The 59,650-nt window shown below is 39.1% G+C and overlaps 7 protein-coding genes across 7 annotated transcripts in view; 5 read left to right on the top strand and 2 right to left on the bottom strand.

Annotated features, from left to right (window-relative positions):
- LOC116262581 (peroxidase 5-like) overlaps positions 1-4,323 on the bottom strand; it is a 15,917-nt gene extending 11,594 nt beyond the window's left edge. Inside the window, exon 1 of the mRNA XM_050080137.1 lies at positions 4,317-4,323. The gene's annotated coding sequence lies outside the window, so the exon portion shown is untranslated. The remainder of the gene's footprint in view (positions 1-4,316) is intronic.
- LOC116262602 (peroxidase 5-like) overlaps positions 1-5,228 on the top strand; it is an 11,548-nt gene extending 6,320 nt beyond the window's left edge. The window contains exon 2 of the mRNA XM_050080140.1: positions 4,455-5,228. Coding sequence (XP_049936097.1) covers positions 4,455-5,228 — 774 coding nt within the window. The remainder of the gene's footprint in view (positions 1-4,454) is intronic.
- A 1,774-nt stretch (positions 5,229-7,002) lies between these two features.
- On the bottom strand, positions 7,003-8,434 carry LOC116263066 (peroxidase 5-like). Its single transcript, XM_031642648.2, has 2 exons — positions 8,116-8,434; positions 7,003-7,979 (listed from the first exon to the last, which is right to left on the bottom strand). The coding sequence occupies exons 1-2, from the start codon at positions 8,356-8,358 to the stop codon at positions 7,209-7,211; spliced, it is 1,014 nt and encodes a 337-aa protein (XP_031498508.1). The 5' UTR covers positions 8,359-8,434; the 3' UTR covers positions 7,003-7,208.
- A 23,584-nt stretch (positions 8,435-32,018) lies between these two features.
- LOC116263078 (peroxidase 5-like) lies at positions 32,019-33,356 on the top strand. Its single transcript, XM_031642662.1, has 2 exons — positions 32,019-32,328; positions 32,556-33,356. The coding sequence occupies exons 1-2, from the start codon at positions 32,074-32,076 to the stop codon at positions 33,324-33,326; spliced, it is 1,026 nt and encodes a 341-aa protein (XP_031498522.1). The 5' UTR covers positions 32,019-32,073; the 3' UTR covers positions 33,327-33,356.
- A 4,709-nt stretch (positions 33,357-38,065) lies between these two features.
- LOC116263083 (peroxidase 5-like) lies at positions 38,066-39,397 on the top strand. The gene is made up of 2 exons (XM_031642674.2): positions 38,066-38,359; positions 38,593-39,397. Exons 1-2 carry the CDS (start codon positions 38,105-38,107, stop codon positions 39,361-39,363), a joined length of 1,026 nt encoding a protein of 341 aa, XP_031498534.1. The 5' UTR covers positions 38,066-38,104; the 3' UTR covers positions 39,364-39,397.
- A 10,986-nt stretch (positions 39,398-50,383) lies between these two features.
- On the top strand, positions 50,384-51,792 carry LOC116262994 (peroxidase 5-like). Its single transcript, XM_031642551.2, has 2 exons — positions 50,384-50,646; positions 50,795-51,792. The coding sequence occupies exons 1-2, from the start codon at positions 50,392-50,394 to the stop codon at positions 51,560-51,562; spliced, it is 1,023 nt and encodes a 340-aa protein (XP_031498411.1). The 5' UTR covers positions 50,384-50,391; the 3' UTR covers positions 51,563-51,792.
- Positions 51,793-54,960: 3,168 nt separating this feature from the next.
- On the top strand, positions 54,961-56,363 carry LOC116263004 (peroxidase 5-like). Its single transcript, XM_031642566.1, has 2 exons — positions 54,961-55,258; positions 55,482-56,363. The coding sequence occupies exons 1-2, from the start codon at positions 55,004-55,006 to the stop codon at positions 56,250-56,252; spliced, it is 1,026 nt and encodes a 341-aa protein (XP_031498426.1). The 5' UTR covers positions 54,961-55,003; the 3' UTR covers positions 56,253-56,363.
- The last annotated feature ends 3,287 nt before the right edge of the window (positions 56,364-59,650 follow it).

Raw genomic sequence — 59,650 nt, 5'->3', positions numbered from 1 at the left:
TTGGAAAATCAAATTTCAGATTCGAATTCGAAAATGACATTTTTTTTTATTCGTATTTGAATCTGAATTTGAATATAATTATGTTAATATTCAGAAAAATGTATATGGTTAAAGATATACTCGATTCGAATCCGATCTGTTGACGTCCCTAGACAAGTTCATGTTGCGGCTGGTAGACATAGCCTAGTTAACTTGAGGTTGCTGTCAATTATTTTGACGAATAAAAGAAAAAATAAGAAATTTTTGTTGGTAAAAAAAAAAAGAACATTGAAGTTGTCGTGCTCTATCAAGAGCTTTACCCTCTAAGTCTGACCAAAGGGTTCTGCAGTTGGTTTGAAGTCAAATTTGCACGTGCTAATTGCTGTAAGATCAGAGAGGATGGCCATAGCTGACCGACTGTTTTTAATTTCCATTTGATCCGTGTCTTTGTTTATTACTTGGATTGTTCAAAGGATATGAACTTGGTCCAAATCCATCTTACCGGAATCGCCCTTCATATTCTGCCCGGTAATTGCACATTATTTAGACGTCAATGTTTCAGATCCAATATTACATTTTAACCTCGAGGGATGTACTATAGTTGGTTGGGTTGGTGGACCTTGATCATTAGTTCGATTCTCGCGGGTGCTATTGATCAACTGTATACAATAAGGTATACTGCACGGATACCTTATACTGCACGGATACCTTTTTTTCCATCCAGGTCCTAAAGCAACCCGAAACTTCAGAGGTAAAAAAAAATGAAGGTGGTTTTGACTTCTCATCAATTTGACATATCCAGTGTTACATTTCACAATCAGGATCTGATTCCTTTATAATATGCTAAAACGTAAATAATAACTGAAATTTCGGATATCCGATTATATCAATGAAGAAAGAATTATTGGTGTGGAAAAAGGGAAATCCAGCATATGGGAAGTTTTACAGAACAACATAATTTTTAGTTAGTGGGATAAGAATAAGATTTTTTTTTTGTTTAAATTTATCTCATTTGATTTAAATATATCCCATAGATTTCAAAGAATCGGAGTCTTTGATTGCCAACAGATATCGATGTCATCTGATACTCATTTGGACTTGTATGTCATCTGATACTCAAAGCCGATTTTGATTTGGTATTTATTGAAAACCGAAGTGTGACTTTAGCATTAGCTCACTCGTGAGGCTGTTCTATTCATCTGAGAGAAAAATTAAAAAAAAAAGGGTCATGAGTATTTTCAACCTCTAGTTAATACATCTTTTATCATTGTTTTTCTTTCTAACATCTATAAAGATGGATTGAAGGCCTTCATGAGTGAGCTGAATGACTTTGCATAACAAATGATTGACTATATTTTCTCTTTCTCTTTCTCTCTCTCTCTCTCTCTCTCTATATATATATATATATATATATATATATATATATATATAAAAACAAACCACTGCGGAAACCAACAGGTTTTCTTTCCAATTATACCAAAATGTGCTGTTGGATTATTTTGTGGAAGCAAACCATGTCAAAACTAATCTAAGCACCGCGTTTTTGTGAAAAGGCATGGCATGTTCAAGGTCTTCCAGGCTTGAAAAGTTTGTGGGAAGGACCTCGTCGAAAATAAAAAGAACGTCACAGGGGAACGCGCGAATCTACTTGTTGTAAAATAAATGACTGATTCAAATACGAGTGCCTGATAATGATCCAAGACTTCGTAGTAGTTTTCCTAAAGCGATCATGAGCGAACACCGTGATCCCATCTTCACTGTTGTATCTGAACCGTTAACGCGGTTAATTTTTTACTTTCTAGAACAAGTCCACTTTACGAAATTTTGACTTCTTTTTTAATGCTAGCAATGTTACGTCAGAACATAAGTTATGGTTTTATATAAAGCTACTTTTTACCAAGTGTAGTGAGAGAAAGAGAGAGAGAGAGAATCCAATGGATGCATAAAGGTTACAAATTAACACGGAGAATAAAGAGTGTCACATCAAATAAAGACATCTTTGTCAAAGGCCTTGACAACAGTTAAAATGTCTGACCTGAGAGAATGTAATAGAAGAGGGAAATCACAACGTGTCCAGTGAAAATAGATGTGATTAAGGTAGTTCAAATCTGACAAAAAAGGAAACTCAGCCAAGGGCACCAAAGGAGACGCAAGTCCTAGAGCATTTGATGTAAGGTGGACCAAATAGAATAGAAGGCCATGAGCAAACTAAAGAGGAGAAACTATGGGAAAAGGAGTTACGAACACAGCGTTTTAAGCATGTCAAATGTACCTCTCCTTAGCTTTTGGTCTATTTTTATGGATGCGTGGCATGCACAGGAACCTATGCATAATGCAAATGTGCACAGGCTCATGCATAAAACCATAATTGAAAAATACTATGACACAAACACTGCACTTCCTTCCTTACAAACTCAACAACTGTACCTCTGGTTCATTTGCATTGAGCTTTTGATCTACTTTTATGGATGCGTGGCATGCACAAAAACCTATGCGTAATGCGAATGTGCAGAGGCCCGTGCATAAAACCATGTTTGAAAATTACAACGACACAAACACTACACTATATTCCTTACAAACTCAACAACTGTACCTCTCGTTCATTTGCATTGAGCTTTTGGTCTACTTTTATGGATATGTGGCATGCACAGGAACCTATGCATAGTGAATGTGCACAGGCCCGTGCATAAAACCATGTTTGAAAACTATGATGACACAAACATTTCACTTCCTTCCTTACAAACTCAAAACCAAACCAGTGGTAGATACTTTCTTCATCCTTAGCCCATGGCACACAACGACTAAGAAGGTGAAAATCCCACGAGGGAGAGGCGGCCGGTTGAAAGCGTTCATATGTTGTGAGAGAGTGATTGTTGTTTCGAACTGTTTGTTTGCTTCTTTTCTTTCACGTTAGAAATGGTTTCTGTTAAGATTATTTGCTTACCATATCGGTTAGGAAAACGGCAAAATGTAAAATTCTCTAATAAATGCTTAAACGATGTTGAGGATTTATTAAGTCTTTTTTAAAATGTTTAATACAGAACTCAACTTTGATCAAGAATGCCTGCCTTTCTGATAATTATGATTATGGCATGATATACATTGGGGAATTAGATGTTGGTAATTGGGACAAATTAGAACGACTTTGTGTTTGTGTTTTCCCCCCGTTTGTTCAATAACGAATACATTCTTAATGAAGATGTCGGTCTCCTAAGAAATAATAAAACCAGGATTAATGGTAGGAGTTAGGATCTAAATTTCCTATGCATAAATATTCCTTTCGAGTCTATCACTTCTTGGTAAAACGGTATTTTTCTTAAAACCAAACACATGGGATCCCGGTGTTTGCGTGCCTTATTTAGTTACTCATAGGTGTTACCTATAGGCTTTGTTCTCAGGCAGCGCACGTCCATGGATGAATCAGCAGCGTCCGTCGAATTCTATCTTGCTAGATTAAACTCCAGTATCTTCGAGCAGCTCCCAGTATGTCCGTTTGAATTTCTCTTCTTTCTACATTCAGAGCCACATTCAAAATGGTTCAAAACCAAAAGCCAATTTGGACTCGATTTATAGCTCAATCCCATATTCAAGTTAAACTTGCACGTGTGCTCGCCTCTTATGGGGGAAGGCCAAAGCTGGCCTGACTTTTCATTTTTCCTCCTTTATCGGATGACCAAATTAGTCATCAAGACTCTTTATGTGTCGCCAAAATAATACCGGTGATTAATTTGGAGAAGATGTTTAAAACTAAGAACTTAATTTGCGAAGACCGTGTCCATGTGTAGTGGTTGTACATCGGCGCATTGACCTTCATCTTCAACTGGGGCACGTCGACCTATTCAAAGCGCATTGCAGGACTTGAGAAAGCGAGTAATGCCCACACTTTGAAATATGCCTTTCACATTCCATCCTTCAAACCTGCATATTATCGGCCGTCTCACGATCGCTTCTTCCGGGAAGAAGTGAACAGCTACCCACTTCTTCTATAAATACCCACCACACACGCCCCCATTTGAAACACACAAATCCTCAACTCAGATCCGACATACCAATCAGTCGTTCTTAAATATACCATTTCTTCCGTAGACAATATGGCTGCGTTCCAGCACTTCGGCCATAATAAGCATTTCCCTCTGCTTCGAGGCTTTGCACTCATTTTCTGCCTGCTCATAGGAATAATTGCTGGCGTCGATGCCGATCATGGTAGCTCACTGAGCGTGGGCTACTACAGGCACAGCTGCCCATCAGCAGAGGCAGTGGTGCAGAGGACAGTAGCGAAGGCCGTTGCCCGCAATCCAGGAATGGCTGCTGGATTGATCCGGATGCATTTCCACGACTGCTTTGTTAGGGTACTTCTCTTCCTCCTAGCTTCTTTGAATTGCTTCTTTGTGTATACCTTTTGATACGAATCGCAGCTAGCGAGCTGCTTGGCTGGTGATTTATAACAAATGAAGATTATTCCTAAAAAATGACAGGGTTGCGATGGTTCTGTTCTCCTCGACTCGACTACTGGGAACAAGGCTGAGAAAGATTCGCTTGCAAACAACCCCAGCCTCCGCGGGTTCGAGATCATTGATGAGGCCAAAGCCGTGTTGGAATCAGAATGCCCTCAACTGGTGTCCTGCGCCGACGTTCTTGCCTTTGCTGCTCGGGATGCCGTCCACATGACCGGCGGTTTCTACTACTCTGTACCTGCCGGACGGCGTGACGGACGTGTATCTAAGGAGTCTGAGGTGCTCGATAACCTGCCCTCACCAACCTCTAATGTGGACGAACTGGAAGAGAAGTTTGCAGCCAAGGGGCTTTCTCTTGAAGACATGGTCACTCTATCTGGTGCACACACCTTGGGTGTGTCTCACTGCTCATCGTTTTCCGATCGGCTTTATGGCTTCAGCAACTCGACCGGTGCTGCCGACCCATCCATGGACTCTAAGTATGTGCGCTACCTGAGGACAAAGTGCCCGGATCCGGAGTCGTCGACCCAGGATCCAACGGTGGCTTTGGACCCAGTGACACCAAATAGGCTGGACAACAAGTATTACGTGAACCTCAAGTACCAGCGAGGGCTGCTCACATCGGACCAAGCACTGACAGAAAGGGCAGACACGGCCAGGATGGTGAACCAAAACGTGAACCAAGGTTCAATGTGGGCTCACAAGTTCTCTGCAGCGATGGTGCGGATGGGCTCGATAGACGTGTTGACTGGATATGAAGGGGAGATCAGGAAGTCTTGTATGGTTGTTAATTAAGGCCGTAAAAACAGGTCCTTGGTGGTTCATTTATTCATTCAATTGGTTTAATTGTTTATAGTTGTTATACGGTGGCCGGACATGTCAATTCAACTGTTCGTGTGGCCCAACTTCCATTCGTTGTAGTTATTCAATAAAGAATATAGATTTTGGTTTGAGAAATCAGATTTCAGATTCAGATTCAAATATGGTTTTTTTTTTTTTGTATTTGAATCTGAATATATGAATGTTTGAATATAATTTGATTTGGATCCCTTGACATCCCTGCCTATATTAAAACTGTAAAGTTTTTTTTTTTTTGTTATCGGATCCTAGTCGGTTGGTAGTCTGAGTTACTTCGATATTTGCTGTTGAATGATAATTGAGTTCTAATGTCCAAAAGGAGAAAATTGGATTTCTAATCGGAAAGCTTTTCTGGATGTATGCCAATCAGTGAAGCACTATTGTGGAAATTACATAAAAATGAGCTAATTTTTGTTGATTTGTTCCGTCAAAACTTAGGCTTGGATAAGGTTGTTAATAAATAATTGATTGACCAAGCACGATAATTTAGTTCAAACCTCTTCATTTGGTATATTTCCATGCCACACTGCTAGGAGATGGACTGCCTTCTATAATGAATGGAAACAACGTATTAATCAACACCACAGGGAAAAACCAGAAAAGCAAGATGCAAAATTTTTCTATGTTTTCATGCACGCTTCTTGCTAGATTAAACGCCAATATCTTCGAGGAGAGCTTCCAGTTACTGAGTATTTGGTTAATTTGATTTTCTTTTCTTGCTTGATTCAGAGCCACGTAAAAAATAGATTAACTCCATAATTAACGAGATTATACAATTCGAGGAAACTTTACGACTCAGGAATATTATAAAATAGTCAATTTCGACTTGGTTTAGAGAACCATCCGATATTCCTTATTCACCATCTCGTTAATTCTCTATAGGATGTTGGATTCTGATGCTGATCGATTTAGAGAAAGTTGAAATACCCTGGAAAGTCTGAAACCCCTTGACCTTAGCCCATGCACCACCGTCTAGGGTTGCTTTGAGATTTGGTTAGGGTGCAGTATGCCCGTCAACGGGTTACATTCGAAAAGACTAATGCCCAAGGTAGTAAAATTGGAAACTGGACATTTATCGATCCACCGACTCAACTAACTATGTTACACTCAGGGGTGGAGCCAGAATTTTTTCTTGATAAGGGTTGAATTAAGATTTCTGGTCCAAAATATGATTTTTCAAAATTTTTATATATGATAAGTAAAATTTTCTAAAATTTTATATGTAAATTTTTTTTAAAAAAGAAAAGATTGAGGTGAGGGAGGGCCCATGCGAGCCTCCCCAGGCTCCGCCGCTGGTTACACCCCTCAGGCAAGAGAGAGAGTGTGTCTGTGTTGTTTATGTGTTTTGTGCATGTAAATTAAAGAAATGGATGGATTATAAGGCATACAATATTAAACTCATCTGTCGACGCACCTGCGACGGCCAAAGCTGACTTTACTTTCCTCTTTTATCGGATATCGAAATTGGTCATTAAGAACTTAATGAGTGGAGAAATAATATTGATGATTAATTTGGAGAAGATATTAATTCTTTACATTGTTTCTGTCGGCAAAGCTTGTTGTATGAAAATTATTTTTTCTTTCCGACTAACCACAAGCATAGTACCTGGACAAGGTCCCCCAGGCTATACCGAGTCATAGAAAGATTGGACAAATTGTCAAGTTCATGACCTAATAAGAAAACACTGTTATCTGTTCTTCGTGTCGACTATTCAAACACTTTGTTTGATATTCTTATAATGAAACGGTAGACTACAAGAAACAAACACTGGATGGAGAAGATGGAACAAACATAACAGAAAAGAAACGAACAGGCCCGACGAAGGGGACAGGGTGTTCCGTAGAACACGATTGACATTGACATGACCAAGAAAACAATACGATGGTAGACCGGATGCCCTGTTATCGAACGAGCTCTCAGTTAACAACCCTACAAGACCTCCTGATCTCTCCCTTGGACCCTGTCAACACCTCTATCGAGCCCATCCTCACCATTGCTGCCGAGAACTTTTCAGCCCACATTGATCCGTGCATCACGTTTTGGTTCACCATTCTGGCGGTGTCTGCCCTTTCTGTCAGTGCTTGGTCCGATGTGAGCAGCCCACGGTGGCACTTGAGGTTCAGGTAGTAGTTGTTGTCCAGCCTATTTGGTGTCACAGGGTCCAATGGTACCGTTGGATCCTGGGTAGACGACAGTGGTTCCGGACACTTTGTCCTCAGGTATTGCACATACTTGGGGTCCATGGTCGGATCAGCAGCACCCGACTTGTTGAAGTCATAGAGGCGATTAGAAAATGACGTGCAATGGGACACTCCCAAGGTGTGCGCACCAGACAGGGTGACCATGTCTGCGAGAGAAAGCCCTTTGGCAGCAAAATTTGCTTCCAGTTGGGCCACGTTAAAGCGTGGAGACGGCAGGTTCATAAGCACGTCGGACTCCCTAGAGACACGGCCGTCATGCCGGCCGGCAGGTAGAGAGTAGTAGAAACCGCCGGCCAGGTGGACGGCATCCCGGGCAGCAAAGGCGAGAATGTCGGCGCAGGACACCAGTTGAGGGCATTCTGATTCCAAGATGGCTTTGGCCTCATCAATGATCTCGAACCCGCGAAGGCTGGGGTTGTTGACAAACGACTCCTTCTCAGCCTTGTTCCCAGGAGTCGAGTCGAGGAGCACAGAAGCATCACAACCCTGTCATTTTTCACCATAATCTCCACTTGTTAAATCACCAGCCAACCAGCTAGCTTGCTGCGATTCGTGTCTAATGGTATATATTTAAACAAGCAAGGAGGAAGAGAAGAAATATTCAGGAGGAGCTCTTGAGTACCCTAACAAAGCAGTCGTGGAAATGCATCCGGATCAATCCAGCAGCCATTCCTGGATTGCGGGCAACGGCCTTCGCTACTGTCCTCTGCACCACTGCCTCTGCTGATGGGCAGCTGCAATTGTAGTATCCGACGCTCAGCGAGCTTCCATGAGCAGAAGCAATTCCTATGAACATGCAGAAAATAAGTGCAACGATCCGATGCAAAGGAGGATGTTCATGGCTGAAGTGCTGAAGCGTAGCCATAGTCTACGGAAGAAATACTATGACAAAGGCTTGGTGAGTAGCAAGGACTGGCAGATTAATGGATACGAGCAAACGTGTTGATACGAACTGACGTGTTGTGTGCCTCTTATGGGGGCGAATGTGGTGGCTATTTATAGAGGGACAAGCTGTACGTTTGAAGGATGGAATGTGGAAGGCATTTTTCCTAGTGTGGGCAATGCTCTTTTCATTGAATGAGTCGTGACTGCGAGAAAGTGGCAGAGGCATCTGGGAGAGGTCTACTTGCCACAGTTGAAGATGAAGGTCAATGGTTCCATGCAGAGTCACTACAGATGGACAAGGTCTTCTCAAATTAAAGTCGTAGTTTTAAGCACCGAAACATGCACCGCCTACGATTTTGGGTATGTAAAGTTCTTAGTAAATTGAAAGCGAAAATGTGTAAAAGATTCAAGGAACGAAGCTTTCCCTGCGGATGGATCTTTGCGAGAACTTCTGGATTGGAGAATACGTTACTATATGTTATGTTACTATGGTATTGATGAATTTTAACTTTTTTGACCACTTTTTAGTATCTTTGTAAGAAGTTTCTTCGAACTGATTATATGCAAAGGTTTTTGAACAAATACATGTATAGGCTCTTGTGCATATCACGAATCCTTAAAAGTAGGCTCAGGCGGCCAAAAATACACTTGACCTTCTTGCTGTGTGCATGGTGCAAGCCGTAACCAGATACCACCCAAAGCACAATTTTTTATATTGCTATCAAATGGATGAGCTGTGTTGGTCATTACAATGTTTGAATGGTCCTGTTTTTGGGAAGTGACCTGTCTTTTTATGCTGACGGTGGGGATTATTTTGGTGAAAACGGTTGAATATTAGCATATTTCCAAAATAATTCTGCCATTTTAGCGTTTTTCATTTCATGCTTCCTTTGTCTCTACGTACGAATGGTGAAGTTGGGGTATTCATTAATTGACCAATTCAGGTGCAACGAAAAGCCAGCTTTATAAAAGTTTACATATATTTAGGTCCTGTGAGAAATGGCACAATTTCCTTTAATTTTTTTTACCAAAAAAAAAATCCTCACTTCGCCCTTTATATGGGAACAGTAAAGTTATTACTTTTGGTATGTAATCCTAGCCGGCTGGTAAAGTTGAGCTATTTCGATAATTGAGCTCTAATGTCCAAGAGGAGAAAGTTAGATTTCTAATGGTAAAACGTTTTTGAAAGCATGCTATTTTTTGAAGCACTATTCTGGAAGTTATCTAAAAACGAGTTACCTTTTCTAATTGTTCGCTCGTTCCGTCAAAACTTATGGAATTGTTGAAGGACGTTAATTAATAACTGATTGACCAGGCACAACATGCTAATCTACACCACACAGAAAAAGCATAAAAGAATGATTCGTAAAATTTATCAATGCATCCATAAGTTCAACCCCTCATTCGTCATTAACAGTGTAATTAATTCTCTATGACATGTTGGATTTTGATGCTGAACAATTCTTAGGGAGAGAGAAGGAAAGTTGAGATACTTAGAAAAGGCCAAGACCTTGAGCCATTTTCTCCTGCTTTTAGAGTCCATAGCTCCTTTGGGACCTGTGTTATGTAAAATGTAGCAACTAGAGTGTCGTGCATTTACGGTTTACAGGCCTGAAAAATAGTATTCACAAGAATAGATCTGGCGACTGGAGTTTCATAGTTCTTATCAATTCGACTAACTATTTTAGTATAAAAGCAAGAGGGGGAGCTGTTAATGTATTTACGTTAAAGAAATTTAGTAGATATTCAAGTCAAACTTGCCCGGGTGCTTGTAACGGCACACCATTTTTCCGCGACTAGATCTGACGAAAGTGTTACTGGAATTGGATCTATTAATGAGACTGAACTTGGATTTGCGCGTGCTAAAGAGAGATGGCCGAAGCCAACCGTCTCTTTTTTCCATTTGATAATTGGTGCCTTAGGGTATGGTTGGATTGTTTTGACTATATAAACGCCACCCGACCAGTCTGACCCGAATCACTCTTCATATTAATCTGCACAACCGAGCTTCAAGATTATGTGAAAACCCTCATTCGAGTTGGATCATACACAAGCCGAGTGGAGCTTGAGCTTGTCAAGCCCACGCTAACGCAGCCCAAGCTTGGCTTGATTTATACTCGAATTTGGCCAGCTCAAGCTTGGCTTGACTCACATATTGTTCGCCTCAACTTGGCTTAGAAGGTCAAGTTGAACTTAAGGCCATAGACTATGTCAACGGTTGGCTTACTTAAGCTCGTGAATTGAAATCTAACTGTACTTCAGCATGCGAGTTCAAGCTTCAGCTGGGGATACATAACACTTTAGCTTGACTTGAGCTCGATAAGAAGCTAAATAATAGTCGAGTCCAATGAACTCGGAACCAGCTTTATAAGGGCCACATGGGACTCAAGTCCAGCCATATGTGTTGAGTTTGTTTGACTCATTGAACTCCCCTAATTGTCCATTAGCCTACTTGAGTTTAATCGAGTTGAGTTTCTGTAACTTGTGCTCCAACTCATCTCGGTGCTTGGTACCAACACATCTTTAGACCTTGTGGGCAAGGGCAAGGAGGGACTTTATCTCTAGCTTGAGCGGTGGGATTAATTCTTTTGCTCGCCCGACATAGCTGTTGTATGTCTATCCATACCAAAATTTGCGTTAATGATCCAAGATTATTTAATTTCTGAAAACAAACATATATACCTTGTGGGCTTTTCATCAACCAAACTAGAGTCATTTTTTTTACCTGGCAAAACTTGTGAAAACGTGGTGCCAGTTTGAGAGTTGAGTTTGGTTTAGTCAGTTCCTAATGTTTCGCTTAGGGATGTCCAAACGAGCAAGCCTAGCTTCTGCACCTCGCCTCTTTTATGTTTACTTTTTTTTTTTTAAATCGATGTAAAAATCACAAAATGACATAGAAATTCGTCAAAATTTACCAACATGATCCTAATTATTACCAAATTAACAAGGACAACACAAGCAGAGTGGAGTTTAAACAAGTCGAGATGACCTGAACTCGAACGAGTCCAGCCCGAGTTCACCCGAGTTGGCTCAGCTCCTATTGACTTATACATCAATATATTGACCATGAGTCGGTGAGCAAAACGACGTCACAAGGAGCTACCTGCTTGCTTGGAAAAAAACTAATTTAAATACGAGTGGCTGATGACGATGAATCTGCATGAACTAACCATTAATAACGCGCGGTTGTCAACTTTGTTGAACAAGTCCACTACTATGTATTACGTTCATTTTTTTAATAGGCTTCATTAGTTAAAGGATCTGTTACATCGGAACAGATGTCATGAGTTTATGGTCCTCCATACGAGTTGAGTTTCAAATTAATTAGTGATGCAACTCAGACCAGTGGCCAGTGGCGGAGCCAGAAAAGTTTTCTGGAGGGGGCACCCATTCATAGATTTTCACATACAAAGGGGCACTTACATATAGAACAAAGCAAATATTTGAAGATACTAATGTAAAAATAAACAAACATTGAGGGATATTTGACGAAGCTTTGATCTCCAACTCAAACTCAAACTCAACTCGATTATTTGAACATGATGAACCTCCTTAAAAAATTATGGTAGATTCATGGTACATTAGTTTTATTATTTTACGAATTTGCTTCAATCTTTGGGGCAAATTTATATTGCTGCTATTCAGTGAAGTTGTTTAAAAAATTGAGGCAGATTTATAAACCCTATAACATAATGTTTCATAAATCTACTCTCTAAATTTTGGTATAGAATCATGAAACAAGAACAATATGTTATAGATACTAAACACCCCCTAAGAAACATGGCAATCCTGATCCAGGATCCCATGTGACTGCACACTGGATTAATGCAGCCTAATATATATATATATATATATATATATATATATATATATATATATATATATATATATATATATATATATATATATATAATGTGAATAATTATCCTGACTTAGTAGGTTACAAGCAATGAATCCATTCGTATGGAAGCAATTCTCATCACCGAGTATGAGTTCTGAAATGGGTTCGAACTTAAAACATATAATTTAAAAGATAATAGAGGGAATCCCTCTTCGGGTGGAGTGCATTTATTTTAAAAATGATTGATGACAATTGCAGCTGGAAAAAGAAATCCAATGGAGAAATCTTGGGCTGGCGTGGGCAAGCGCCCACGCCAGCCCCACGCTGTCTCCACCACTGACTCAGACTGAGCCGGGCTTTCTGCCTAACTACACGAGAGGGAGAGAGAGATGGTTCGTTTGCTACCATTCATTTATGGCTGTCTGTCATGAACAGTGGGAAAACCAGAAATACTAATATTTTGAATTTTAAAACTAAAGGGGCTATAAAATAAATAAAGCAATTTATATGGGCTGGTAAGTACGCCTCCAGTGGAGGATGTGAGAGTCTCCTTCTGAAATGAATCAAAACTTTGTTTTTGATTTTTTTTTTTTCCATTAGAAATGGTCAAGTCTCTGAACAGGCAGATGGTCCTGTGCTCAAGATAAATTATCAGAATTGAACGAGCTTTAAATAATGATCAAGACACGATGACAACAATCTGGTAGAGGTTGTATGTCTGGGCCTTCATCATACATATGAGGGTGTGTTTGGGCCCTGAAGTTTTTGTCATCGAGCAAGATGCCCAATCTGAATCACAAAAACTATCTTGACCTTGCTTTCTGAAGACAATACGATGCCATGAGATATAGTGTCTTTCATGCATTTGAGAAGTCTGAACATGGCATTTAGATGGAGAATTCTTGCATGGTTCATGAATTGGCTTAAGATATTGACCGAGTGAATGATGCTAGACCGTGTAATAGTCAAGTATATGAGCTTTCCAACTATTGTTCGGTTGGTTAATGGTCAAGTATATGAGCTTTCCAACTATTGTTCGGTATGTAGTTGGTTCTTTGAAGACCTCTTTGTTTTTCATTGTCGTGCGTCAAATTCAGTTCAATTGGGAAACGGCTTGATCTTGCACCTTCGTAGCCTGCGTCCTATAGAATTTTAGGGGCAAACTTTCTTTGGGAGAGTAAGATTCTTAGTTTTAGTTAGTTCAATTTCTATGAAATATTTGAGCTTTCCAAGGTCCTTTAATTGAAACTTGTTGTTGATGAGCTTTCCGAGACGTGTTATGCCTTTTAAGTCATCTCCTATAATTATGATGTTATCAACATATACAACTGAAAATAGTGGTGGTCTTGGACAACAAAGAATAGTCGACTTTGGACTTCATGAAACCCAAACTGATGAGGAAATCAGATAGTTTGGCAAACCAGCTACATGATGACTGTTTGAGGCCATATATGGATTTGCTTAGTTGACATACGAGCTCCTCCCCCTGTCAGCTGAACCTCAACGGCAATTGCATGCACACTTCTTCCTGGAGCCAGCCTCTTGCTTCTGACTGTTAGTCAATAAACCTGCGGAAGACTCTTGAGGGTTTGATCGTCGTCTCAGCAAGTCGCTCAACGTCGTGGCGGCAGCGTCAGCAGCTGAAAAAGAAGAAGAATTGCATATTTTGGGGTTTGCTTCTAGGAGGCGCAGATTTGGCTAATCTTATGATTAACCCTAAGCAAAGGATAAGATGAACTTTTATAGACCGCCTCCTAGGTTTTCCCAATGCCCAGCAATGGACGGTTGCGACCAAAGAGATTAATTTTCTCAATTAATGGGCAGTTTTCTTATTTAATCTTGTAACAGCAAGTGGGCACTCTTGCAGTTACAAGATGTAGAGATAGAGCTCAGGGCCACTATCCAACATCTCCCACTTGGCCATGAGTCAGTCAGATTGCTTTCACAATTTATGGGTTTCCTTAATCTTTAATTCCAAGGTTTTTCATAACTGGTTTGTTCATCGTAACTTGAATTTTCATTCAAGAATTGTAGCAAAGTTTTCCTTTCAACGGTTTTCTATCGCAACCTTTCAAGTAGTCAATATATTTCACATTAGTTACGATGTTTTCTTCATACACAAGTATTTCCATCGTAATATGTTAAAACTTAGTCTCATGTGGTCCACAATTTTTATATAAATAAAACATCAAGAATACTCTTGATAATAATGCTTGCAATCATGTGAATATATCTTTTGTTTCATAGATATAAAACTATTTAACTACCAACATGGCCAACCTGGACTTTCTTAATGTATATTGACAAGCCAAATTAAGAGCTTGTATCAAGTCAAGCACACAAACTAATATACATTAAAAGCACATGGTATATTTTCCTTTTATTGTTTTTCACAATTACTCAACTCCTTTAACAACAGGAGTTCCAAAGCATTTGTGCAATATATTACCAAATGACAAAACAATATTAGCTTCCCTACATAACAAATGGCATATACAAGTGTGCATCCACTTATCAAATATTTACATAGTCATCAACTTGATTAGCAATGCCTAATCTACATTATGACTATTTAATAGAATGAGTAATTAACTCATAGTCTATCATACAAGCACTTTTCATTTTGTATAGTTTTCATCAATGTACTCTCTTATGAAAGAAATTTCATTTAACTCATCAAGGTCAATACATAGCTCCGCCAACAAATTCATGCATCAAAAATTCAAATATCTCCATTCAAATATTCCACAAGATGATCATTGAGATCACTTATAAGCTTCCGTCGGTTCACTACCAAACTGATTCTTACTCGGTTCATTATCTGACTGCTTATTAGAATATTCAATCGATCAAACTTGATCATCAAATTAATAGTCAGCTTTTGTGCATACAACAATGGTTCAAATATAACCATAATGCTCTTGACTTTCATGACTATTATCAATGTCTGAAGAATAGAAGGATTTGGACTCAGTTGGTTATTTCCCTAACCGATCCATAAATCAATCCAGTCGGTTTATTACCAGACTGATCCTGAGACGAATCTTTACTCAGTTGATTCATTACCAAACTGTTCCTCAGTTGGTTCATTGTCAAACTGTTACTCAGTTGGTTCATTGTCAAACTATTCCTCAGTCGGTTCATTGCCAGATTGTTACTCAGTTGGTTCATTGCCAAACTGTTCCCTAGCCGGTTCATTGCCAGACTGTTACTCAGTTGGTTCATTGTCAAACTGTTCTTCAGTCGGTTCATTGTTAGACTGTTAGTCAGTTGGTTCATTGCCAAACTGTTCCTCAATCGGTTCATTGTCAAACTGTTATTCAGTTGGTTCATTGTCAAACTAATCCTCAGTCAGTTCATTGCCTGACTGATCTTTTGAATAAATCAGATCATCCAGTAGATCGATTTAATCTCCCACTAGATCATTGTCTTTGATATTATTATTTCAACACCTCAATCTCATGCATAAAAAAAAAAACATCATATACCCTACCTTCATTTGGGTATTCAATACATATGCATCTAAAAACATGCTATTCAATTTCTAGATATACACTTAACATGCATTATATATCTCCAAAGATCTCAATATGGATCTAGTTAGTGTCTATCTCAGTATATTCATGAGTATTATTCTACATCTCATGGCAAATATCAAATTCATTGTCAAATAACTTGCTTAATAGCATGCTAGCATTTGATCTACAAATGAGAAAGTAACATAATATGAATGGATCTAATATAAACATGATATGGATGTTTAACCATATATCCAAATCTAAATCAAAGCTATTTGTATGGTGGATCTTTAAGCAATAAATAGATCCAATTCCAAATGCTACATGAAGATAAAGATTCATATTATAATAACATAGATCTAAACTAGTAATACTCATAATACAATTGATATGAATTTAAAACACATGATCCGTATTGAAATATTATACAATACAATTCAACAACCATATTTGGATCAATGCTAAGTCATCTCTTTTTAAAAAAAAACAAGTTATCATGTACTAGCACTTTAGTGCTATAAAGCTTCAAATAAATGCACTCTTGCCAATAGGAATTTTATTTCAAGAGTGTTATATTACATCTCATGCATTAAAAACAAATTCATTTTCCTAAGAAAGAGAAGCAAATGAAGCTTTATTCAATAGTTCTCTAGAATAATCTTTGAATCTAGAATAGCGACAAATATTACAATATGATCAGATTCAAATACAGACATGATAACATATATCGGAACCAAAGCAAACATGATATGTTTTTTTTTCTACATATCCAAACAAGTTAGTTTAGATCTGAAGCTAAACTTTATGTAATGTGGATTTTATTAGTTCAAATATAGAAATTAGGATTAAACCAACAATATCCACAATACTTTTAATCTGAATTCAAAACCACAAATAATCCATATGAAGTATTGTACAAAATGATTTCAACAACCATGTTTGCATCCAAATGATAGCTCAATTCTTGAGCAAGGTGAAACAAGAAAGATGTCTTTACCTTGAAATGATGCATGTCTGTATCCATATTGATCTATCACCCTTAAGAGCAAATAAAGCAAGTCTCCAAGTAAAGACATTCAAACTCATATGGGTTTCAGTTCAAGAGTATTACATTACATCTCTTGAACATACAACTTAAAACAAGTTAAATGGCACTCTAGAATGATTTGAATCTAGAAGGATAACAAATATCACAATATTATTGGATCCAAAAAGTAAATATGATAACATATAATTGAATCAATGTAAACAGGATATGATATTTTTAACCAATATCCAAACAAATTTAGGTCTGAATATGTCATGATTCAAACTGAATACAAATATGGATCTTAATCAAATCTAAAGCAAAAATCCAAATGATTATTTAGATTCAGATCTTACCAATGTGGATCCACACATAATGATATCAACACTCGAACTAATATGTATTTAAACAAATAAAGATGATCCAAATTCAAATCCAATATGAATGTGTTCAACATGCATGGATCCAAACCTCAACGACATTCAACAATACAATAGATATGGGTGCGCAATATGTAGAGGTTCAAAATATAAAATGGATAATAGTCAAATCCAAAACCAAACCGCTATAGGTATCCACATCATAACTAACACGGATCTGGATATAGTAACACCCACAATATAGCCAATATTGATTTAAATAAGAACCAGCTTTACTTTAAATAATATAAACATTCGACAAAAACATTCAAATCATAACCAGAATTCTAGTTAGTAAAAAAGAGATTGACATTCTTTATCAAATTCATTTCATTTTGTTCATTTTTCTTTATATCAACACATCAAGATCCAACACAATTTCAATTCTTTCAAGTCAAGGCCATAGGACATTTTATGATGTCTGTTTGCAAGGTACAATGACTCATTTACTCATCATATTCAAATTCGCTAGTTTATCGAAAACGTACCACATAAAAGTGAAGACAGACCTTTTTTGAATAGCACATAAAAGAACAAATGAATTCTTGATTTTTACATGCACAAATCTATATAGATAGGAGAACTATCATTTGTTGCATTAATTTTCATACTCATTCCTTTCATGTGCATGCACACATAAAATAGCAAAAAAATTGTATAAGCATACATACATGTTGCTAATTATTTTCGCTTTTGGCTAGGGCTCCCACTCTAAAAATCATTTTTAAATTAATTTTATCACAAATATCGAACAATAATACATGGAAAGCAACAATGAGAATAACACATCAATAACATTCTAAGGTATCACTTAAAACAAAGAAAAACTCAATATTAAATTTAGACCATGAGTTTCCCTTCTCATTTTCAAAGTTATTTTCGGAACCCTTTTTCTGCAATTGATAAGCTGGAGAGGTACCTATATGTAATTGTACATAAAAACTATGTTTTCCATCGAAATTGCAAAACAATTTTCTGGAACCCTCTTTCAGCAATTTATAATAACTCTGAGGGTATCACTACATAATTTCACATAAAATTGCGGTTTTCTTCTTTAATTAACTTTCGCAAGCCTCTTTCTGAAAACGTTTTTAGCAAAAACGTTGCGGAATTGATTTTCATAAACTAAGACTAGTTTTTTGAAACTTCCATCAAAGTGGAGGGCTAAATCTGTAATTTTCTCTTAACTACATAAATAAGTTCGACTCGAGTTTTTCTTCATTTTGTCGTCGGTTTTTGTCTCTCTTCTCGAGAGCTCTCTCCTCTTCGCGAAAAAACCTCTGCTAGGGTTTTGCCCGCCGCGCCTCTGTCGCCGTCGCTGCTCGTACCAACGCCGCCGCTACCGTGAGGAAGGTGACCTCCTCTGCTTCCTATCGCGAGGAAGATGGCAGGAGCGGCTTACAACGAGCAGCTAGCATCCTTGGGCGTTTTCACGCCACGGCAAGGTTTGGGTCGCTGCGGGGAGGAAATCTGGGGCTTCAGCAGGCGAACACCAATGCTTGGTCAAGCACCTCTGTTGGACAAGGCTAGCAAAAACCGCTGGCTGAGCACCAGACCCGGTCAGGGGCCCCTGTTTTGGCTCTTTTCCAGCTGGCCGTTGGGTCTGTTTCTCAAACGGCGCACAACGAGCAGGGTCCTATATTCTCTTCCTTCCCTCTTGATTTATTTATTATTGCAGCGGCCTAGACACCGGTTCTGACAGCCGGTCGAATGTTTTCGAACAGAACAAAGGGCATGAGCTCTTGTTTGTTCAGACGGTCTCTCTATATACTTCATTAATCCGAAACAGAGATGTATACACAGAGAGATTAAACATAGATGTGTAGCTGACGTTCTGGGATTTTTAGCATGCTAGAATATTCAGAAAGCATGATTTAAAATAGTATTGACGATGTACTTATGTGCACACACAGAGAGATCATTACCGCCATCACGAAAGCCACATTTCAAAGGCCAGATTCAACTTACTGGCTGAGATTCGACGATTCGACAATCCCTGTGCTCTGATACCAATGTTAGTCAATAAACCTGCGGAAGACTCTTCAGGGTCTGATCGTCGTCTCAGCAAGTCCTTGTAGATTTTGGGGTTTGGTTCTAGGAGGCGCAGATTTGGCTAATCTTATGATTAACCCTAAGCTGGCTTTTATAGACCGCCTCATAGGTTTTCCCTATGGACGGTTGCGACCAAAGAGATTAATTTTCTCAATTAATGGGCAATTTTTTTTATTTAATCTTGTAACACAGCAAGTGGGCCCTCTTGCAGTTACAAGATTTAGAGATAGGGCTCAGGGCCACTATCCAACACCGACTGCACTATGACGACCATGATCTAATACAACCAAACTGATAGAGCAGTGACAGTCCTTGAGATGGGCTGGTGGAACATGAGCTCTTGTGGATGGAAGAAGGGGTTCACTGGAATCATGTGATGTATGTGCCGCTCTTGGTTTGGCAATGAAGGTTCTTGAGTTCGACTTGGTAGTTCTGTGATTGGAACCCAACATCTGAAGGGATGGCTTCGTCCACTGTTGCAGCCAGAAATTTCGGCAGGAGGGGCACTAATTCAATAACTTCAATCATTTTAGGGTAACTTGTACATACAAACAATGAAATATTTCAAAACAACAATCAGAAAATAAACATATTTTGTTGGGGCTGGCCTGGGCAACTGCCCACATCAACCTCCATGTAGCGTCACCACTGGGATCATCAAAAGGCAGACGATATACTGTTTCATTTGCATTCTTCAGGTGCCCATTATTGTTAAGATAGGAAAATTTAGCGTCCTAACTAGTAAAAACATTTGGTTTTCCAAGTCAAAAGTGTGGCCTGTGAAAATGAATCAGTTTTGCTCTACTATCAAATTTGTGTCGCTTATGAATGTTATGCACATAACATAAACTTTCAAAAATATGAAGTTCCAATTTAGGACGGACGATTGTACCAGATCCCATAAGGGTTTTTGTGAGATATAGCATTGCTAGGCATACTATTCAAAAGATAAGCTGTAGTTAAAATATTTTCCCCACAAAACTTTGTGGGAAGTCTAAAGAAAGGAGAAGGCAAGAGAAGAAAAGGGGAACGAGAGAAAAAAGACAAGCTTACGTGGTTCGGTTCGACAGAACCTACATCCACGATAAAAAATGCTCTCTTGCCGCTTTTGCTTAATTAGACTCACGCATATCATTACATTATAAAATGGCAGTTTGTAACTGCAAAAATATTCAAGCAACCGTTGGAGGATTTTGTCTAATTAATCCTCCTATCATTTCAGGTTGACAATCATGAATAGTGCGTGTCTTGTTATTGAACCTTCCATTGTTGTTGCTGCTGGGCACGTTAGATTTGGGCGTTTCATGGTTGGAGTCGTTTGAATTCAAGAGGGACCTTCCAGCGTGACTTGATTTTCCATAATTAACATTTGCCATTTCGAATTGATTGGAAGAACTTAAATTGATCTTGCCATAGCCGTCGTTGGCAAGATTTTCATCGTTGGCAAGATTTCCATCGTTGGCCAGCTTTAACTGTTGTTGGCCAGCTTGGAATAATTCGAATGGCTTTCTTTAACACGCCCCCTCAAATGAAACCGGCTGATGACATTGAGTTTGTGGCATAATCCAAAAAATTGAGTTTTGCCCAAAGCTTTGGTGAATATATCAGCAATTTGGCTATGGGAGTTGACGAATCTAGTGATCCAGCATCCAGAAATAGTCGTTTCTCGCACATAATGATAGTCAATTTGAATATGCTTTGAGCGATTTTGAAAGACAGGGTTTTTTGCGAGATAAGTAGTGCTAATGTTGTCACAATGAAGAATAGGCGCTTTAGTGATTTTGATGTCAATATCTCATAGAACTTGTAGAAGCCAAGTTAATTATGTAGCGGTGGAGGCCATGGAGCGATATTCTGCTTCGGCACTGGATCGTGCAACGATGGATTGTTTCTTTGAGTTCATTTTCGTGAATTCTCTCTCTCTCCTCTCGAGATCTCCTCTCTCCCTCTCGCGTGCCTCCCCTCTTCTGCGGTGGTGCTCTCCCTCTTCCACTTTGAAAGAGGAGGGCATGAGTAGTGTTTAATAAATCACGATGCTTAAGTTTTCCTTTTATTGGGGTATGAGTGTACGACTATGATGGCGTTCAATCTCCATTTCATTTAAATAAGAATTCAAGTCGCTTAAAAAAAACAAAAATAGTGTCATTATCGTTTTGTAATTTCTTGATTTTGACACCAAAATGGTTTTCGACAAGTTTAACAAAATTTATGACAATGGGAAAAGTTCCATCTTTATATTTCATTAAATAAATCTGAACAGCCAGAGAATAATGCTCCCATTGCGTCATAATCAATCAAATCAAAGGGTGCAGGAGTACAAATTTTGAGAGTAGAAATTAAACTAAATTTAAACTGAATGGTACACATAAGACAGCATGGAAGGTAAGATTATTGGAAAATGTCACGTCCCCTACAAAGGTGACGATGGCATGTTTCCCATCAACTAAACTCCTCGACAGGTATTGAGGCTTCTTGGTGGATGCAAAGGATATCGGATCATGGCATATATGGTCACTGGCTCTGATGTCATCGATCCAAAGTTTGTCGATGAGACAACTAGATGGCCTGGTTCAAAAAATTTACCTGAGAGGTTGGCGATGGGCTCAGTTTTACCTTGGTTAGCCTTTGAAACAAGTTCAAGAATTTGTTTTTGACGGTCATGATTGGATTGGTTGGAGTCGAGCTCGGTCTTGGTTGGGTTGGTTCCAATTGATGAAGAGGCATTGGCCATCGGCTTCGAAGGCACATTGGTCCAGTTCGGCTTGCTTAGAAATGCAACCAAGAAGCAGCACCTGGCCTTGATGTTACCCAATTTTCCACAACGTTCACATTTGGGCTGCGACTTCTCTCATCCATGACCTTGGTAGCTTTGAATTCAACTACCCTTCTTCCATGTTCAACTCTTTATGTCTCTCTTCTTGAAGGAGAAGAGAATATGCCTCAGCACAGTGGTAGGCAAGGGGTCCATGAGTAATATGAACTTCAATGTAATTCTCAGTTAATCTCATTATAAATTTTATTAACTTGTCATGCTCTTCAAGCATAGGTATTTTTTGCATTGCGCCACAATTGCAAGTAGTAAAGATGTATATAAGGTGAGCACATCCCATAGATCTTTAGTTTCACTATAATACATAGGAATGGTGACTGACCTTGTTTTCAACTCATTATTTGGTGATGAATTTGATAGACTTTCGGTGCATCAGCTTGACTAAATCTCGTATTCAACTTTGTAGAGAGAAAGAAGAGCAAGGAACACACAAGATTTAACGTGGTTCGGTCTACTCATACCTACATCCACGACAAAAGCTTCACACCTTGTTATTATTAACTTGGGCCAAAGAGAATACACCTTATATGAGAACTTCCACCAGAATGTCTAACAAACATGGAAGGCTCTTTCACAAGGCAATACAAATAATAATGGAAGAAAGAAGAAAAGAAACTATGGTAGTTTCTAAAACACGCATAAGGCAGAACGGCTATATGCCCAATGCATGGGAACTCCATTCTTCAACACTCCTCCTCAAGTAGGGTGTAAATATTCGTACACCCCCACTTGATGAGATTCTTGTAATGCTGATCTCGATGTAAGCCTTTAGTAAGACCATCCGCTAGTTTATCTGAGCTTTTTGTATATGGTGTAAACAGTTCTCCTTTTTGTACTTTCTCACGAATATATTGACAATCAATTTCAACATGTTTGGTCCTTTCATGAAAAACAGGGTTCATTGCAATAGAAATTGCAGCTTGATTGTCACAATGCAATGGAATAGGAATAACAACTTGTAATTCAATTTCTAACACAAGAGTTTTAATCCATGTAAGCTATCTTGTTGTTGTAGCCATAGCTCGATATTCTACATCAGCACTAGATCTGGACACTACACTCTGTTTTTTACTTTTCCAAGACACAATGTTTCCTCCAACAATCACACAATAACCAGTGATGGATTTTCTCTTTGAACTACTAGCTCAATTGGCATCAGTATAACCACACACTTGATGATGACCATTCCTTTTATACAATATACCTTGTCCTTGAGTCTTCTTTAGATATTGCAATATACGATTGACGATTTTCCAATGATGTTCAGTAGGAGCATCCATCCACTGACTGACAATACTGATTGCATATGTTATGTCACATAATAGTCAAATAAGTAAGCTTTCTTACAAGGCATTGGTAGCTTTCTTTGTTAATGACAGGTTCATCTAGAATAATTTCAACCTTTTGTCCAACTTCAATAGGTGTCTCTGCTGGCTTGCACCCAATCTTTCATGCTGTTTTGAGCAAATCCATCGTGTATTTCCGTTTGTGTAAGTGAGCGATCTCAATTCCTAAAAAATAACAAAGTCTTCCCAAATCTTTTACGTCAAAGGCATCATGAAGGAGCTCTTTCGTCTTCATAATTTCTTGGTCATTCGTTCTTGTTAGAATTATGTCATCAATATAGACTAGAATAATAATAAGATGATCATCCTTTCTTTTAACAAACAAAGAATTGTCGGCATTGCTTCTAGAAAAATTGTGTTGTTCTAGGAAATTACTCAGATGATAGTGCCATGTCCTCGGAGATTGTTTTAAACTATAGATAGTTTCACGCAACCTGCACGTAAGCTTACTATTTGCTTATTTTGGATGCTCAGGAGGAAGTTTCATATACACACCTTTCAAGTCTCCTTGTAAGAAGGCATTTTTAACATCTAATTGGTGCAGAGGCCGATTGTAACTTCAAGCAATAGAAAGAATTACTCTGACAGTATTAAGTTTTGCTACGGCAGCAAAAGATTCCTCATAATCTAGGCCTTGTGTTTGTGTGTATCCTTTTGCTACCAGCCTGGCCTTGTATCTTTCAATACTTCTATCACTTTTGTGTTTTATCTTGAATACCCATCGACATCCCACAGCCTTCTTTCCAGGTGGTAAGGTGACAATATCCCAAGTCTTATTTTTGTATAATGCATTAAGTTCTTCATCCATGGCCTTTACCCATAACAAGTCTTTTTTCACTTCCTCATATGTAGATGGTTCATAACAGTTAGAGATCCGAGACAAATAAGCTTTATATATATTGTTTATTCTCTCATACCCAACATAATGCTCTATCGGGTAGTTGGTGGAAGCAGTGAGCATGACATAATCAGATAGACAAGTAGGAGGCCTGGTTTGACATTCTGATCTTCTCAAGGGAATTTGAATGTCATTTTGATCATCTATACCTTGACCGTCAATTTGGTCTTTTGATGTGGCATTTTCTGTATTTACCTCTTGAAAGGTTTCTAGTGGATTTGGATTTCTTCTTATGATTGTGAACACATCATCCCCATTGGTGGTCGGTAATACAATCTCCCTCTGAAAACAATTCTTGTTAAACACGTTAGAAGCAAATAATATACTCTCCCCCTGAATATGTTTTTCCTGCACTGAGTGAGGGAAGTAGGGTGTATTTTCATTAAATAGCACATCCCTAGATATTAGAAGACGTTTTTCTTCTAAACTGTAGCATTTGTACCCTTTTTGCGAGATGGAATATCCTAAGAACATGCATTTAAGAGCTTTACTACTAAGTTTGTCTAACTCTTGTTTTCGTGTAGCAACAAAGACAACACATCCAAAGGTACATATGTGATTTCAATTGAGTTTTCGTCCATTTAGGATTTGAAGAGGTGCACGATCCTGAAGTTGCTCGCTAGGAAGACGGTTAATAATATAACATGCATTCAAAAGAGCATCACTCCAATAAATTCTAGGAGCATTCATTTGAAATAAGAAGGCTCGCGTGACTTCTAAGAGATGTTTTTTTTTTCAGCTACTTCGTTTTGTTGAGGAGTCCTTACATATGTAAACTGGTGATCAATACCATATTGTTTTTCAAAACTCTTGAATAGGCAATTTTTAAACTCAGTGCCATTATCAGTTCTTAAAGTTTTAATTTGTGTTCTGTATTGATTTTTAATCATATTAAACATGGTTTGAAATTTGTCGAAAACTTCACTTTTAGATTTAAGTAGATAAGTCCAAGTGGTTTTTTAAAAATCATTAATAAATATAACATAATATCTAAAGTCATAATAAGAATTCACAGGAGCTGGTCCTCACACATCAGAATGTATCAAATTCAATAACACTATTAAACTCATGAAAAAACAAGTTTACTCGTCTTAGCATAACGACACACATCACATGAATGACAATCATAGTAACATGTAGGAAATAAAACTTTTAACTTGTAATTGGAAGGATGGCCAAGTCTTTTATGCCACAAGGAGCTATCAAATCTAGTAGTCAAAGCTTTATTTTCATGTTTCAGTATATATAGTCCATTGTTAATTCTTCCCTTACCAATCATCTTCTTCATCAACATGTCTTGACAGATTACATCATATGGTGAGAATATAATATAATAATTCAAATCCTTGGTGAGTTTAGAAACAAGCATTAAATTTGTAGACAACTTAAGAACAACTAAGGTATTAATTTTTTTGTCACTATCAAAGAGACTAATACTACTAATACCTTCAACTCTAACCTTGGATCTATCTGCAATAATGACAAAATTGTTCTCATGTACATCATTAATATTAGAGTGATTTATAGTAGATGAACACATATGCTCACTTGCTCCAGAATCTATAATCCAGTCATAGAAAGTAAAGAGAGTACCGATCTTGACTAGATGCCAAGGCGACCATGGCAGTCTTCTCCTTTTGTTTGTAGACATTTTGAAGAAGCTCGGTGATAGTCTTCAGTTGAGCAGCTACGTCAATGGTTTCTGTGGCAGCAACTTGAGCAGACGTAGTAGGCTCAGTTGGACGCCGACCTTGAGATGCTCCTGGTTTCCCATGCAGTGTCCAACACCTATCACGAGTGTGTCCATCTTTCTTACAATAAGTGCAAGTAAGCTTGTGGTTTTGATTTCTCGATTTATAACCATATGACCCTTGACTATCCCTTTTGATTATTGTAGCAGCATATGCAGTAGTATTGGTATGAAACATTGCTTTGTCAAAACCCTCGCTTGTTGGATTTTCTAGTTGAGTATCTGGGTTCATAACTTGCCGACGTGTTTCTTCTCTCATAAGTGTGGACAGAATATTATTGACACAAGGTAATTCTGATGAGAGCAAAAGTTGACTTCGAATATGTTCAAAATCATTTGCAAGACTTGTTAGGAATTGAAAGATCGTCTCGTGTTGTCTGAGTTTTCTTGATAAAGCATTATCACTATATAATACAGTATATATGTCATATTCATCACATAAACACTTCATTTTGCCATAGTAATCAGCAATACACATATTTTCCTTTTTTAGGCTATGAATTTGACAAGATAGCTTATACATACGGGCAATATTGTTTTGTTCACTATACATTTCTTTTGCATTGATCCATACATCATGAGCACTAGTAAGAAACATAAAGTTTCGAGCAATTTTTAGCTCCATTGAATTGAAAAGCCATGACATAACTGTGTCATTGATGGATTTCTATTCCTTAAAACGTGCATCATTTTCATGTGGTTGAGTAATTTCTCTTTCAATATAACCCAACTTTGATATACCAATGAAATATAATGTAACAGATCTAGACCAAGATAAATAATTTCTTCCATTTAGTAATGTAGAGGTGATTTTAGTATTGGGTACCTGGTCTTGAACAACTATTCTCTCTATTGTAGAGTCTGACAAGTGCTTTGGTGTAGATGAGCCATTTCTAGCCATGAAAACTGAGAATCAAAGCACCTTGGCGCCAAATCAATCGGCCTGTTTGTAGCCGCAAAACACATTCTCAGGCCTCTGCGACACCTGAAAACCAGTAGGTAAAGAAAAATGTTTATCTCCTCAACGAATGCTCCAAAAAATCTGAAATTTTAAGGAATAATCCTTAGATGAAGACGATTCTAAAGAGCCTATGCTAGACCAAAACCGCAGTCAGAGCTGGCTGTGCCGGTCACTGGAATCTGGCACAGCAGATTTCAGAGGTACTATGAAATGAAAACTAGTAGCTAAAGAAAAATGTTTATCTCCTCAACGAATGCTCCAAAAAAATCTGAAATTTTGCAGGGAGAATCCTCAAATGCAGATGATTCTAATGAGCCCATGCTCAACCCAAACCACAGTAGGAGCTGGGAGCACTGGTCACTGGAATCTGAAGTCTATTTCAGATTTCACAGGTACTATAAAAGGAAAACCAGTAGCCAAAGAAAAATGCTTATCTCCTCAATGAATGCTACAAAAAATCTGAAATTTTGCAGGGAGAATGCTCAGATGCAGACGATTCCAACGAGCCTATGCTTGACCCAAACTGCTATCGGAGTTGGCAGGTCCGATCACCGGAATCTCTCTGAAAAAAAAAAATTCACCTGCTCTGATACCATGTAGAGAGAAAGAGGAGCAAGGAACACACAAGATTTGATGTGGTTTGGTCTGCTCAGACCTACATCCACGACAAAAGCTCCACACCTCGTTCACTATTATTATTAACTTGGGCCAAAGAGAAAACACCTTATATGAGAACTTCCGCCAGAATGTCTAACGAACATGGAAGGTTCTTTCACAAGGCAATACAAATAATAATGGAAGGAAGAAGAAAAGAAACTATGGTAGTTTCTAAAACACGCACAAGGCAGAACGGCCATTTGCCCAACGGGTGGGAATGAGAAGGGCAACTCCATTCTTCAACAAACTCATTTCATACTTGTTCTGCCCAAGTTGCATAGATGACAGTAGGAGTGATCTTTATGGATCGCATTCAAAGTCCATGACTGGACGATGTTATTGCAACGAGTCCATGTAACAACTAGCGAATCCAGCGATGTGAGCTTTGGAATGGATCCATCCACAAAACCCATCTTCGTATTGTTGTTTAGCACCATGATCATGGTGAATAGCCATGTAGTATAGTTGTCTCAGTTTAAGCTTTGTGAGACAAGCTTAGTGCCTGGGCCGTCTGAGTGATGGATATAACAAGGGTTGTCTTCCTTGATCTCCACACTTGATTTCCTTGTGGTGGCTACCCATTACCCCTATTGTTGTTCACCATTTTTCTGTTTCACCAATGCTCTGATAGATTGATACCATGTCAAATCATGGGAGAAGAGAAGGCAAGAGAGAGAAAAACGAAGGGAGACAAAAACGAGTTTATTCTGCATTGCATTAAGGCCTTTATAGGGCATGAAAAGACGAACCTGGTAATATGCACAGACATGTGCACATTTGCGTTATGCATAGGTTCCTATGCATACCACGTACTAATAAAAGTGGATTAGGGATTCAATGCAAGTAGGTCAGAGTTACAGTTGACATGCTTTAAAAGGTTGTACACTGGGCATGGCGTGGACGTAACTCCTTCTCATTAAAAGAGAAGCAATCTTTCACCGATAGCCATCAGATAAACGTCACTAGATGCAGGTCAGATCTATCTTTTACCCATGTTTACCAAATAAACAGCAGATAAATGTCTTATCAACGTTTTGCAGACGTCAAAGAAGGTGTTGCACGTACAGTCTCGCTTTCACCATCGTTTTTTGGTGAAACGTCGGAGAAGATTTTCGCCGACATGAAATAAGAAAACTGACATTTTTACAGCATTAGTTGTAGAACCTGATCACCAAGCTGTTCATGCTTCAAACTTTGCGCCACTCCTATTTGTGATGCGTTTTTCAGGAAGAAGTTTATTATATTCGCCATCTCTATGCAAAAGTTAACAAAAGAAACGTATAGTTTCAACGCAGAAAGCTGTCGTTAAATAGTGCATTAGTGACTTCAACAGCAGTGAGAGGAGTCGATCCTCTTGACAATTTTGACATTTCTGGTGGCATTGGCTCGGGCCGGTTTGGAGCCTAGCCCCGCGAGCTCGGCCCCGATTTTAGCCTGACCCATCTTGGACCTGGAGTGGCCTGGCCTAGTTTATTCTTGTTTAAAAAATAAAATATATGAAATTAATTAAAATTAATAAAAATTTGATTGAGCCCACCTCGGCCCTATCCGGTTCAACCCAGGCCTGGCTCGATGCCTTGTCTTATATATGCTTTTTGTGGAAAAGGAAAAGGTCGTGAATGCTAGTATGACATATGGGAGCATTTTTTTTATATAAAAGCGTAAAGCAGGAGAGTTTCTGATCACTTTGTTTTCTTTTCATTTTTGTGGGCGCTTACTCTTCTTAAGTGAACAAGCACATATGCGGAACAACTCGGAATCTTCCTCCTCACGTCTCTCTGTATCATTTTATTGCTGATCACGTTCAAGTCCTGTCATAGGGAGGCCTGTGGGCTCGACTTCTCGTACAGAACCTTACCTTAATTTGGCAGGATGTAGCAATATCACACAAAGTTAACTTATTTGCTCAAATTTATGTGGTTAAAGCTAAGGGACTTGGGCTTCATAACGTAGTTTGTGAGCCGGCATAAACCCAGCATGTTAGAATCAGAATGAAAAATTATACAGTTAGGTGGGTTGTATCCGTCATTAATGCCCAGTGAAATGCTGCTATCGAGTTATACAACTCCAAAAATAATTTTGTTCGTGAAAAATAAACATGGGGAACTCATGAACTTGATATAACTTGAATTTTATTTCAGGAATGTTGTTTAGAGGAGGGGGTTGGTGTTTGTTTAATGAGGCCGATATCGTTGGAATTATAGAATTAAAAGTCTCACCTTTTATGAAATGAAAATTGCATTCTCAAACAAAGAATTTTGATTCCAGAATTACATGCTTGTTCTTGAATCAAGATTCTGGAATTGTGATTCTACGCTACAGAGTAGAGTTATGATTCCAAACTTTTAAAGTTTTTTGTCTTTCTTTAAGTCAAAAGTTATGATAGTTTTAATTCCTCAATTCTACAATTTTAATTCATGTTCTATCATACATGTTATATTCAATTCTGGAATAAAAGTTCCATATTATTGAACAGAAAGAGAGACTAGCTAGAAATGAAATGTTCATTTCAATTTCAATTTGAAGTGAAATTTGGTTTCTATACTTTTACTTTTGACTCTACAATCAAAATTCAAGGCCATCAAGTCCCCACTTAGAGAACAATAATCGCATTTCTGTGACAAAAGAGCTGCATGTTGTAAGGAATTAGGAGTTCTCATGGGTGATTTGGAGATGCAAATCTAGTTAATCTGAACGTTTCAAGTGTCACAAGCCCTACTTTCATAGGAGAGTAGAGGTTGGAGCTCACCCTTTTTGCATCCGGGTCCAGCCTTCACCGACTTTGACTCAATTAGGCATTGGGTAATGGGATTTGGATTAGAATTCAGATTTGGACCTTTTCTCTTTAATACTGTATCATTGGTATCTGATTAGCTTATGATTCAAGATTTACAAGTAATTATCTGACCATTGATCAGACCTATATTTATTACTATATATCTCCTGGATTCCTAATCAATCAGTCATTCCATATATCTAATCCATTTACATGCCTACCTGTTTTCTGTGCTTTTTCTTGAGGAATGCATTAAATTTGTCTTTATAGTCTACTTTCATTGGTTCCGTGGTTCATTCTTAAAGGCATATGTCATGCACATGGATTTGTGCACCTCTGCATTGTACACAGACCTATACATATACCAATTTCGTTTCTTGAGGTGTTCTCTACTGTGAAGGCATCTTATAAAAATACGTGAGCCACAACACTCCCATTTGCACGCACTGTGCACAGACAGTCGCTGAGCCAATACTCTTCTTTTTTTCTTTTTGTTTTTGGCGCAGGGGTCATTATATAATTTTTCAAATTCTTTGTCGACGCTAATTTTTTAATTTTGAAAAGATTGGTAAGAATATTTTGATTTTCCGTCTGCACAGAGACACAAGTTAGAACCAACGAATAAATTAATTGTAACCTAGGGAAATGAAAAGATGCTTTTGAGTATATGAACGAAATTATGTAAAATATTTATAATACTTGAGAGATTGATCTGTTTTTCATTTCTATCATTTTTATGGGCGCCCACTCTACTAAGAGTTATGTCTTTTTTTCAAATGTGAACAAGCACATACGCGGAACAAATAAGGTGCTTCCTTCTTTATATCTCTCGTTATCTACTGATGGCTCACGCAATTCTTCTCTTTGGGAGGTTTGTGGGCTTGACTTCTCATGTGGAAGAATATTAAAAATCCCTTCCTTACTGTTGCAACTTGCCAAAAGCTGTAATCTTCACAGGGCGTGTTGTAAAGAAGGAGGTGAATAGTTATGATTCAGGTAGTGTTCAGCTTTTACCATATTCTAAATCTGGTTTTTGTATGGGGAAACGAGGAGACCAATGGGCTCGAGCTCCTGGTTTGATGTGGGGCAATGGGCAATTATGGTAATGTATAGTCAGATTTCAAACCCAATAAGAATCCAACTAACCTAAATACTTACATTTATATGCAATCATGCATGTCTAATCTATATTGGATGTCAATATGTTAATATTCAGTTATGAACATTTATATCAATTTCAATGTAATCACTAAAAAGGATCCAAATTTCTTTACCAGATCAAGCTACTACGTGGTCCGGCAGCTACATGAAAAGTTTCTCAAGCAACCAAAAAAAGGAACCCCCAAAAAGCCCAGTAGTCCGGGCCCACGCTTAGCCCATCAAAATAAATAAAAATACGTACTTTATTGCCATATGATTGTACCAACCCCTTTAGACCAGTCTTAGTCAATCGTATCTTTTGCTTTCTACGCGGCTGTGTGTTTGCCGCATTGAAGCTATCCCCTTCCATGCCTATAAAGACCAGAGCCACGCGCCCATTTGAATGCAGAGAAACACGAGCTAGAATAGAGCTGCTTCATCCATTCCACCAAGTCCTCTTTCGGGATAGACAGAAAATATATGAAGGGCATGGCTTCATATTCCTCCAGTCATGGCCGCCTCGCCATGGCCGGTAACTTGGCACTGTTCTGCCTGATACTAGAGTTGGCCTCAGTCGGATTAGCTCACGCTGACGAGCTGCGTGTCGGCTATTACAGCAGTAGCTGTCCGTCGGTGGAGGACGTCGTGAGAAACACTGTCACAAATGCCGTTGCTCGCGATCCCGGCATGCCTGCTGCGCTGATCAGGTTGCACTTCCATGACTGCTTTGTCAGGGTGAGCATCTTCCATCTCCCTATCTGTTTGATCTATACCTGTAACTGTAAGTTCACAAAACTATACATGCCATATTGCCATCCCAGTTTGAGATTAGTATATTTCTATAATGTAGTAGAGTTCTAGAAAACCATGCCCCATCTCCAACTGGCCAACTTCCTGTGTAAGAAATCTTTGACGAATTCTTTTTTTAACTAAAACATGGAGATTTTGATTTAAATTCGCAGGGTTGTGATGCATCTGTGCTGCTGGACTCTACGCCGGGCAACCCAGCGGAGAAGGATTCTCCTACAAACAACCCCAGTCTCAATGGGTTTGACGTCATAGATGAAGCCAAATCCACCTTGGAGTCCCAATGCCCGCAAGTCGTCTCTTGTGCTGACATCGTTGCCTTCGCCGCCCGGGAGTCCGTCCGCATCGCCGGAGGATTTTACTACCCGGTGCCGGCAGGGCGACGAGACGGCCTTGTCTCCAAGGAATCCGAAGTTAACCAGAACTTGCCGATGGCATTCTTCAACGTCAAGCAATTGGAAGATAACTTTGCAAGAAAGGGCTTTTCTCTAGAGGACATGGTCACGCTGTCCGGTGCACACACGATCGGGGACTCCCACTGCTCTGCTTTTTCGAACAGGCTCTATAACTTCAAGAATACGACGAATGCCTCGGATCCATCCATGGACCAGACGTACGTGTCTGACCTGAAAAGCAAATGCCCGGCTCCAGGATCGGGGCAGGATCCAACCGTATCGTTGGACCCAGTGACACCACGGACATTGGACAACCAGTACTACGTGAATGTGAAGTCGCACAGGGGCCTTCTCTCATCGGATCAGGCATTGATGAACAGGGCGGACACGGCCAGGATGGTGCTGGCGAACATAAACAGTGGGTCGATGTGGTTGCATAAGTTTGCGGACGCGATGGTGCGGATGGGGAAGATCGAGGTGTTGACTGGGACGCAGGGACAGATCAGGAAATCCTGCAGGATTATCAATTGATCTCTAGTTCACGCTGCCATATCTAAAAATCGAAAACCTTTCCAAAGTAATATCTCGAAGTTTGTTTGAGGCCAATTGGTTGTTATTTATTCATTTCAATTGTGCCGGTTAGACAAGTGATTGTTGCAATAATTTGTGGGGTTCTTGTTTGATAAGTATTGTGCGTTTTCTCTCTCTCTCTCTCTCTCTCTCTCTCTCTCTATATATATATATATATATATATTGTGTCTCTGCTTAATTGTTTTAATTGGTTTTTACTACCAATAGAGTTCAGTCAGGCATATGTACGTTTTTTACCATTCTTAATGGTGATACGAAGGGAAAAAAAGTAAGCCACGTTTTACCTTAAATAAAAATGGATATACAATAATTTGCTGAGTTTTTCATCTTGAATATTTTTTCTTTACCGCATCAGACACCACTTTAGAGGAAAGTTTTGTTTGTTTGTTTCTAATTACGTGTAAAATTACTAACCCATCAATCGATCAAGAAAAAAGTAAGTCAACGGCAACTACAATTTTCTATATTAGAGGAGATAATTAACCTCAAAGGCTAGAATCTTATACATTTTTCTGAACGGCCTCTGTATGTTAGGGAAGGTAATTAAGAATCAAGAAAGTTGGAAACCGCGTTTTGTTAATTGGATTGTATTTGCACTTAAGAAACGATTTCTAATTAGATTCTAATTGTATTTAGTTTAAAACAAATATTTTATATCCAATGCTCTTACATTTTAAAATTGGTCAGATTAGTTTTAACCTCAGCGATGACATTTTGTGGTGCAAAATTTTTATTTATGTTTTGGTCTTGATAAACACTTTGTCGTAAATATTTTGTGTTATATATTTTTTATTCTGATAATTTATGAACGATCTGCTAATGTTTATCCGAATTTCAGAATTTGAAACGATCACTAATTGGAAAAAATATATAAATCTTTACCGACATTCGGAATGTCGTCGGTTATACATCTACCGATATTTGGTTCGGTGACACCGCGACGGTTATACTTTCACTGATGCTTATAGCAGCCGTTGATCAAATTTTCACCGATATTTAGTCACACGTCAACTGCACGTCGATAATAATATTATAATCTTCACCACCAACGTGCGACAATCGTTAGGGAAAATACTTACTGGTGTGACGATCGTTAGGGAAAATACTTACTGGTGTGTGCTTACTCGCTGGTAATAGTATTAGCAACATTTTTAGAATGTCGGTAATGATGTCCTCACCAACGTTAATCACTCGTTGATCTACGGAAAATGTCGGTGAAGTTTCCACCAACAAAGTTTCTACCGACGCTTGTGTCACCTTTACGGATGTTTCTCGGCAGTCGTTAACGAACATATTTTTTTTTAGTGACATGCTACGTGATGGGCTGTCTTGTCTTGTCTGTTGTAATAAATGGAATCAAAAAATTAATACGGTGGGCGTCCGGCCGGGCTGGCCTGGGCCTGGGCAGGATTTTTTGGGCGGGGCTGGCCTGGGCCAGGATTTTTAGGATTTTTCGGGCCGAGCCCAATAGGCCAGCCCGAGTCGGCCCGGCCCAGCTCGGGCTTGGGCCAGGATTTTTTGGGCCGGGCCCGATAGGCCAGCACGGGTCAGCCCGTTTAAGTTTAAAAAATATATTTTTTTAATTTTTTTGTTTTAATAATATATATTTATTATTATTAAATATATTTTATATTTAAAAAAATATTTTATGATTAAAAAAATTCTTTTTTAGTTTTAAACGGGCCGACGCTGGCCTTTACCGGGCCGGCCCGACCCGATGCCCACCCTTACTATGGCCAACAAAAAAACTTTAGAAAAGAAAAAAAGATTCATTATTTATCAATGCATCCATAATTTTTCTGCATGCATGTTGCCATGACTAACCCCTAATATCATCCCGAAGCATCCAGTTATCAAATTGTTGTGGTTTTGAATTTCTCTTAATGCGTCATTAACAGCCAGATTCAAAATATCTTGACACCATAATTACGAACCCGATTATACAAATCGAGAATGGTATAAAACAGCAATTTGGACTCGGTTTAAAGTTCAATTCCACATTCCTCATTATCCATGACTTGTTGGATCTAATGCTGACCAATTTTTAGAGAGAGAAAGATATAAAGAGTTGAGATACTCAATGAGACTGAACAAAGTTATAATGAGTTCGTAGATGCACTAGGTACTACAATATATTAAAATAATTGTTGTAATCATCGCGTCCGGTCATGAATCTTAGATCACCTTGGTTATAAAAATCGAAAACCAACGTCAACTAATTCCTTCTCTTCTTCAAATCGCTGTCAAGCACGTGGGGATCTTCCCCTCAAAATACAAAGGTTGCAAATTGGTAACATTTTTTAATATCATCCGAAGAAAGTACGTATCCTCATCATTTAATTAAAGGGAATTACATAAATGTTGAGATTATTGGCAACATTGTTAGTGAAATTGAATCATCGTGACTAAAATTTTTGCAATTATTTGTGTTCATTTAAACGGGAGGAAGAATAAACTGAACCGCTTTTGGAATTTTAAGATGAAATAAGCGAAAAGTGATGCCCATGGATCGAGGACCAGTTTACGATCCCAATTACTTCGTTTTCATGGTCAATAACTCAATCTGTTGAAGAAAAGGACCTCGAAGCAATTGATATGAACCAGATTTTGTCGTCCAATTACTCAAATCCACGAATTGGTACTTAGGTGTGCAGTCCACACTGTAGATACGGCTGCTCAAAGGATTTTTGTTAAGCCAAATACTGTGTTCTTGAAACACCCGTGCCTAAAATAAATCAGCTAAAAAATCTATGTGCTACTAATAATACATACTATTTTGACATCTAATGACCAAAGGCTGAACGATACCATCATACTTTGAATATTCTTGGAATTGGAATATGTGCTTTTGTTACATGTGTTTTGAGAACGTGTACTTCAAAACCATATATATATATATCTATATATATATATATATATATATATATATATATATATGCCGGTCCTAGTAGACATCACTGTTTCTTAACAAATTCGAGTAACCAAGTTGTCCACGTCAAATCATTCAAGCACCTAGCTCCTTAAATTTTCTTTCTTTTTCTGTTTTTTTACTTTTTGCAGAGGTGCTCCTGCATTTGTTAGTATATGATAAAAGGGGCCCTTATTTTATCTTTATTATTGTTAACCTATATCTAGAATATGTACCCATTAAAGTTAACAACAGTTTTAGGCAGTAGCATTTAATTAAAATCAGCAGGCTTGGGCCCATACATATCATCTATCAAGCTTGGGATCGCTAAAGAAGTTCTTATGTTTTACTTAGTTGGACAATACGACTTGATATTCAGGTCGCCAACATGAAATAAGAACTGACATTGTAGGACCTAATGAGTTGTTCCCTGTTCCAACTTTACTCAGCTTCTATTCGTGACGCTTTTAATAAACGAAGCTAGTTATAGCTCCATTCCGGTTTGTTCTTGACCATTTTGACATTCCGATATGCCTTGAAAAAAGAAAAGGTGATAAATTCGGAGAATGCTAGTGCGACGTACAGGAGCATATTTTATCCAAAAGCATAAAGCAAGATAGTTTTGATCATATTTTATCCAATGTGAATGTGAACAAGCACATATGTGGTTAAAGCAAATGGACTTGGGCTTCACTTATATGCTCAAATTTATGTGGTTAAAGCTAAGGGACTCGGAAAATTATACAGATAGATGATGTTATGGGCTCATAAAACTTGTCCGTCTGTGAGTTTCGTGGGTCGCGGCCGTCATTGATACCGGGTGAAATGCAGCTATCAAGTTATGCAACTCCAAAATTAATTTTGCTCCAAAAAAATAAACATGGGAGCTCATGAACTTGATATAACTTGAATTTTATTTCAGGAATGTTGTGGCGCTAAGATGACAACAGCCCTGGTGCTAATCGACATAGGCCAGCAGTGGTTGTAAACGTGTTTTTATTAAAAATATTTATGATGCTTCGAGAGTTTGATCAGTTTTTAATTTGTATCATTTTTATGGGCGCCTACTCTAATAGGAATTCTTTTTTCAAATGTGAACAACCACATACGCGGAACAACTAAGCTGACTTCTTCTGTTGTCTACTGATCGCTCACGCAAGTCTTCTCTTAAGGAGGCTTGTGGGCTTGACTTCTCATGTCGGAAGAATTTTAAAACTCTCTTCCTCTTACTCTTGCAACGTGCGCCAAAAGCTATAGTCTTCACAGGACGGTGTCTGGAAAACTCACTCCATCTGCACCTTTTCAACAGCAGCTTTTACAGTTCCGTTCTCAAGTGGAGTCAATGGTCTAATATATACTGGATGCCAATATTCAGGCATCAGATTTGTGTTAATATTCAATTACAAGCCTATATATCAATTTCAACGTAATCGCTAAAAATGATTCTCAAGCAACAAAAAAAATGGAACCTCCAAAAAAAATGGTGATGCGTTAGTTGAAGCTTGCCTCGCAAAGCCCCACTCCACGCTCCGCCCATCAACATAAAAAATATATGTACATAATTTATTGACATATGATGGTACCAAACCCTTTAGACCAGTCTTAGTCAATCATATCTTTTGCTTTGTACGCGCTATGTTGTCTCTTCTTCATCCTGTTTGCAGCACTGAAGCTATCCCCTTCCATGCCTATAAATACTTGAGCCACGCGCCCATTTCTATGCACAGAAACGCAAGTGAGAATAGAGCTCTCCCTCAAATCGCGTCATCCATTCCATCGAGTTCTCTTTCGAGACAGACTGACAAAATATATGAAGGGCATGGCTCCATATTCCTCCAGTCATGGCCGCCTAGCCATGGCCGGTAACTTTGCACTGTTCTGCATTCTGATAGAGTTGGCCTCAGTCGGATTAGCTCACGGTGGCGAGCTGAGTGTCGGCTATTACAGCAGCAGCTGTCCTTCGGTGGAGGACGTCGTGAGAAACACCGTCACAAATGCCGTTGCTCGCGATCCCGGCATGCCTGCCTCGTTGATCAGGTTGCACTTCCATGACTGCTTTGTCAGGGTGAGCACCTACCATCTCCCTATCTCTTTGATTTAGTCTGTAAATGAATATTATACATGCTATAGTGCCATCCCAGTTTGACACATTCCAGTTTGAGGTTACTATATTTCTATAATGTAGAAGAGTTCTAGAAAACCATGTCACATCTCCTACTATTCAACTTCCTGTGTAAGAAATCCTTGACTAATTCTTTCTTTAAACTAAACCATGGAGATTTTGATTTAAATTCACAGGGTTGTGATGCATCTGTGCTGCTGGACTCTACCCCGGGCAACCCAGCAGAGAAGGATTCTCCTACAAACAACCCCAGCCTCAATGGGTTCGACGTCATAGATGAAGCCAAATCCACCTTGGAGTCCCAGTGCCCGCAAGTCGTCTCTTGTGCTGACATCGTTGCCTTTGCCGCCCGGGAGTCCGTCCGCATTGCCGGAGGATTTTACTACCCAGTGCCGGCAGGGCGACGAGACGGCCTTGTCTCCAAGGAATCCGAAGTTAACCAGAACTTGCCGATGGCATTCTTCAACGTGAAGCAATTGGAAGAGAACTTTGCAAGAAAGGGCTTTTCTCTGGAGGACATGGTCACGCTGTCCGGTGCACACACGATCGGGGACTCCCACTGCTCTGCTTTTTCGAACAGGCTCTATAACTTCAAGAACACGACGAATGCGTCGGATCCATCCATGGACCAGACGTACGTGTCTGACCTGAAAAGCAAATGCCCGGCTCCAGGATCGGGGCAGGATCCAACAGTATCGTTGGACCCAGTGACACCACGGACATTGGACAACCAGTACTACGTGAACGTGAAGTTGCACAGGGGCCTTCTCTCGTCAGACCAGGCATTGATGGACATGGCGGACACTGCCGGGATGGTGCTGGCAAACATAAACAGTGGGTCGATGTGGTTGCATAAGTTTGCTGATGCGATGTTGCGGATGGGGAAGATTGAGGTGTTGACTGGGTCTCAGGGACAGATCAGAAAGTCATGCAGGGTTGTCAATTGAAGTCGTCGTTGGCTAGGTTTCAAGAATGCCTTGATCTGGGGTCAGGTTGGTTTCTAGTTCTTGACTTTCATATCTAAAAGTTGAAAACCTTTCTTTTCTTTAGTGTCTGACATATCAGACAAAGTAATATCTCCAAGTTTGGTTGAGGCCAATTGGTTGTTATTTATTCATTTCAATTGTACCGTTGAGTAAGTGATTGTTACAATAATTTGTGGGGTTCTTGTTTGATAAGTATTGTGCGTTATTGCTCTCTCTCTCTCCCTCTCTCTCTCTCTCTCTCTCTATATATATATATATATATATATATATATATATATATATATATATATATATATATATATATATATATATTCTGTATTTGTGTCCCACTCTTGGTGATACTTTGCTTAATTGTTTTGATGGGTTTTCACTACAATAGAGTTCAGTCAGACATATGTATGTATCTTACCATTCTTAATGGTGACATGAAGGGGAAAATATCGGCCGCATTTTACCTTAAATAAAATGGCATATACAATAATTTGCTGAGTTATTTCATCTTGAATAATTTTTTTTTACCGCATCAGACACCCCTTCAGAGGAAAGTTTGTTTTGTTTGTTTGCTTCTAACTACGTGTAAATTACTAACCCTTCAATCGATCAAGAAAAAAATAAATCAACGGCAATCACAATTTTGTATATTATAGGAGACAATTAACCTAAAAGGCTAGAATCTTATATATTTTTCTCAATGGCCTCTGTATATTAGAGGATGTAATTAATAATCAAGAAAGAAGTAGGAAACTGCGTTTTGATAATTGGATCGTATTTGCACTTAAAAAATGATTTCCGATTGGATTCTAGTCGCATTTAGTTTAAAATAAATATCTTATATCCTCTTCGATTTTGAAACTTGGTCAGATCAGGTTCAACCTCAGCATGACATTTTGTGGTGCAAATTTTCTAATCTGCTATATCGGTGTTTTAGAATTTCAAACAATCATTAACCAAAAAAAAGCACGTCGATATTCAAAATACGTTGAGATTATACAAATCGAGAATACAACTCATGAATGCTATAAAAAGTTCAGTTCCACATTCCTCAGTAACAGTTTAGTTAGTTCTCCATGACCTGTTGGACTCTAATGCCGGCCAATTTTTAGAGAGAGAAAGATATAAAGAGTTGGGATACTCAGTGAGACTGAAGCTCCTGTCTTTTCCTTTGCTCATAAGGTCTATAGTTATTTTACTACTTAGGCTGCCAATGGTGTATCTATCAACTAAAGTGTCACGCATGTATCATTTACAATTGAAAACAATAACACTCACAAGAATCAAACTGGAAGCTCAATTTTCATTGATCTACCAACTCAATCAGCTAGATTATACCTTGGAACCAAAAAAGACTTAAAAAAAATATTAAATTACATGGCAGAAAATACATTAACTTATCTGTTCGATATTCAAGTCAGACTTGGACGTGTGCACATATCAGCGCACCTCTTTTGGCCGACGCCAAAATTAAGTTGACCTGACTTTTCCTTTTCCTCCTGTGTTGGATATCAACCTGTATGAATCCAAAAACATTTGGACCATGGAAAGTTTTTGGCAAAATATCATAAAATTGCAACGAATTTTACCCACCAGATCTGACCAAAGGGTTTTTGGAGTTGGATCTAATGAGATTGAACTTGGATTTGAGCGTGCCGGAGAGAGATGGCCGCAGCTGAACATCTCTTTTTTCCTTTTGATAATTGGTGTCTTGGGGAGTTAGGGTATGGCAGGATTGTTTAGCAGACACTACAAAAAAACATATGCATTACAGACAGTCAGAACGTGTTAGTGAAACATGATAACGCGTTGTTAAAAGTTTTACTGGTGTTTCCTTTCATGGTAGGTGAAAATAGTGTCCGTAAAAAATCATCACCGACACAATGCTCAACCTGTTGGTACAGGTCTCCATCAACGACGCGCACAATACGTAGGTAAACAATGATTATTACCGACATCCTAGCACATCAGTAATAGTTTGTTTTTCTCTACATCTAAGTAAGCGTGGATAAAACATTGTACCAACACTTGCCTTGGACATCCGTAAATTTTTTACTTACATCTACTAAACATCACTATTATTTGTCATCGACCTCAGTGAAAATGTTTTATTTTTTTCTAATACGCATAGGACTTTTTTTTTTTTGAAAATCAAAAATACATGTAAAAGAAGATACCTGCTTACATTTTATATGCATCAAACGAAACATAGAAAATTCTGTTCGACCCGAATCGCTGTCCACATTAACCTGCACTATTCTGAACTTCATGATTAGAGTAGGGTCTTACATGAGTCGAGTTGAACTCAAGCTTGTTGAGTTTGATCTAGCCCAGCTCGCGCTAGGCCAGCTCAAGCTCCCCAAAAATTATGTGTGAACTGTTCCATCTCAAGCTCGTTTCAAATCATATAGTATTTGACTCAACTTGGCTTAGAAGTTCAAGTCCAACTTTGTGCTGGTAGACTAGTTGAGCTCGTGAACTGAAATATAACCAAACTTGAGCTTATGGGTTCAAGCTTCAGCAGGGGCTACATAATACTCTGGCTTGACTCGAGCTTGATAACAGCCCAATAGCTGAGTCTGAGTCCGAGTCTAAGTTTGACTTGGATCCAGCTTTAAAAGGGTCAAACGTGACTCAAGTCCAACCCCTATGAGTTAGTCCGAGTCTAAGTTTGACTTGGATCCAGCTTTAAAAGGGTCAAACGTGACTCAAGTCCAACCCCTATGAGTTGAGTTGGCTCGACTGTTGAACACCTCTAATTGTACATGAGCCTACATGAGTTAATTGAGCCGAATTTGTGTAAATTGAATTTCAACTCGATCGTTAACAAACTCAAATTTTAATTTAAACTTGAACTCGACTTGTTTAACAAATCACCCGAGCTAAGTTCGAGGTTAATGGAAAGAGTTGGAGTTGATTCCGTTGAACGGCCCATCCAAGAGTAGCACAAAATTTTATATCCATTGGCTTGATCATCTTCTCGTTCAGCCTTCTAACAATATATAAAATGTCAAACGATATTTCAATCATACATCCATCCATGATTTAAAATTGTGCACGCAAACATATATTGTCGGGATTTCTCCCCTTCATGCATATACAAAACCAAACGTATATATCCTAAAACAGGATCATGTTCATGCATGCTAAATCATTGAATTAAACAAAATCTTAAACTTAAAGCGGAAGCGTACCTGAATCCATCTGAAGAACTGGACGGTAGATCGCGGTAGGATCTTCCAGGGTCTTTGCGGCGCCCTTGAGGTCTCTCTCAGATGGGGAAGAGGAAAACCCTAGAAACCAACATTTCAGGCAACCATTGCACGACCTCAGGGACCACTACCATTTTATAATGAGGACAATTACGAATTCCTCCCATCAAAGAGTCTGTAATTGCGTGCTGGTATCTATACATTTCAAAATTACCTCATACCATCTAAAATGACGTAATATCTCAAAATGCAATCACTTAAGCGGATATTTATTTTAAGACAGCCATAATGTCTGAAATTCCTCATAGACATATGCCAATCCACCAAATGATCTTACAATCTCCCACTTTGGCCAAATATCTCTTTATACATTCAGACATTACATAAAACCTTAGGAGTTCATAACTGCTATCTTATTAAACATTATTTTTACCAGTCTCGTCCATGACCATATCAACACAGAACCAAAGCAGCTTTCGCTATATTAAAATTAGTTAAACCTTCAATGATCACAAATGTTAACACAATCAATGACATAGATCTGATATGGATGTATAGCATGAGAATTACATGTAATGTGATTACAACATGTCTATTCTCAACTGGTCCAACTTTAAAACTTTATAGAGATCAAAAATATAAACATATAAACACAGAATGGAACCAAAGAACTTTAAACTTTATTCTGCAGAAAACTGAATATGTGTCCATACATAAGAGCAAACAAAATACAAACTCCCACTAAACCTGCACATCATCCAAGGATAACACTCCCATACGAACAACATGTTCATGAAAGACCTTATGTGTTAAACCCTTGGTAAGTGGATCTGTAATCATGGAGTTTGTCCCAATATGCTCTAGACACCTGACCATTCTGTATCCTTTCTTTAACAGCCCAAAAACTTAATGTTGATGTGCTTCGACTTTGACAAACTGTGTCTGTTATTAGAGTACATGACTGCTGAATTATTGTCACACAAAAACCATAGTGGTCTTTCTACACCATACATAATGCGCAGCTCGTGACAAAATTCCGCAATCATGAAACATGATTGGATGTCTCGTAACATGCTATGCTACTGTCTTGGCACCCAGCAAAGTCAGAATCTGAATACCCAATGATCTCCAACTGGTCTGACTTCCTGTATGTGAGCATAAAATCTTATGTTCTTTGCAAGTACCTCAAAACTCTTTTTGGCTGCTTCCCAATGATCCATACCAGGATCACTTAAGTATTTGTCTAACATTCCAACGATAAATGTAATATCCGGGCAAGTACAAACCTAAGCATACATAAGGCTTCCCACAAAAGACAAATAGGGAATCCTTTCCATTTCCTTATATTTGAATTCACTTTTAGGGCACTGTTTGAGACTAAACTTGTTTTCTTTAGCAACTGGAGTATCTCTTGGTTTACAATCATTCATGTCATATCGCTGAAGCACCTTATCAATGTAGGCCTTTTGTGATAATCCAAGAATACCCCGAGAACGATCTCGAAATATTTGGATCCTTAATACAAAAGATGCACAACCAAGATCCTTTATGTCAAACTTTGTTGACAAAAATTCTTAGTTTCATGCAATATGCTCACATCATTACTTGCCAGCAATATATCATCGACATATAAAACCAGAAAAATAAATTTACGCCCGCTGAACTTTTGGTATACACATTCATCAACCATATTAGTTTCAAAGCCAAATGAAACTATAACTTGATGAAACTTGTAATACCATTGACAGGAATCTTGTTTTAGTCCATAGATGAATTTTTTTAGTTTGCAAACTATTTTCTTTGTATCTCCTGAAGCAAAGCTTTTTGGTTGCACCATATATATCGTTTCATCAATGTCTCCATTTAGAAACATTGTTTTAACATTCATCTGATGCAGCTCTAAGTCAAAATGAGCTACAAGTGCCATTATAGTCCTGAAAGAGTCTTTCAACGAAAATGGAGAGAAAGTCTCTTTATAATCAATGCCTCCCTTTTGAATAAAGCCCTCAGCGACAAGACTTACCTTATGCCTTTCGATGTTACCTGATGAATCCCTCTTTGTTTTAAATATTCATTTACAATCATTGGGTTTCACACCTTCAGGCAAGGGAACAACTTCTCATACGTCATTGTCCATCATGGACTTTATTTCCTCATTCATGGCATCTATCTACTTAAGAGATTTAGAACTCTTTATTACTTGTTAGAGGTTGACAGGATCCTCCATTATGCCTATATCAACATCATGTTCTTGGAGATAGACAAAATCATTTGAAATTGTATTTGTCCTCTCTCTAGTGGATCTCCTCAGTGGCACCTCTGTTTGATTTTCTTGAGGTTGTTGAGTTTGTTCTCCAGTAGGGAGATCGACATCATTGCCTTTTTCTGAATAGAGTGGACTCAGGTCCCTCTTCAAAGGCAATGTTTCTAACCTGATCACCTCCCCAAACTCAATATCCTCAAAGAAATGGGCATTTCCCTTTCAAAGAAAAACTTACTGAATGGATTATAAAACTTATAACCCCTTAATGTTTGTTCATTTTCCCTTTATACAATCAATGCAAACATTAAAGTTTGCAAAACCAAGGGACTCAAGAATTCCTTTCGACATAAGCCTTTATATTCTCTTTTCAGAGATATGTCCTAAGCGCCAATGCCATAACATAGCAGAATTCTCTTTGGTTAATTTTTTTTTTTGTACCACTAGACGTAACATGCAAGGTTTCATTATATGAAGCAACCATATCAAGCAAATAAAAGTTATCGCTACTAGACAAAGAACCAGTGGCAATCAAATTTGAGTACAGAAACAACTTAAATTTACTTCCTCCAAATGAACAATAATAACCAAACTTGTTCGATGAGGAAATAGGAACCAAATTCCGTCTAAAAGACGGCACCACTTGAGTTTCTGTCAAATTCAATTAACAACCGGTCTTTAACAATAACCGAAAATCTGCTATGGCTTCAACCTTCACCTTCTTGCCATCGCCCACATAGATGAATCTTTCAGCATCAATTGGCGTTTGACAATTTAGGCAGCTTTGCTTAGAGACACTTATGTGAGTAGTAGTACCTGAATCTACCCACCAAGTGTTTCTGGGTACTGAAATTAAATTAACCTCAGAACAAACCAAAGTGAGAAGTGTACCCTTCATTTCACGCCATGCGTGATACTCAGTACAATCTTCCTTCATATAACCTTCACCTTGCAAAAGAAGCAGCATTCCTTATTCTTCTTTTGTTTCTTAACGGATGATTGGTCAACTGCAACTTCCTTAACAGTTTTTCTTTTCTTACTTATAAAAATCGAATCATTTAATTCAGGAATAGTACTCAAAATCTGCAAATATCATATAAGCAGAACTCACTATACAAAGAACAAACCAAAGTGTGCTCACAATCAATACATGTACAAAGATGAAACAACAAATATAAATGAATTTAAACACAATGGCCCAAAACCCATCACAAGGTACCGGTACAACGTTAATATCCAATCTTTGGATTGAAATATTAACTGCAAGTGGTATTCTTGGTCAACAATGAATATAGATAATTAACCCTGTCAAACAATGAGCCTATCTTTGGATTGACTCGTTATTCACATGGAAACCTAAAAAATTATCACATATTCATTGCCATGTATACTTAAACCTGACCAAGCAACAACCCTCATTTGGGTTGATCATTGCCCGCATGGATCAAGTATACTACCATCTAATGTTCAAAACAGGCAAATTCGTACAACAGAGATCACTTTGGCGACATAAAATACAAACTTACTCATTTCAAACAACAGACATGACCGAAGATCAAATTCATAATCCAAATATTCATCTAAAGTACACCCACAAATTTAAAACATGCAAAACATGATACATGAATTAAAATTTACATATAAAATTTGCCATTCATTGAATCCAAAACTAGATGATTCAATGATGTGACACATACAAAATTGCCTTACATGAATCCAAAACCAGATGCATAAACCAAATTACATACAAATTTGCCCTTCATTATATCCAAAACCAAATGATTCAATGATATGGGCCCAAAAGAGTCCAAAATTTTATGAACCGATACCATAATCGTGCTTAAGATGGTCAAGAACCACTGAGTGGGCCTCAAAATGGCCCGTATTGAACTTAAACCACAACTAAAACACTCACATAGCCCTAAACCGTGCTGAACTGGTCAAAAATTGGATGAACCGGTCAAAAAATAGACCGTATCGGATCCGAAACCTACTGAACCGGTTTGAAAATGACTTAAATCGGTTCTAAAACTGAATAAACTGGTCTGAAAAAACCCTGAATCGGTTTGAAAATCAACTGAACCGGCTGAAAAACAACTGAACCGGTCCGAAAATGGACCGAATCGGTTCCAAAACTGAATGAACCGGTCTCCAAAAGGTCTGAAACGGTATGAATCGGATTTAAACTTAATGAGTCGGACCCAAAACGATCCGAATCGGCCCCAAAAGGTCCGAACCGGTCTGAATCGGACCGAATCGGTTCTGAATCGTATTGAACCGCTCTGAAACCGAATGAACTGGTTCGAGTCTTTTCCAAAACCGGTTTAAAAAATGAACCGATTTACATAACTTAAACGGACCCGACCCGGTCCGAAAAAACTTAACGCGGGTGCAGGCGGCAAACGAAATTTTTTTTTTTTTTAAAGCTGATGGATCCGGATCGGGTCTGTCAAGACCCGACCCGCCCGCTCGACCGAACGGCAGGCGGGCGGTGAAGCTCCACCAGCAGGCCACCCAACACCGTGGGTGGCCGGCGGCGGGTGCCGCCGGCCGTCGCCCACCGCGATGGTCGGCCGACGCCCGCTGGAAACCGGCAGATTCTGGCCGGTTTCCCCTCTTCTTTATTATGCCCTTTTGCTTGAGTTGGAGGGAACAGCAGCGACGAAAGAGCCGCCGGCAGTCCACCCAACGGCGTGGGTGACCGCCGGTGGGTCGGGCCAGGACAGCCGGCAGCCGGCCGTCGCTTTCCGGCAGCCGGCCGTCGCTTTCCGGTGACGGTAGCCCCTTTAAACGGCGGATTCCGGCTGTCCTCCTTCTCCTTTGGTATCTTCCCCTTTCTGAAGTTGCGCGGTGGTTACAGCGACGAAGAAGCCGCCGTCCGGCCACCCAACGGCGTGGGTGGCCGCCGACGGTTCGCGCAAGGACGGAGGGGTTCGGCCGGCGGGTCGCGCAAGGACGACGGGGTTCGGCCGTCGCCTAATGGCCAGCCGACGCCTGCCAAGACGGCCGGAAACCATCGCCTCTCTTGCACGTCTGTCGCCCCCTCTTGCACCTCCCATGTCACAGGCGACTGCAGCGGAAGCCCGACGGCTTCCGTCGCTCGCCCAAGCAAATTTTTTTTTTTTTAATCGCAGATGCCAAGAACAGGGAAGAACCGAACAATAAGACACACAAAATCACCAAAAATTCAATGATATAACAATGACTGATACCAAATGTTGGGATTTCTCCCCTTCATATACAAAACCAAACCTATATATCCTAAAACAGGATCATGTTCATGCTAAATCATTGAATTAAACAAAACCTTAAACTTAAAGCGGAAGCGTACCTGAATCCATCTGAAGAACTAGGCGGTAGATCGCGGTAGGATCTTCTAGGGTCTTTGCGGCGCGCTTGAGGTCTCTCTCAGATGGGGAAGAGGAAAACCCTAGAAACCAATGTTTCAGGCAACCATTGCACGTCCCCAGGAACCACTACCATTTTATAATGAGGACAATTACGAATTCCGCCCATCAAAGAGTCCGTAATTGCGTACTGGTATCTATACATTTCAAAATTACCCCATACCATCTAAAATGACGTAATATCCCAAAATGCAATCACTTAAGCGGATATTTATTTTAAGACAGCCATAATGTCTGAAATTCCTCATAGACATATGTCGGCCCACCAAATGATCTTACATATATACCTTATAACTCTATGGACTTTTCAACCATCTCTGAAGAATTTTCAAGGCTCGAGCTTCACTCCAGTTATATGAGACGAGCTATTAATGGATTCGGATCCATAACCATGGGTTCCAATGCAGGTAGCACTTACCAATGAGGTCATACCAATTAGTATTACACAAAAAAAAAAACATAGACAAGCTTGAGCTTGACTTAGTAAAACAAGTCTGAACTCGAGCTGACGGACATGAAATGCATGAGCACAGTTGAGTTGAACCTAGCTAGTAGAGCTCATACAACTCAAAGTCGACTCGTTTATGACTCGGTTTTAATTCAATCTTGAGGTCATTTAGCGAGGGTAGAGCCAAAAAAAATTGTCTGTGAGGCATTCAATATATAGGTAACAAATTTTCAGTTAGCATTCGGGCAGTTGCTGGAGTCTCTTAGAGTTGATCCGCATAATTGAATCCAAATCTATCCAAATTCAATCATTAAAAACAATGTTTTAGAGTGGGCTCGCAGCCGCACCAGCAAAAGGTGGGAGCTCTTCCCACGTTAGCTGCCTAACACGGAAACTGTTCTCGTTTGTTGTTGCCAGAAAATAACTAATCAAGTAGAACCAAGTCGAGTCCGTTTTTCTGGTGCAAAATTGAAAAAAAAAAAAAAAACAATGAACACCTTGAAACATGTGTAGGAGGTGAGTTTGTGAACTTGAATGGGACACAACACGATTTTGATTTAAGAGATGAGATCCGATCAGATTTGGATTCATATTCTGATTAGATTTAGTTTTAAATAAATAATATTGTATATCCAATGGTCTTACGCTTTGGAGATCAAAAAGATTCAGTTCAAAATTCATATTTGGATATAAACGTAAAAATTGGATTTGGATTGTAAAATTGGATTTCAATTATATTCGAATTCAAATATGATTTTTTCCAAATTTGATTCATAATATGTAAATGTTAAAAAAAGAGTGGATATGTCTAGGTATATATAAAATATGATGCATCAACATCTTATTCAATCCATCTTCCAAGAAAGAAGAAGAAAATTTAGACCAAACAACTCAAGGGGGACCTACCGGTTAATTTGTGGGCTACAAGCAACAAAACGACGTTGGCCTCTTGTTTTTTCCATTGAACCTTCTCAACAACCCTACACGCTCAAAAGGGACCGATTTGACTACAACTAAACCATTCGAAATCTGGCGGCTTCACTAGGGCATGCCGGTGTTACGGTTTTGCCTCAGATTTTTAAAAAAATAAAAATCAAGTCAAATTTTACTCATAAATTTGAAAAAAAAATTATATTATATTAAAAATTTGTTAAATTATATGCAAACTCTTATTAAAATTTTGAAACTATAATTTTATCCCTACAACTAAAAATTCCCTAGCTCCATTCATTGACGGCTTTAATGAGCAGTATACACTGGAGAGTCTAAAAAATAAATGCCATTTGGATAAGAATCACTCCATCGCAATCTCATGCATAGAGTTAATACACAAAACGGAATGTTCATTAACGAAGTCCTCTTCCCAAAGAACGTAATGAACTTGGCTATATGTGATTTCTTTTTAACACTAATCCAAGCACGATCCTCTAGAGCAGTAAGCGAGAGTTTTGGTTCTGACCAAACCATGTCGCCCACAGGAATACGAACAACTTTAGTGTTTTTGACCAGTCTTGTTCTTGCCTCCTCCATATAAACCTGTCACAGACTTGTATCCCAAGTTCAAAATGCCAGTCTGTCTACTTCACGACCGCCATCTTCTTTCCCCTTATAAATAGCTGAGAGCACACGCCCAGTTGATTCACTCCAAAGCACTGCCCACCAACTAAAAGCATGGCGGCTCCCTACTTAGCCACTCACGGCCGCCTCTCCTGGCTTGGTAGCTTGGCAATTGCCTGCTGCCTGCTGATGGAGGTGGCCGCCTGGGCTGGTTTAGCTCAGGCCCACGGCCTGCGCGTCGATTACTATAAGCACACCTGCCCTTCTGCCGAGGCAGTGGTGCGGCAGACCGTCGCCAAGGCCGTTGCTCGTGATTCCGGCGCACCAGCCGGCCTGCTCCGGATGCATTTCCACGACTGCTTCGTCAGGGTACTACTCCAGCACTTTCTCTTTTTAAATTGCCAATCTATAGCTAGTAGCAGAATGAGAAAAACTCATCAGAATTTCAAGTCCTCAACTAATCATCTTGGGAAGACAATGAGTTCAATGTCTAAATTAAGTTCATTTCATTTCACAGGGTTGTGATGCATCTGTGCTGCTGGACTCTACACCCGGCAACACGGCCGAGAAGGATTCTCCTATAAACAACCCCAGCCTCAGTGGCTTCGATGTCATAGATGAAGCCAAGTCCGTATTGGAGTCGCAATGCCCTCAGGTGGTGTCTTGCGCCGACATCCTTGCCTTTGCAGCTCGAGATTCCATCCACATCGCCGGAGGATTTTACTATGCGGTGCCGGCTGGGCGACGGGATGGCCTTGTCTCCAAGGAATCCGATGTCGCGGAGAACATCCCGATGCCGTTTTTCGACGTCAAGCAATTGGAAGAAAACTTCGCGAGAAAGGGCCTTTCTCTTGAGGACATGGTCACGCTATCAGGCGCACACACCATTGGAGACTCCCACTGCTCATTGTTCTCCGATCGACTCTATGACTTCAACTCCACGGGCGCTGCGGATCCATCCATGGACCCCAAGTACGTGTTGTATCTGAAAACGAAGTGTCCAGCTCCGGGCTCGTCTCAGGATCCGACGGTGCCATTGGACGTGACCACACCAAAAAGAGTGGATAACAAATACTACGTGAACCTCAAGTACCACCGTGGCCTCCTCTCGTCGGACCAAGCACTCATGGATAGGGCAGACACGGCCAGCATGGTCCGTGCCAACATCAACCGTGGCTCCATGTGGGCCCATAAATTTTCTGAATCGATGGTGCGGATGGGCTCAATCGAGGTGCTCACTGGGTCGCAGGGGCAGATCAGAAAGTCCTGCAGAGCTGTCAACTGAAGTACCAACAGGTTTTCCATGGAGAAGGAAGCTGCATATATAATATATTGGTGTCGTTTTGTAGGGTTTTGCAGGATGATCTCTCGTCGCCCTGCACTGTTAAAATAAAAAACTTTATTTGCGTCTTGTAGGCTTTGCAGGATGATCGCTCGTCGTCCTGCTCTGTTTCAATAAAAACTTTATTTTCCCATTACAAAATGGTCGATCCGTTCCACGCTATACTGTGTAATTTACCCACGAAGTGGAAGTTACATTATACGTTATAGCAATTGTAATCAAGAATTGGACTTGATAATCAATTTCAGATGACTTTTATTTATTTATGATGCGATATGTATATATATATAAAAAAAAACAGCCGGTCCGAGTAGACATCACCGTTTCTTAACAAATTCCAGTAGCCGAGTCGTCCACGTCAAATCTTCCAAGCACCAACCTCTTTTTTTTTTTTTTTTTTTTTTTTTTTTTGCAGATAAAGGGGCCCCTTTTTCATCTTTATTATTGTTAACCTATATCCAGAATATGTACCCATTCAAGTTAACAACAGTTTTAGGCAGTACCATTAATTAGAAACAGCAGGCGTGGGCCCATATGTATCATCTATCAAGCTAGGGATCGCTAAAGAAGTTCTTATGTACTACTTGCTTGGACAATACCACTTGATATTCAGGTCTCCAATATGAAATAAGAAGTGACATTCTACTCCATTAGTTGTAGGACCAACAATCAACAAGTTGTTCTCCGTTCAAACTTTACTCAGCCTTTATTTTTTATGTTTTTAATAAACGAAGTTGGTTATATGCACCATCCTATACTCCTAGTGTGTTATTGACCATTTTGATATGCCTTGAAAAGGGAAAAGGTGCTAATTCAGATAATGCTAGAGTGACATACGGGAGCATATTTTTATGTAAAAGCATAAAGCAGGAAAGTTTCTGATCAGTTTACTTTCTTTTCATTTTTGTGGGCGCCTACTTTTCCAATGTGAATAAGCACATATACGGAACATATGTGGTTAAAGCTAAGGGACTTGGTCTTGCTAACTTAGTTTGTGAGCCAACATGAACCCAGCAGCTTCCCATCTTCAAGCCAGATGTTAGAATGAGACTGAAAAATTATACAGTTAGATAATGTTATGGGCTTATAAAACTTGTCCGTCTGTGAGTTTCGTGGGTTGAGGCCGCCATTGATACCCAGTGAAATGCAGCTATCGAGTTATGCAACTCCAAAATTAATTTTGTTCCCAAAAAATAATCATCGGAGCTCATGAACTTGATATAACTTCAATTTTATTTCAGGAATGTTGTGGCGGGGTGTCTGATGAGGCCGGGAACTCTGCAAATAAAATCTTCATTTTTGATGAAATGAGAATTGCTTTAACTACAACAAAATAGACCAGCAGTGGCGTAAAGATGATAACAGCTTTGGTGCTAATGGAAATAGGCCAGCAGTGGTTGTAAATATTATCAAACAAAGGATCTTGATTCCCGAATTACAGGCTTATTCTTGAATCAAATTTCTGGAGTTCTGATTCTACCCTAAGGGAAGGAATTATGATTCCAGAATTTTAAAACTTTTTATCTTTCTTTAGGGCACAAGGGCACATGTTATGATAGTTTTACTTTATTAATTCTATAATTTTAATTCACGTTTTATCACAAACGTGATTTTCAATTCTAAAATCAAAATCCTATATTATCAAACACAAAGGGAAACTAGAACTGAATGTTCTTTTCAATTTTAGTTTGAGCCTGAATTTTGTTTCTAGAATTTTAATTCTGCGATCAAAATTCAAGGCCATCAAATCCCCTCTTATTCAACAATAATAGCATTTCCTTGACAAAAGGGAAGAAGAAAAACATGGCACAAGTTACAAAGCATGTGCTAGAAAGTAGAAAGCCTCAATTTTTTGGTACATTGGAATGGACAAGCTAAAGTGCTTATTGGTCAGCGCTTTACTTACTAAAATAGAAAATATAGATCATCATTATTTGCATCTGCACATGCTTTCCGCTGTGCTTTTTTTTTTAGGAGACGTGGTTATGTGTACAGGTGCGCATTATGCATTACATTTGTTCCCTTGACCCATTTTAACTGGGCTGGTGGTCCACTGATAAAGGTACCTATCATGTATATAGACCTGTGGAACAAGGTCTTGCATATAACTGGTTGAGTCAAAAAATTTTTATGAAGTGAGCTGAATTAAAGTTTTTAAATTTTAATTAAGACCAAAATAACAGTTTTAAAAATTTTTATATAAAGTAAGTGAAATTGTTTTAAATTTACATGTAAATTTAAAAAAAAAAAATTGAGAGGAGACCAAAGCCCATGCGAGCACTACCTTGGCTCCACCCTTGTTTGCTGCTGTGAAGACATCACGTATAAATACATGAGCCACACTCCCATTTGCATGCACTGTGCTAGGAATAGTAAATGCTATTGAGAATAGTAAATGCTTGATATATGCTGTTGAGAATAGAAATGAAAATATGCTATTGAGAATAGTAAATGGTTGATATACATATATATAAGAACGTGTTTTTATCTAAAATATTTATAATGCTTTGAAAGTTTGATCATTTTTTAATTTGTATCATTTTTTATGGGCGCCCACTCTACTAGGAATTCTAATTTTTTCAAATGTGAACAACCACATACGCGGAACAACTAAGCTGACTTCCTTCTGTTGACTACTGATCGCTCACGCAAGTCTTCTCTTAAGGAGGGTTGTGGGCTTGACTTCTCATGTCGGAAGAATTTTAAAAGTCTCCTCCTCTTACTCTTGCAACGTGCGCCAAAAGCTACAGTCTTCACAGGACGGTGTCTGGAAAACTCACTCCATCTGCACCTTTTCAACAGCAGCTTTTACCATATTTGACTTAATCTAGTTGTGTTGTGAGGGGGCTTTCGGTTCTCATATTGGGCCAATGGTTATGTATATTCAGACCCATTTCATGTTATATCCTTTTAAACCCATCAAGAATTCAACAAACATAAAACTGACATTTATATGCAATCATGTCTAATCTATATTGGATGCCAATATTCAGACATCAGATTTGTGTTAATATTCAATTAGAAACCTATATCAATTTCAACGTAATCACTAAACACGATTCTCAAGCAACACAAAGAATGGAACCTCCAAAAAAAAATGGTGATGCATGAGATGAAGCGTGCCTCGCAAAGCCCAAGTCCACGCTCCGCCCATCAACATAAAAAAATATTGCCATATGATTGCACCAACCCCTTTAGACCAGTCTTAGTCAAACATATCTTTTGCTTTGTACGCGCTATGTTGTCTCTTCTTCATCCTGTTTGCAGCACTGAAGCTATCCCCTTCCATGCCTATAAATACTTGAGCCACGCGCCCATTTGTATGCACAGAAACGCAAGTGAGAATAGAGCTCTCCCTCAAATCGCTTCAGACAGACAAAATATATGAAGGGCATGGCTCCATCTTCCTCCAGTCATGGCCGCCTCGCCATGGCCCTTAACTTGGCACTGTTCTGCCTTCTGATAGAGTTGGCCTCAGTCGGATTAGCTCACGCTGACGAGCTGCGTGTCGGCTATTACAGCAGCAGCTGTCCGTCGGTGGAGGACGTCGTGAGAAACACTGTCACAAATGCTGTTGCTCGCGATCCCGGCATGCCTGCTGCGCTGATCAGGTTGCACTTCCATGACTGCTTTGTCAGGGTGAGCACCTACCATCTCCCGATCTCTTTGATTTATGTCTGTAAATTGATTTATGTCTGTAAATGAAAATTCTAAATTCCAGTTTGAGATTAGTATATTTCTATAATGTAGTAGAGTTCTTGAAAACCATGTCCCATCTCCAACTGGCCAACTTCCTGTGTAAGAAATCTTTGACGAATTTTTTTTTCAACTAAAACATGGAGATTTTCATTTAAATTCACAGGGTTGTGATGCATCTGTGCTGCTGGACTCTACGCCGGGCAACCCAGCCGAGAAGGATTCCCCTACAAACAACCCCAGCCTCAATGGGTTCGACGTCATAGATGAAGCCAAATCCACCTTGGAGTCCCAATGCCCGCAAGTCGTCTCTTGTGCTGACATCGTTGCCTTCGCCGCCCGGGAGTCCGTCCGCATTGCCGGAGGATTTTACTACCCGGTGCCGGCAGGGCGAAGAGACGGCCTTGTCTCCAAGGAATCCGAAGTTAACCAAAACTTGCCCATGGCATTCTTCAACGTGAAGCAATTGGAAGAGAACTTTGCAAGAAAGGGCTTCTCGTTGGAGGACATGGTCACGCTGTCCGGTGCACACACGATCGGGGATTCCCACTGCTCTGCTTTTTCGAACAGGCTCTATAACTTCAAGAACACGACGAATGCCTCGGATCCATCCATGGACCTGACGTACGTGTCTGACCTGAAAAGCAAATGCCCAGCTCCAGGATCGGGGCAGGATCCAACCGTATCGTTGGACCCAGTGACACCACGGACATTGGACAACCAGTACTACGTGAACGTCAAGTCGCACAAGGGCCTTCTCTCATCGGACCAGGCATTGATGGACAGGGCGGACACAGCCGGGATGGTGCTGGCAAACATAAACAGTGGCTCGATGTGGTTGCATAAGTTTGCGGACGCAATGGTGCGGATGGGGAAGATTGAGGTGTTGACTGGGCCTCAGGGACAGATCAGGAAGTCCTGCAGAGTTATCAATTAATCTCTAGCTCTTGCTTTTCATATCTAAAATTCGAGAACCTTTGTTTTCTTTAGTGTCTGATATATATCAGAAAAAATAAGATGTGGAAGTTTGGTTAATCTCAATTGGTTGTTACCCACTTTATTCATTTCAGTTATAATGGTGAGACAAGTGATTGTTGCAATAATTTGCTGTTCTTGTTCGATAAGTATTGTGCAATAATTTTGCTGAGCTTTTCATGTTGAAATTTTTTTTTTTACTGCATGATCAGAATTCAGACACCCCTTTAGAGGAAAGTTTTGTTTGTTTGTAATTGCGTGCAAAAATTACTAACCCTTCAATCGAGAGAAAAAAAAAATAGGTCAACCGAAAAGGCTAGCAATAATTTGAAAATACGCCATTACTTAAAAAATTAATCTTATATATTTCTCTAAATAGCGTCTCTATGTTAGAGGAGATAATTAATACTCTTTAAAGTAGGAAACCGCGTTTTGATAATTAATTAATTACGACCAACAGACAATTCAACAGACAGCCGCACCCTCATTCAGTACCGCCTTAGGAGCAGAGTCGATCCCCTAAGCATTTGAAAAAAATTTTAGCCTTTACAAAAAATATGGAAAAATATTTTTAGCTTTGTAAAAAAGTATCAGAATTTAAAAAAAAAAAGTTACTATCATAAGAAAGAAATAAAATTCTTGGTCATATCTTATATATATATATATATATATATATATATATATATATATGGATCAGATATCCAACCGAATCATTCCAAAAAAATGGATATAAAAAATTAACATTTAATTAAAAATTAGATTGTATTTGAACTTAAGAAATGTCATTGGTTCATATTTTGATCGCATTTAATTTTAAATAAAAAGTTTATATCTAATGCTCTTGCATTTTGAAATTCGTTCACATTTTGTTCAAAATTTAAATTTGGATGTGAACATAAAAATCCAGTTCAGATTTGATTGAATTTTGAAATTGGATTTCGGACTTGGATTCATATACAGCTTTTTCTCATTCATATTCGAATTTGAATATGCAAATATCTGCAAAAATGAATACAGTTAAGTGTATATCACATCCCTACGTATGTAGGAATAGGTTGGTAATTTGAGTTATTCTGATAGGTGTTAATTAGATGGATGTGGTGATCGCTGATAATTGAGTTCTAATGTCCAAAAGAGAAAGTTGGATGTCTAACGGTAAAACGTGTTTAATTAGTGAGGCACTGTTGTGGACATTCTCTGAAAATGAGTAAGCTTGTGGTTTTGTTCCCTCAAAACTTAGACATGGGTTAAGGACCTTAATTAATTATTAATTGATTGACCAAGCACAATCATCTAGTTCAAATCTCTTCTTTCAAATCTAGTAGGTAGATTTCCATGCATCACTGCTAAGAGATGGGCTGCCTGCTCTACTCAATGGAAACAGCATATTAATCTACAGCACAGAAAAAACCATAAAATATTAGTCAGTTAAAGAAAATAACAGTGACCTTTCTACTTCACATGTGTTGGATAGCTTTGGATCTAAAGTCCGAGTAAATTTGAGATTATTCAGAATCTCAGATTGGAAGATTTTAGGTCAGACCCCCTCCCATTGAACCTCCAATCAAAAGTTTTGGCTATATACTGAGAATCTGAAATGATCGATCGTTTTTTCTATAATTCTGAAATCCAGTTTTTGTTTACTCAATCTGTCCAACCTTAAAAAAATTACATAAACCTCAAAAACTGATCGGAGGCATTTGATAGTTTGGAATTTTGATTGAAGGATAAAACATTTTAAAATCATAATTTCTTCTGGAAGGAAATCAAAATTTCTAGTTTCAGTTTCTTAATTCTGCAAACAAACAAAAAATTGTTTGTTTAATAATTTTAATTTAAAAAAATTGAGCATTTTTATTCCAAAATTTCGTGGGTGTATCAGACGGCCTTTAAAACGTATGACCTCCAACCTTTTATGCTAAGGCAGTTTTTGTCAAGTAAACATTTAAAAAAATAATTAATCAAAAGTTTGTTATTATTTTGAAAACATTTATTATTTTTAAATAAGAACATGGGAAACGGCCCGATACGGACCGATTCGCGTCGATCCCTAACCCCTAACTCCCATGTTTAGCGCAATTACCAGAAAGCGGATGGCTATTCGGAATATCTGCTCAAGTTGGCGCCTTATTGTAAAACCGCGAAACGCCGCACCGATTACCACCTGACAGGCTTATGTCTTCGTTGCCTTGTGAGGTTAGTTTCGGCGGGGAGTGCCGAGAGCAGCAGGCCGCAGCATTGCGCACGGCCGAGGATGGGCGCAAACCCAAGAAGCGACTTGCAGGGTTGGGCACTAGCACCTATGTGCGTAGGGCCAAGTGCACGCGAGTGAGTTGGACCACACGACACCTTGGCATGGTTCACGGTTCGACACTAATAGAACCCTTGGGCATTACTTATATGGCTGCAGTGGGAGGAGCGGGTGGAGCAGCTAAGGTCGAAAAAGGTGAGACAGGGTCCGGATCCGTAGAGAGAGCGGGCGCAACCAGATCCAATCCAGGTGCCCTTTTGTGTATGTTTATTTACTCTTTTGTACTGTCTCGGTTTGAGACGTGTTAGAATCGTTTTATTTTAAGTTCTTTGTACCAGCGTTCTCCCTTGATTCACACTCAATCACCTCCCTTTTGGTAAGGGCAAAATGAGGAGAGGAGGCCGTAGGCTGCAACACACCAAGGAGGGAAAGCGCAAAGAGAGAGGGAGCAGCGTTCTTGGGTAGAGAGAGAGAGGGATGCCAGGATGGCAAGAGAGAGAGAGAGAGCGAGGGAGAAGAGAAAAGAGAACTTCATGCGTAGAGGCAAAAAGAAAAACTTTTCTTTCTTTCTTTCTTTTGGCGTACTCTTCTCAACTTCTCATTTACACTAAAAAGGAAAACAACATTAAAAAAAAACTGAAACTTGATTCTAAAGTTTAGTAACCGCTGGTCGTGCCATGATCTCCTTCATTTCAACCCTCAACTTAGTAACCGCTGGTCACTCCCATGATCTCCTCCATGTCATCCCTCAAGTCTCGCACCATTTTGCCCATCACCCATGATCTTGGGAACCGCACACACATTCACAAGTTCTCATCACGTCTTCAGTTTTCACTCCCACCAATTTCTCCATTCTTCTTTAACTATCCATGATTTGGAACCGATAGAACTCACTTACCCACGAGCACCTTCATGCACTCACACTTACACACGTTCCCACGAGCTCCTCCACAACAGGAGTTAGAGCAACATTCTCCCCCCTAATCCTGGTGTGGCTCGAGATCTTGAACACCTAGCAAGTGTCGTACTGTTGCCAACCTTGTCATCGGCAATGCCTTCGTCAACAGATCAGCTTGTTGCTCATCTGTTCGCACAAAATCCACAATAAT

This window comes from Nymphaea colorata, chromosome 10 (genome assembly GCF_008831285.2).
Source record: "Nymphaea colorata isolate Beijing-Zhang1983 chromosome 10, ASM883128v2, whole genome shotgun sequence".
Classification (NCBI taxonomy): domain Eukaryota; kingdom Viridiplantae; phylum Streptophyta; class Magnoliopsida; order Nymphaeales; family Nymphaeaceae; genus Nymphaea; species Nymphaea colorata.
The sequence above is the reverse complement of the archived record's forward strand: the minus strand, read 5'-3'. Positions and strand labels throughout refer to the sequence as shown.

Bases quoted from the DNA above. Each gene is read 5' to 3' on its own strand.
- LOC116263066 (XM_031642648.2), bottom strand. From the start codon at position 8,358: ATGGCTACGCTTCAGCACTTCAGCCATGAACATCCTCCTTTGCATCGG. The intron at 7,980-8,115 runs GTACTCAAGAGC...GAAAAATGACAG, and splicing joins TCCACGACTGCTTTGTTAGG to GGTTGTGATGCTTCTGTGCT.
- LOC116263078 (XM_031642662.1), top strand. From the start codon at position 32,074: ATGAAGGGCATGGCTTCATATTCCTCCAGTCATGGCCGCCTCGCCATG. The intron at 32,329-32,555 runs GTGAGCATCTTC...TTAAATTCGCAG, and splicing joins TCCATGACTGCTTTGTCAGG to GGTTGTGATGCATCTGTGCT.
- LOC116263083 (XM_031642674.2), top strand. From the start codon at position 38,105: ATGAAGGGCATGGCTCCATATTCCTCCAGTCATGGCCGCCTAGCCATG. The intron at 38,360-38,592 runs GTGAGCACCTAC...TTAAATTCACAG, and splicing joins TCCATGACTGCTTTGTCAGG to GGTTGTGATGCATCTGTGCT.
- LOC116262994 (XM_031642551.2), top strand. From the start codon at position 50,392: ATGGCGGCTCCCTACTTAGCCACTCACGGCCGCCTCTCCTGGCTTGGT. The intron at 50,647-50,794 runs GTACTACTCCAG...TTCATTTCACAG, and splicing joins TCCACGACTGCTTCGTCAGG to GGTTGTGATGCATCTGTGCT.
- LOC116263004 (XM_031642566.1), top strand. From the start codon at position 55,004: ATGAAGGGCATGGCTCCATCTTCCTCCAGTCATGGCCGCCTCGCCATG. The intron at 55,259-55,481 runs GTGAGCACCTAC...TTAAATTCACAG, and splicing joins TCCATGACTGCTTTGTCAGG to GGTTGTGATGCATCTGTGCT.